The following is a 72089-nucleotide window of genomic DNA, read 5'->3' on the forward strand; positions in this document are numbered from 1 at the left end:
CAGACAACCAAAGATCCAACAGAATTATGGAGAACTGAGTGAGAATCGAAGAGATGAAAAATTCTGGAAAATATCTTCAATGTAGGTTTGTGCTCGATTGATCTTGCTCTTGCTTGCTCTTGATCTTGCTCAGGATACTTGATAGAGTAGAATTGAATGGACAAAAGGCTCAGGATCCTTGGAGATTTGAATCTCAAAACAGTGAGATTCAAACTCAATTTACAATGGAAATTATCAAGATTATCCTGTGAAATGAGAGGGTTTGGAGGTTTGGAATTAGAGCTGGCGCGCAGGGTAATTGTTTCTGAGCATAGAGGGCTCTATTTATAGCCAAATGGATTGATATTTTCACACTTGAAATGAAATCCAAAAATAGTAATGTACATTGCATGGGTGCATGGGCGTGTAACATGCCCATGTAATCACTTCTTCTTATCCATGATTGAGTACAAGTATTGCTGAGATCATGTTGGAATGTTATGCATTGGTGTATGGAATGTTCAAGTTCACTTTGTGCGAAATGATCGATCATGTTCAAGCCATGCGCAACCCATTCAAATCTTGTCCATAATGGATGAAATTGGAGTTTTTGGAAAGATTAGATCAAGAGGAACAACTTTCATGTTGAACACTTTTTCATTTGAAGCTTGGATCATGATGAATTTTGAGGTGGAAGTTGGGAAAATCAAACATGTCAAAAAAAATTCTAAGTGTCAAGCCACATGTTCACTTATTCCACCTTGGCCAACTTTTTATGTGAGCTTCAAATGAGAAACGTTTCTTGATAAAAGTTGTAGCTCTCTCAAAGTAATTCAAAAGGGTCACAAATTTGACCTCATTTGGATTTAGTATGAAGGAGTTATGCATTTTTGAAGTTGAGGAAAATCACTTGTTCAATGGCATTGGTCCAAAATGACCTATAATGTATCCTCATATCACATGCACATAAAATTTGAATTTTTTCTTCCTCCAAACATAAAATTTGAATTAGACATCTTGAATTTAATTGTGCAACTTTGAAATCTTTCATCTCTTAAAAAATAAGCAAGTTATGGTTTTGGGAAGTTGACCTCCAAACTAGGGTTTAGATAAAATGACCTATAATCGTTCACCATAAAGCATGACTTTCCAAGAAAAACTAGCTCTAGACCTTGATATGAAAGTTGTTTGGAATGTCATTTGGAGTAACCTTTCTCTTGGAATAATTTTCATATGACAAAGATTGTAGGAGATAGGGTTTAGGGAACCCCAGTTTTGGTCAGATGAATTCCTCTGGTCAACCACCATGAACCAGCTTGCTAGCTTGTAATTATCTTGACTTTTAGGACTCATGGGAGATCATATATGCATAATATGATGAAATTTGAATTATCCCTTGAAATATTTGATAAATTGTTGAAGAAGCTTGTTGAAGAAGTCACACAAGATACCCAGATGAACTAGGGTTTCCAAGGCAAACCAATTCCAAACTCTTGATGATTTCTTGACCAAAATAACATGTGAAGCTCATGGGGATCCATATATGATGTATAGAGCCATAGTAGATCAAATCTTGGTTGAGATCTTTGCAATGAGGGTCTTAAACCCTATATGTGAGCTTGATGAATCAAAGGTGAGCATGTGCACTACCTACAAAAGAGTTAGACAATACAATGACATATTTTTGGTATTTTGGTTAGTAAAATGATAAAATTAAAAGTATGATACAATCAAATGGTGCTTGGTGATCTCTCCCAATGAAAATCTAATTAATAAAGGGTAAGGAGGATGCCAAAGTGTGATCCCAATGCTAATGCATATGATGAGAATATCATGAGGGATCTTAGGGTCAAAATTGGGGTCTTACAGTTTTGCCCTTGATATTTTGTGCACTTTGTGTTCCTTTTTAATGGTCTGTAATATGTTCTAATGAATGAGTTTTCTAATGCATGATTTTCATGTTTTTGTCATCTTTTGGCTAAAAAGGGGGAGTAGTGGTAGTGGTGTAGTTTTTTCCTCTTTTGTTCCTTTTGCCCCTTGAGGGGGAGTACTAATGAAGGGGGAGTAGTTATTGCCTCTGTTATGAGATTTAAGGGGAACATATATGTTTTCTCTTCTAGCTTAATGATGACATGCTTCTTAGTGACAGTTCATGTGTGCTATTGTGAAGTCAGACCAAATGTCTTGACATTCTGACTATGATCATTTATTTTTCTCTGAAGAAAGTTCTTTTTGGTGAGAGTTTATTTCTCTCTGTTGTTGTGCTTTGTGAGGCTGGTTTTATTGTGTTTATTTTTTTTTTCAAGATTTGTTTTGCAAAGGTTGTTTTAGCCAAATTTTTCCAAAGGGGAGTTTGTTAGGTTGCTTGTATTATGATTGGTTTCATTTTGTTAAAACAAGTGAAATAGTAAGATGCTGCATAAGATGTCTTGACATGCTTATACGACATTATGGCTTGCTGCAGTTTCACTCTTGGTAGATTTTTTTTAGCGTGAGATTAGAGAAGATTCTTTGATGATTTGATTCATGCATTTTGCGGTTCAAAGTGCTTATTTTAGAGGCTTAAAGACGATTCCAGCTATGCAATGTTTCCTAAGAATGGGTGTCAAAACATTTAAGCAAATATTAGATTTGATTTGATTTTATTCTACAGAAGATCGTGTAGAATGGATGTCAAAATATTTAGGGAAACATTAGATTTTATCCTACAGAAGATTGTGCAGAATGGATGTCAAAACATTTAAGGAGACATCAAATTTGATTTCATTTGATTTGTTTTTGATCTGCTAATTTTTTAGCCCGAAGCCCATGCTATTCTGGAGCTATTTAAAGGACGAGTCTAAACCTAAGAAAATAACAAAGTTGCATTTGCAATAGTCTCTTTTAGGGTTTAGTTTGTTCATTGTTATTTTTGAGCCATTCTTGTATCACTTAGATGCTTGAATTGGACTGAGTTTTTGAGTTATAATTGTGAATCACTCATGAGCTTTTAGGAAAGAGTGGATTTTGTTTCATCGGAAGTTTGTCTTATGTGTATTGTTAGAAGTTGTTATCATTGTTGTATGATTGAAGAGAAGTGAGAAGGGTCTCATATCTAGGAGATTCTTTGACAGAAATTCCAAGGGTAGTGATTAGGTGAGAAGTTTGTAAAACCAGTGGTTGTTTAGAACTTCAAACTAATACAATTATAGTGGATTTCCTTCCTAGCTTGGATGCCCCGAGATGTAGGGGACGTTGCAGCGAACTAGGTTAACAATTGACATGTGTTATTTACGTCTTGCTATTTACTTTAACACTGTAATTATTTCTGGTGTGATATATCTTGATCCTAGTGTCGTGACATCGCATACATATTCTGTTATCTGCGTACTTGTTTCTGGTGTGATGTGTCCTGATCCTTGTGTTGTGACATCATATACAACTTCTGTTATATGTGTACCCAGATTTCAAGAATAAAGATATTTTGGTTTCGCCTTTTGTTTTAAAATAGGCTTTTCTTTAGGCACATACTAATTCCTCTTCTTCAAATTTCTGCTAACTCCATAGATCATTGAAGCCATTGTACTTCTATCTATGTTTCTAGCCAGGAATGTCTGAAAAGATTTATCATATTTCTTTATGACATTTTCAGAATCCATAGAAGCTTCTGAAACAATTTATTCCTCAAGTTTAGAATTCTTACTTTGAAGGGCAGAGTTATCATTTTTAAGAATAAAATTTTCTTCATTCAAAGTCGATAATTCTTTCTTTATCTCACAATGTGCTTCAGATTCAGATGCATGGATTTGTTTCAGATCATTGTATTTGTTCTAAAGCTTATGATACTTTTCCAGAATTTCAGATAAGCAAGATTCTAATTCGTAATGATATAGATTAGAAAACACCTCTATGGAGTCTGAATCAGATTCTGATTCTAATTCTAATTCTGATAGTGTCTTCTCATCAGATGCTTATGTGCGTGCCATTGGCACCACATTTGCTTTTTCTTCCTCAGATTCATCTTCTGAGGATTCAGAGTTATCCGAGGTAGCCATCAAACCTTTATTCTTCCCTCTGAAGACTTTGTTCTATGGTACATGTTTTCTCAGCTTGGTGTAGCGGGGTATTCGTTACCATTAGAGATATTGACTAAATCCAAGGTAAACCATACAAGTCGAGTTGCCACCGCACTTCTATTTATCCAAAGGAATGGTTAGAAAGCCAACAAAAACCTAAAAGTTCTATCAAATCAAAAACTAGTAAAAATGTCAGAGATCTGGGTAAGGGGGTTGGTTATGCAATGGGAAGGTTTTAAGCATCCAAAACATCCTAGGTACTCCTAGGGAGCCCTTTTCATAAGTGTTGTTCTAGTCTAAAGGGTGTAGGTATATCTAAAGTACTATTTACTAAAAAGAAGGTTAAAAGAAAATGACTCGCAAGGATGTCGCATCCACTGCCTACGTATCTCATCTGAGTATGAGAATCAGAGTCTTCGTAGCTCGGCTACCTATGGGTTAAAGAGAAGTGTGCTCGGTAAGACGTCGCGTCTTATGCCTACGTATCTCATCTGGAATGAGAATCAGAGCAAAACGTAGTTCGACAAACTACGGGAACAAGGGTCTCGATTGCAACTAGGGAAAGAGAAAGGGAAGGTCTCGATCGCAACGAGGGCGAGACAAAAGAATCGCAGCAAGGGCGAAAGAAAACAAGGATTAGTTGTTAGTCGTCAGTCAAACTCGGCAAGACATCGCATCTCGTGCCTACGTATCTCATCTGAACATGAGAATCAGAGTTGTTGTAGTTCGACTAACTAGGGGTTAAGGATTGCCATTTGAACATGGACTTACAAAAGAGGACACCAGCTGTGTCAAAGGAGGGTGGACAGTGTGTTCAACGTCCTAGCAGTAGGTGTCGCAGCTCGCTGAATCGAGTCTTAGGCAGTTACCTATTTGCAATAGAACGAACTGACATGCCACAAGATCGGAGACGCACGGAAGGTCTTAAAGTGGGGAAGCTCTGCTCTAGATTTGTCATGCAATATGGACCTATGTGTTAGGATTTACAAAGGGGAACATCTACCTAATGTTAGCATGCAAAGAATAGGGGAATTCTACCTATGTTATCATACAAAAGGTTCTACCTAATGGGTGCTACCTAAACGGAACAAGAGTCGACGGATGGTGCGCGGAGAGGAGTTACGGATAAGGGTAGATGGAGATGACGGAGGCAATCGACTTACAGGTAGATGGTGATGCCTGAGGCAATCGACTTACAAGAGGATGGATGAATGCGTGTTGGTTCTGTTAAGTTTTGAAAATGATTACTCGATGTTGGATCGAGCTTTTGATCTTATTTTGAAATGGTTATCAGATGTTCGTTTTAATTCTTGTATTAACAGGTGACTAAAGAAATAAAGAAATAAATATTATACACTTTATGGGAGAGGGGTACATTTGTTATGAATGGGGATTGTTCATGGCAAACAAACAATAAGAATGTATGCCTCATACATCATACAAGTAGGCAACAGTTATCAATCAGATCGGATAAATAAACAATATATAATCAAACCAAAGAATCAAATAATGGAGCATTTAAACAATGCATGGGAGTATGAACATGTTAAATAATCAAGCAATATAAAGCATGAATGAGAGAAACAAGTATAAAAGATAACAGATGAAAATATGCAAACGAAGGGTCCACTGAATAATTTAATCAGGAAATGAGGTAAGGACCAAATAAAATCAAGGTAAAAGGCCTCTAATACATGGCATATAAGATGAACGAGGGAGGATCAAAAGATCTCTTCAATTGCCATAAGCAATCCCTAAGTCAAACATCGATCATAAAGAAGTCAACTGAAAATTCAAGTCAACTTAAAAAATAACAAATAAATAGAAAATTAATCAAGAAAATTATGAAAAATTAAACTAAATAAGATGGGGTCAGGACATCATCATCCCCCAAAAATATTTTAAAAATAATGTAAATTGGCACGTGAATTAATTAAAACAAAACATAGGTTAAACCAAAAGTCAATTAATAAGACTAGGTTAGAAATAAATCAAGAATAAATAGTAAATTAAACAAGAAAATTATGAAAAATTAAACTAAATAAGTTGGGATCAGGACATTATCATCCCCCAAAAAGATTTAAAAAATAATGAAAATTGGCATGTGAATTAATTAAAATAAAACAGAAGTCAAATTAAAAGTCAATTAATAAGACTAGGTTAGAAATAAATCAAGAATAAATTGAAAATGTGAAATAAAATTCCAAGAAAAGGTAAAGTTGACCATGAGACAGTGGTCAACCTTCATCCCAAAAATCAAATGCTAACAATAATTTTAAGTCATAAAAATAAAATCAATAAAAGAAAAGTGTGTTAAAATGGACCATTTAGAATAAATAATTAAAAAAAATATTAATATTAAAAAATACGAAAATAAAAATTATATATAATTAAATAAAACATTAAGAAAAGTGAAAAATATTTTTGGGTAATTTTATGGACGAATAAAATATTTTAAATAAGAAAATGAAATATGAAAATGGAAGGATTAATGGTGATGAACATGGTAAGCAAACGTAGATATATCAAAACATGGTCATGGAAGAGATGATTACCTAATGAAAAATAGAAGTGGAATGGAATCTGATATGTGATGAAGCTTTGCCTCCTTTCCACGAAATTCTAATGCTCCTTTAGGGTTAGGGTTTCAGCTTCTTAAATAGGGTGGATTAGGTGTTCTCATGGGCTTTTTAATAAGTGATTTATCCATAAGAATAAAAGTGTGAAGTGAGGTGTAAAATGTTGTTATTTTGGGCCAAACTTAAGTGAATGGATGTCCAATGCATGGCCAAAAGAGTTAAAAAACGTGACTGGGTTGTGCAGCATGCTTAGAAAATCTGGTTGGGCCAGCCAGGCCCAAAATCTGCCTAGAAAATCAAGTCATGGTGCCCACTTTAAATGAATGTATCTCTCAAACCATGGATCCAAATGAGATGATTCCAAAAGGATGTGAAAGAGGACATGGCAAGGTACAATTTTTGTGAAGAAATTATTTTCAAATAATTCCTTGAAGTGCAAGAAAACTGGCCAAGAAGTCTTGACAAATTTTGAAGATTTTGGACTTAGAAATTTTTCTAAGTGTCCTAAAAAAATGTCTCACTTAGAGTAAGCATAATGTTCTCAATTCTAATTCAAATGGAGAAAACTTTATATCTCTAGAAATCTTTGAACAAGAGGAACAACTTTCATGTGGGAGAAATTTTCAAATGGAGCTTTTATCTTGACGCAAAATGGGCTTAAAGTGAGTGCAACGATCATGAAAACTTGCCCTAAATGGAAAGTCAATCATTTTCAAATTAAGTTACTTTTCTAATTCCTGATTAAATGATGAATCCATGATCCAACCTTGATCAAATTTCACATGTAGGATCCCCTAGGCGTGGATTTTGAGATTCCACTCTCAAAATGTCAGGAGTTGACTTTTCTGGCCCCACAGTTGACTTTCCCCAAACTGTCTGATTCCCGATTCCATTGATCAATTGAAGCACTTGTAGCTCAAATAAAGAGCTGATTTTTTGTATGTAGACCCTTGTGGACATATGGAGGGTCATGGAAAAGAGTTTCACCCAAAGAATCAGAAATAAACTAATTTTATACCAAACCCTAGTTTTAGGGCAAAATGATCAGGAACTGATTGCACTGATTGCCAATTGATCTTTCTGAGATAATTGTGAATCTTCCTAGGCCAAGATGCCTCTCTAATCATGACATGGATGAGCTCCTCTACTTCCAACCAAACATTGTCTGTTGCAAGTAGCCATGAAACCCTAATTTCTGATTAAATCCAGATGAACACTCTAATAGCTTTGAATCCTTCACTGATGAACTGAGGACCATAATAAGTTACTTGGACCCCCCTGAGACCCTCAAGACTTGTATACTTAGAAAATAAAGTCCAATTCTCAATCTTGCTTTGTGTGGGCTCTTTCTGTTAAGGAGTGTGTCGCTCCCCGGATTTCCCGAATCCAAGTACAAACGCAAAAAAGAGTGGCGAGGAGAAAAAAGAGTAGAGTCGCCAGCTATGTACTTTTATCCCAAGAGGAGGGAAAGGTAGTACTGCATAACCAAGAGGGAACGGATAAAACAAAGTCTCAAACCAAAGAAAACCGAGTAAGGGGGCCGGTTACGTGAAGGGAAGGTTATCGCACCCCTTCACGTTTGTGGCACTCCACAGGATCCACGCTTGCTATTTATGTCTAAAGTGTGTGTATAAAAGTACTATATGCGATGCGAAAGAGAGAAAATCAAAGTAGGGAAAAGAAAGAGTTATTGCTAGCACAGGCCCTACCCTGCTGCATACGTATCTCAGGAAGGATTGAGAATCAGAGCACCGTAGCTCGGCTAAACTATTTTTGTTTGTTTTGTGTTTTTTAGATGAACGACGTTACTACGCAATCTACCGGATGCTCGACCTTTGGAGACTTACTCACCTATAGTAGAAGGAGTTAACGTGTTCTTAAGAAAAGAAAATCAAAGAGTTTGTTTGTGTTTTAGGAATGCTCATGCAAAAAGGAAGTCCTAGACGAAGGAACCGTGCTACCTTAATTGACATGCAGACGAGAGACTATACGAAGCCTAGCAATCCTATGGGGAGACGATCACACCACACAAAAACATATAGCATAAAGTAAACACACCAACAAGGGGGTTCAAACATACATGGGTAGGGCTTTAGTCAAGAGGGGTCATATCAACCTCGACAAACAAGCCATGGAAAGGTAATCATATGGGCTCTTAACCACTGACATTGAACGTCAGGATGAGAAGATCAAAAGGGTAATGAGGATAAGACCTCATAGCTCTTAACTCTGGACAAGGTGAGCTCATGACAAAACGTGGGGATTCTAAAAGATGGAACCCTCTCCACTGACTGACCGGACAAAAGATCTTGGGCTTTTGTTCTGAAGCATTGACACGTAGTGCGAGCATAAAGAACGACACACTGAATAACAGGGGATTGACTACTAATCCCTTTTATCCTTCATGGAGGTCTTTAGCACTGGTGCCTCCTCTTGGAGGTCTTTGGACACAAAAGTAAACACACAAAAACATTGCCTCCTATCGAGGTCTTCCAGCTAAGAAAGCGATAAAATGCAAGAAATATGTAAAAGGGATCAAGAGATCTACCACACGGATAAAGATCCGAAGTAACAACAACTAAAGAAACAAGAAACCCAGAGATCTCTCAGGCTAGCACCATCAAAGAAAACAAGTCAGCAAAGCAATCAGAATAAATCTCCAAATGGTATCCCACAAATAAAGTGGAATACCAAGCAAGCTATCTCTTCAAGAGTCATGTGAGCCCTCACATAAAAACTCAACAAACACGTTAGAATAACAAGATGGGGTGCAATCAAGAGTTGCACCAAACAAAAGAATCATAACAACAACAGCGTCAAGTAAACAGTACACGGATGCAATAGAAAGCATGTCATAACAAACACAAAACAGATTAGAGAGCAAACAGAAAAACCAACAACTGTCATGATCGCTACTGCCTCGCTTAGCGAAGACTTAGCGAAGCTTCGCTACAGATTCGCCTAGCGAGGTGCTAGCGAATGCCTACGGGTTCTGGGTTCTTCCCTGATAACAATCCAATTTTAGAAAACCCTAAATCCCATGGTATCCATTTCGGAAACTAAGTGATTAAACATTCAAGGCATTGTTCTACACATTCATGCACATCTAAACCCACATGCAAAACCTAATGATACCCAGTCTCCCGAATCCACCCATAATATTTCATACTTCAGAAATTTCAAATTGAAAGCATAAAGTAATGGAAAATAGGGCAAACCTGGTTGGAGATGTCGATTGAAATTGAAATGCACGGCTGGGTTTGCAAAGCAATGTTAGGGTTTATGTGAGATGGAAGTGAAAATTGTGTGACTCAGAGTGAGAGTGAGTTTTTCAGTGTGTATGGAGGCTGCCCGAATTCTTTTTTTGTTCCCATGAATTTTTAGAATTTATACTCTGATATTTGTGGCTTTGTGGGCTCAGAATGAAGGCAATTCAAGCCCAAGATTTTTTGGTATATCAGTAAGCTCGTTAGGCGAGTGAGGTAGCGAAGGGTTCGCTAGGCGAGCACCCAGCGAGGTTCCAGCGAACACTCCCAGACTTGGATAAAAACATAGCTAGCACTTACTCTCTAGGCGAGTGTCCAGCGAGTAGGTAGCGAGCAATTCTAGTAGCAACATCGTCAAGGTTCGCTGGAGCGAAGGGGGAGGCGTGGGCTTCGCCTAGCGAAGGATTGCTCGCCTAGCGAGCATGACAGTTCAGGAACAGACCTTTGTCCCTTCAGGATGAACGCCTTGAATGATGAATAGACCTCATTTGAACATGTTGGAAGTATCTCAAGTCATTCCCTAGCCATTTGACCTTCAGTTGACCAACAATTGACTTTTGACTTCATAGTTGAATTTTGAAATGTACTGAGCCCATTAAGCTTGATCCTTTAGAGAAAACCTCTGAAAATGAAACCCTAGCTCCCAAGAGCTCTACACAACATCCATAAGACCTTCAAACCAATAATGCATCTCAATCCTTGAGGAACCCTACTTTGACTGCTTCAGTAGACCAAAGTTGACTAGAGGTCAAACCCTAATTCAGATGAACTTTGCTGATAAGAAATGAAAATTTGAGGAAAGAAAGATCATGAGGATGGTGATGCACCCTTAATACCCAGATGAATACAAAGTTCCTTGAGTGTTGAGAAAAACCCTAGTTGATCCACAATCTCCCTTGTGTTGACTGATCATTCAGGTAGAACCCACAAAGTGACTTGGATGATATCCAAACTTCTTGAAAATAAACACTTGGAGCTAATTCTGATTGACATGATGAAATGCAATATGAAATGTTAAATGACCTAAAAATGAGTGCATGAATGAGGAGGGCAAATTTGAGGTGCTACAGAGTGATTGATCAAAACCTGATCTCCATGTCACTAATGCAGTATGCAATGAGTATGACCTAATATGATGCTAATGAAGTGTAAAACATAATCCCATGCTTCCAGGAAAAATGAAGGGTAAATTTTGGGTTATTACACTTGGGACTTTCATTTTTGTAGCAACCTAACTCCTTGCACTCAAAACAGGTAATGTCTTTGCTAGCACCTAACTTCTTCAATCCAGATGTGGAATCGAAGCAACCACATGTCCTTCTTGATCCTCTGGACTTGATTTGTTTATTATTCCATAGTTGGTTAGCTCTTCTTGAAAGAAGAGACAACTCATCTTCTTCTTTAGAATCTTCTTAAGATTCCTCTTCTTCACCTCGAAAGGCTTTAGTACTTTCAAACTTTCCCATAGATTTAACAGCCACAGATTTAACTTTTCTTTGAGGCTCATCCTCTTCAACCTCCATCTCATGACTTCTTAAAGAACTTACAAGTTCTTCAAGAGTGGTCTTGTTTATATCTTTAGACAGTTTCGACGCAGTTACCATAGGCCTACATCTCTTGGGTAATATTATGATAATCTTTTTAACATGTTTTGCAATAGAGTAACCTTTTTCAAAAACCTTCCGTCCTGCAACTAGAGTATGAAACCTTGGAAACATGTTCTAGGTTTATGATGATATTCAGTATCTTTCTTTTATTGCTCAATCATCATTCTTTTTTCTAACTAGTTACCAATGTTATGAACAGGATGAATGTAGCCATCAAATACCACATCCCATTGATTAACATCATAACCAAGAAAGAAATTTTCAATTATGTCTTTCCAATAGTCAAATTTTTCTCCATCAAAAACTAGGGGTTTGGCACTATAATGATATTTGTCGTTGTTAGCAACAGGTGCAATTGGGAGATGTGCTCCTACCATTGTGTTTCCAAATTTTGGATCTTTATCTGACATGATGAAGTGTTTGATAAAGAGTCAATACCAGAACCAGAGTGTAGCACCTCAAATTTGCACCTCCCATTTGTATATACATTTCATTTTTAGGTCAATAACCATGGCATTAGCATTGCAAAGTCCATTACATTGCATCAGTCAGATTGGTTAGGAGATTCAACTGTGCAAGGCCACAAGAGCATTCTCCATGAGATCAAAGCCCTAGGGTGATTCCCATGAGTTCACATGATTCAAGGATCATTTTGAAGTAGCTTGGCCAAGTATTAAAGGCTCAGAACTCATCAGTCCATGTGCAAATCATCTAAGGCCCTAAAAAGTCAACAGAAGTCAACGACACAGTCAATGGTGAATTTCAAGGTGGGAAGTGGTTAGAGATGCTTCATTCATGTGTAAACAAGTCTCATTTGACATTTCAAGCAATAATATTGAAGAATTTGAAGTCAGATCAAGACTTTCCCAAAATAGCAGGTGACCTGTAATTTGAAATTTCCAAAAATGGAAAGAATTTGGACCAACTTCAACTTAATATTACATCATCAATAAAGCTTCAAATGAAATTTTCTCCAACACGAAAGTTGAAGATCTTTCTCTCCCATTTCCAAAAAGTCCAAGATCATGGATTTCTCATGTGTGGTTGAGGAGTTATGGTCCAATCATGGCAAAGTGTGGTTTAAACTTCAAATGGACATAACTTTCAAACCAAAACTCCAAAATGGGTGGCTCTTTTTGCATTTTAATTCTTGTAACATGTATTTTCCAAGCATACTATCACTTGGCATGAAATCTCATTGCATGATCATTGGTGCATTCATGAAATTTTTGGAAGAAAGTTGCATAACTTCATGTTGCATGATCATGAGCATACCAAATCAATTTCAAACCTTGCATGGGATGTTTTTAAGTGGGTTTTGGGCCAGAACATGCACTGTTCACGTGCATGAGGGTGCATGGAGTGAAAACTTCATTTTTTGCACTTACACCACAAAATGGATTAAACTCTTTTGCATTGGTCCTAAACAGTTCCTAAACATGATTAGCATGGAGTATAAATGCTTAAACCCTAACTGTTTTCACAATTAACACATTTCAGATCTAGATTTCACAAATTCTCCAAATTTTCCTCTCATTTTTTTTGCAAAATTCTTCAAACACAAGCACTTTTCATTGATCCATTCATCATCCTGAGGTATTGTTGAGCACATTTGGATGTGAATTCAAGGGAAATCGTGGCTGTTTGAGCTAGGTGCAAAGAGTGAAGCATCCATGGCAATTGAAGATTGAGATAGATTCGTGTGCATTCAAGCTTCCAATTCATCATCATTTACTTCCTGAAGTAGTGTGGAGAAGAATTGGAGCATCATAAACCTTGGAAGCACGTGGATCCAATTCTGTGCATCAAGAGGTCAGTTTTTCGACCTCTTTAATTCGCCAATTCATTATGCCAGTTGAATAGATCATGGTTTGATGATAATTCTGGAACAAACTTGAAGTGATTTAGTGCTGTTTTGAGCAAGATCCATGCAGTTCAAGTTTTGATGTTGATTTTTAATTTCTTCGATCCGTGCGTGTGATGTTGTTTTTGCATGAAATATTGTTGGATTCTTGATGTATGATGCGTGGCGAGTTAATTGATATGCTTGATTTTCATTTCTGGAACATTTGGTAAAAATCTGGAAAATTGGATGAAGATCTTCATGATCTTCATCGTGTTTGCATGAAGTTCATATGTTTTCCAGAATTGCTGGGGATTTTCCTACGGATTTAGTTAGGAAACGCATGAGGATTACCTTCGGATTTCAAATGCCATGCATAGCGCGTGTGTTAGGGTTTAAACGTCAAAACACGGTCGTTTTGAAGCGCGCGCCTGGTAGTTTCAAAATTGGTACCGGTTCGATTCTTGGCCAGGACATTTCCAAGCGCCTTGTATTTTCCTCTTTTCCATCATTTGCCATGCTTGCTTCACATTTCATTTCAAATTTTTCTCAACTTCTAAAAATCACCATAACTTGAAAATTAATCCAATTGACCTCCAATTTTTTGCATTGTGATCCTCATTCTGTATACTTTTTATGGTTATGGAATTGCAAGTTGTGCTTGATAAAAAATGTGATTTGCCCTAGGGAGATTGCACATGTATGTATGTTTGATCATAAAATGCTCAAGATTGATCATAAAATGCTCAAGATTGATCCAATGCTTTTGAAATTTTGCATGCTATTTCTAGACATGTTGAGTGACCTTTTGGTGTTGATTTGGTATTTTTATCAATTGTCAATTCTGTTTTATGAATGTGCTAAGTTGGTGTGACAATTTGTGTCACACCTTGTGATGTTCAACTTGAATGATGTGTTTGCCATGCCAAATGATCTCTAATTGCCCTGATTTTTGTGTGATGCATGTTATGAATGTTGAGATTGATCATGAATTTTGTTGGAATTATTTGAATCATTTCTGATTTAATTGAGATTTTTCATTCTGGTTGATCACATTTGAGCTTTGAAATTGCCTTGAACTTCAATTGATCATGAAATGCTTTTGGTTAATGATTTTGATATGGGACCTTTTGAGGTTTGTTCTTGATTAAATGAAGATGATTCATGTTAAATTTCATGTTCTGTTTTGAATGTTTGACCCTCTTTTGACCCTAGGCTTTGACCTAGTGGTTTGGACTCACTGTTTGGATTGTGAATTTCAGGTTCAAAGGCACATTGCCATGAATGGAGTGGCTCATTCATTTTAGTTTGACTAATTGGTTGATGATTGGCTAACCTTGTATTGTTTTGTAGGTTGATGCTAACTCATTTGAGTTTGCCTTGTGGCTTGCACATTGTGAACATTGTCTGTCTGCTTGTTACTGCTTGTTGATTGTTTGTCTGTACAGTTGAACTGATTAGTTTAGATTTTTCACAGGTACCTAAGTTGCTTTGAGTTCTTTTGAACTTTCTTTTGCTTTGCTTGGTTGCTTAACCACTGAGGTATAATTTCTATGACTTCATGTAGTCTGGAAGACCTGTCCTGTTATGTGGGCAGGCACCTGTCTGAAGTCCTCCTTAAGAGGCAATGCTTGTGAATGTTTACCTTTGTGCCAAGCAGGTAAAGACCTCTTCAGAGGCAATTGCAGATAAAAGAGATGAGTAATCCATCTCCTGCTACTCAGTGTGTCATTCACTTTGCTCACACACCTTGTGTTGATGCATTATGGATAATAACCAAAGATCATGTTGTGTCAGTCACTTGTGGAGAAGAGTTCCTATATTCTGAACTCCCACACCTTCTATTTTGAGTCAAGCTCTCCCAGGCCAGGGATAAGAGCTGTGAGGTCTTACCCTCACTTCCCATTTCATTTGCTTCACCCTAACTCTCAATGTTAGGGTTAAGAGCTAACCACACCCCATTCCAGTTGGCTTGCTTTTGCTGCCTAACCTTGTATGAGCCCAAATTGTGTGCATATAGTGTGTGTGCTTGCTTTATTGTGCTTGTGTGTGTGACTGTGATGTTTAGGATAGCTTGCTCCCTGTGCAAGTTAGATAGAAACCTCAACCTAGGACCATTGTGGATTACATGATAACTATTAGGCTCGAGTCAGGCTCCCTTCTAGTTTGTCATTTCCCAGTCTCTGGTTAGGTTAGAAGTTCTTTCCCTGTGTAAGGGAACTACGTCGCCCTGATCCTCATACCAGATGAGGTACGTAGGCAGGAGATGAGCTGATCTCTCCGGGCGCCCTTTTTCTATTTCAACCCCTTTGTATGTGTTAGGAGTCGGACATAAGTCCAGCAATTGGCAGTTGGTTTCCTGTGTCTTGTTTGCTTGTTAGAGTCTGACATAAGTCCAGCGATTGGCAATTGGTTTTCTGTGTGTGTTTGTTGGTTCGGAGTCTGATGTAAGTCCAGCGATTGGCATTCGGTTTCCAGGTTTGCCTTTTGGTGTGAAGTCTGACATAAGTCCAGCGATTGGCAGTCGGTTTCCTGTGTGGGTTTTGTTTGGCGTGCGTTAGCCGAGCTACGAGTGCTCTGATTCTTCTCCGGTCAGAGAAGATACGTATGCATAGGATACGACATCCTAGCGAGCACGTTTCCCCTGTCCTGAACTACGTCGACTCTGATGTCTGTGTCTGACAGACTACGTAGGCCTAGGATGCGATATCCTGCCGAGTTAGTTTCTTTCGTTTTTTGTGTTTGTTTCCAGCGTGTGTGCAGTGTTTGAGCAGTTTCTAGCAACCTTTTCCTTTCTTTTGTGCGTGGATCCCTTCGAGTACGACGGATGCGTAGGGGTGCTAATACCTTCCCTTCGCATAACCGACTCCCGATCCCATCTTTCTCTGGTCGCGAGACCATGTCTTTTCCAGGTTTACTTCGAGCGTTTCCTTTCCCTCTTTTGGGATAAATAACGCACGGTGGTGGCTCTGTTGTTTCGTTTTCCCGCCGGTTTTTCGCGTAATGCGACACAGAGCTCTTATGCTAATTGAAGGTAACGGAAACACAAGAAGGGGGGGGGGGGTGAATTGGGTTACTAGAATGATAATATTTTGCTACCCAAAACAACAAGGAGAGAACTTGGAATAAAAATAATGAGCACAAATATTTTTAGCCTGGTTCGTTGTTAATGAAGCTACCTCCAATCCACCCGCTAAGGTGATTTTGCCTTATCATAAGGACTTCATCCAATATAACCAAACTTGATTACAAACACAAAGACTAACCGTAAACGTCTTCTTGAGAAATTTTTACTATACCCTGGTCTCTCAAAGAATTACAACTCAAAGACTAACCGTCAATGACTTAGTGATACTTCTAACTATACCCTAGTCCTTCAAGGAAATACAACTTAAAAGTTGAGAAACAAAATATGCTACAAAGATGCTTCTATGAAAGTAGATTACAAAAATGTATAACAAATATTTTCACACAAAAATGTTTTCTATGAAAGTGTATGAACAAAAGTTCCTTGTCTGTATGCTTTTCTTTCTCTCTAACATTGTTACTGTGTGCAATGTTTGTGTAGTGTTTTTTCACAAATACTTGTTCTTATTCCATTCTTCCAAGACTCCTTTATATATGCAATAGAAATATTCGTTGGAGGGTAGAAATGGAATTCCACATATAGTTGTATCCTTGCATATCGACTTGTGAAAACAAGAGACAAAATGGTATAATAATACAATTATTTTCCCATAAAATCAAAGTAGTGGAAGGAATATTGATCTTGTACCGTGTACTATTTTCTCACGTAAAACATTAGATCTTATCTTCTAATATTCAGAGGCTTCAGAAAGAGAGTTGATGAATCAGGCATAGAAGAATAAAATTTTGTATGACAAAGTCTTTAGAATCTGGTCTTTAGAGTCTTGATCCAGTTCATCAGAACCTGGTGTTCAGAATCTAGTGACACAGTTCATCTGAGTTGTTGAGCGCAAGACTTCATAGCTTGACAACGTCAGAGGCTTCTCTTATCAGAGTTATAAACAAAGGATTTTTGGATGAGTGATGATCAGAAGCGTTGAGTGGAGTGACCCAAAGCTTGATTATCTTTGTAGAACAAACAATGTTTTACTTCCTTGAATCATAGTGCATTAGGTTCAGAGTATGATGACGTCACACATCACTTTCTCAGAGTCAGAACATGTATCTAGTAACTACACACTTAATAAAACAGTTAGGGTACAAAAATTTTCTTTTAGAATTTGTGTATCGTTATCATCAAAACATAAGGCCAAATGTGTAACCAAGTCTTGTCCTAACATAACCTATTTTGAGTATGATTTTTTAGATGATTTTGATGATTACTTGAGTTGCATTCATGTTTGATATACAGGATCAAGCATGCATATATTTGGGAGTTAGGTAGGACTTCGGTCTAGCAAGGTCAGGTTCAAAGAGGAACCATAACATTCTCATGTCCAGAGAGGGACACGATTCAGAGAGAAGCTGGACACATGCATAACCAGTAACACATTGTTGATCCCCAAAACTTGATACCACACACATATTGATGGTGAATTTGGTGCATTAACATTTGCATTATAATTTGGAATGTAACTGTGTTTTGTAAGAATAATATACTTGTTATTGTTTCGTTTACCATCCTGCTGTTAATTTTCACCGTTAACATTTGTAAGGTGTATTCTCACCCCTTTTTGTTGTTGTAGGGTATGTGCTCCTATGGAGTATAGACAATCAGGTACAAGAGTAACCACTTGAATTAGAGGGAAACATCAATGCCTCTTTAGCTTTTATCATTGAGTCTTAAAGGAGTCGCTTTGGGATGGGCTGTTCATTCTCTATTTATTTTATTCCTTACTTATGTTGGAGTTTTGTTATTCTTTTGATGTTAAGACTTATATGTCGAACTTAATAATTTTTTGTTGCTTATTTTTAAATGACCATGTTGTGTTGATGTTTTTATGCTATGGTGAAGCATGCGTGACACTCTAATTATGGAATTTTATTTGAACTATCTTATTAAATGCCGAGTTGGGGATTAGGGTGTTACATTTAACCTATCAAACATAGCTATAAGACCTTGTTTTAGATCGTAGAGAGACCTTTTCATTTCGAAAGCATTAGTAAGAAGAGTTTTAAAATATTGAGAGGATTATTAACTTCCTTATGGATTTAACAGTTCAAGAGTGCACTCTTTTCATCCATTTGAAGGATTTTACAAAAATATAATGCATGAGAAAGCTAAAAACATCCTTATGGCTTCTTATTAAGATACAAGAGCATAAGTATCAACGGATCTATGATTCTTTGTTGATTGTAACCTTTCATAGAGATTCTTGTTTTATTTCTCAAAACATTTACAGAAACATCAAGCTTATTTTGAAAGAATCACTAACATTCTAATCACTCAGTTAACTTTGGGAACGAGTTCCCAACCGTTCTTTCTCTCAAATTGATTTGATCTTTCTTGCATAGAAAGAGACCAATGTTCTTTGTTGATAGCTTTATGAATTTTATTTGGCTCAATTTACGAAATAAAACCCACATGGTTACATACCTTGATAAGGGAATGTTGAGATGCAATTCCCTTGGAAATGTATCCATTAGCATTCTATATGGGGTGATCCTTAATGGTATTCCATTCTTAAGATATACATTGATTTTCTTAAGTTGACTTTTTTAAAAACCGAATCACTCTATTTGGACTTTGGACTTCCTTTTGTGTTTGATATTCTTTCTTTCCCTTGATTGTCATCTTCCAAGGATGTTCTTTAAGGAATACCTGCAAAATTAACAACCTATACTTCTACCTACTAGGGGTTAGTACACCAAAGGTAATGTGTATGAGTTCTTCCATAGTCATGGTGTTTTAAAAAAGAAGTTTTATAAGGACTAAGGTTTTTATAGACCATGCATATAGAGGAATTAAACATATTATATTACCTTTGTTATATAGCTCACTTAATACTAAGTAACTTGTGTATTAGAGATTTAATCAATTAGAATAACCAAAGGGTAACATTAGGGATCTTACTAAAAATCAAAGATTTAATGATTTTGTCTTGTTGTTATTCTGCAAATAAGTTTCTTCCCACGTAGGAGTGAAACAATATGATATATTTATTTCTTCAATTGTATATGTTTAAGAGAAACTGTCAGTATCATCATCTGTATCATAATTTGACTTTTCTACCTTTGGTAACCAAATCTTGTTGTGTCCTTTGATGTTAGTGGTGTAGCGGTAAATTCATGACCATCAAGCTATGGATAAACTTGACGTCAATAAAACCAGAGTCGCCACCACGCTTTTATTGTTTCCGAAGGAAAAAGGAAAAGTACGAACAAAAACCAAAGATAAGAAGTTTTCAAATCAAAACTACTAAACGGCCAGAGATTACAAGTTAGGGGGTTGGTTACACAGAGGAAACGTGTTAGCACCCAAAGTGTCCAAGGTACTCCTAGGGAGCCCTTTTTTATGTGTGCATGTGTTTTTGGTATAAATGATGTTTGGTAAAATAGAGTGTGGGGATGAGAAAAGAATTCATTGATTATATTTTTATGTTTGACAAGACCTTCGGTCTCGTGCCTACGTACCAACATAAAAATGAGGGATCAAAACCTCGTAGATCGTGGTAAAAATTCCAAAGAAGTTGGTGAATTGTTTTTAACAAAAGTTTAACAATAAAAGACACAAAAGTTCAAAGATTTGAATGGGGTTGTTAGTTATTTTTGTCTTTTTGAAATTTTGGTCAATATGGTTAAGTTTATTTACAAGTTTGATTTAAGAAGAAGTTTGAAAATTCAATGGCATAAGGCCAAGGTTTCTAATTATTAAACACATGTATAAGTTTGAAATTACAAGCAAAGAAGACTTTTGAAAAGAGGGAGAAATTTTGAAATTTAATAAGTAGGAGGAGATGAAGAGGCTATCCTAAGCACAAATTAAAAGTTAAGAGTTTGAAAAGATCTAACCAATGGGATACAATCGAATAGACAAGAATGTCATATAGAAACCCATTTTCCTTTGGACTTTGATCAAGCAATAATCAATAAGTAATGAGCAACATCTAGACATCAAAAAGATCAAGGCATCAAATAAAGATAGACACATCCAAACAAGCACTCCAGTAGCCAGCAATCTTCATTGTCTTCCAATGTACCAGATGAAATATTCCTTGATCAACTCAGAGAAAAACATCAGACATAGGCAATAACAAAATAATAATTAAGCATATGAATCAAAGAGATCCAAAGTCTTGCATCAGATGAAAGCCACTTGTCAAGAATAACTTGGTCTCAAATGTTGGCATTGGCCAAGTCCTTTAGCACATGGAATGTTGCCTAATTCTAAGTCCAAAAATTCAGATCAAGTTCAATAGTCCACCAAATTTTTTTTAGGGTTTTCTTGTTATTAGGTGTTTTAAGGTCCACAAACAAAATCAAAATACACAAACAATATATATACAATCACAAAATATGGATCAAATGAGCAAAGTGAAAAATGACTTAAACATAAACAAGTTGCATGAAATATAAAATGACAATGAATGATAAATGACTGAAATTTAGATTGCATAAAATAAATGACTTGAAAGTAAAAGGATAATGAATAAGAGTTAGTAAATGGTTAGTGTTAATTTAGTGGTGACTTTTAATTGATTAAGTCATTATTTGGAGAACACTCAACCATTCATTCATAAGTATGAATCCTTAAACCAAGACATCTTCCATGAGAAGGGCTCTAACTTGGATAGTTTAATAAGTACGCCACTACCTCCCATGAAAGGAAAAAAGGTCAAGTCTCCACACAATGCCATGAAGAATGAGAGACTTACAATCTCATTGACTAGAATGCTATGCCTTGAGGGTCAAATTTAGCTCTATGTTAAGCAATCATAATTGGACTTATGTAGAACTCGCAACTAGTTGAGTCCGAGCAATAAAAATATAGGTGTTAATGCATGTTAGAGATTTCTTACAAAGAACCAAACTCCTAACACATACCACACACTAAAATAAAATGGGAAGGACCTATCTCAGTCATACTTGTATTGATTCATTTGACACAAGATCATTGATGAATCAATTAGCATTTTGACGTTAGAGATTTCACTGGTCAAATGAGGGAATGGGGAAGAATAAGGATGAAGATGAAAAGGGAGGGGGAAGATAGAAACAAAAATTGATCATGAGAGGAATTTCATCTGATCAAAACCATCCATTCATTTTGGGAGATGAAATGTACATTTCATCAATCCCTTAAATTCAATGGTTTTGATCCAACAAAAGTCAAATCCATCATGACCAAGGCCCAAACAGAAAGTCAAACATCACAAGACCATAAAAATGGTTCAACAATATTTTTAAACATTTAATCAATTAAAAATCACATTAAAAATGAATGAAAATACATTTTAATTTGGTCAAAACCTAAAATCCATTCAAAACACAAATAAATGGCCAAGGGATTTATCCTAGGTCAAACAAGGTCAAAAGACCTTAGACAAAAATTTCATGATTTTTAAAAAGTCAGAAGTATTTTTAAACAATTAAAAATATTCACAAAAACATTTAATTCATGAAAAATACCAAAATCAATCCAAAAATTAATTTTAATTCAGAATATGGAAGAGAAAAATATTTAAATATTTTTGGTGAAAGTCCCATATTTTTTTGATTAAAAATGGATATATTATGACTTAAACAAAATAACACAATTAAATGAAAAATAAAAAATATGGAAAATCAGGGCCCATCAGATCTCCCTCATTAATTGAGGTGGCAGATTTGATGGCCAAGTGCGCGCGTTCCATAAATACCCCGCTCAACTGTGCCACACGCATGGTAATCAAAAGCAAGGGCCATGATAAGAACATTTCAAATGGATCAAAAGGTTGAGAGACAACGCACCACCGGAGCCCTATCTCCGGTCTTCTTCTTCGGTGGACCTCACCGGACTAGTCCACCACAAACCTTCACCAAAATGAAAAACAAGGACATGGTTTTAGAGAAAAAGTGCTTAGGAGCTCGAATCTGACCTCAATTTTCTCCAATTCCAAGTATATTGAAAGATATATCGATTTGAATTTTAAGGATCATCAACTGAGTTGCTTCGATTTGACCTCAAAGTAACTCAATCTTGTTGCCTACATTGGTAGGACTTCAACAAACCAACAATCAATCAAAATGGATGAGAAATTATGGAAAATCGAAAAAGAGAAGTTTCTGAAATCTCACCTTCGGGGAGCTTCAAATCAACTTGATCTTGCTTCCAATTTGGCTTGGCTTGACTCTAGAAGCTTGTAGGAGATGATATTGATGATTAAAAAGCTTGGACTCTTGGAGTTTTAATTCCAAAACAGAATGAGAATTGAAACTCGATTTCTCAAGAAATCTTCAAGAGTATCCTTTCAATGAGGTTTGGGGAAGAAGGGGGTCGAAGCTTGTGCCAGAGGATCCTTTTTCTGATCACCAAGGTCATGTATTTATAGCCATGTTCATTGCTTTTCACACACTTCAAAACTTTGGCGAAAAGTAGAAATTGAAGTTCATGTTTGCATGGGCGTGTGATAGGCACATGAGATGATGTAATCAGGTCCAAAAGTGATCATGAATGAGGCTGAAAGTTTAACATGAGGCCATGCATTTGTAATTGAGAAATGATCTTGTGATTCATCCAAATGAGACCATGAAGAGTAACCATGCGCAAGTCCTGCAATATTGGTCCAAATAAGGTGATCTTGAACTTTTTGGAAACGTGACATCAAGGGGACCAACTTTCATGTTGAACACGTTTCCATTTGAAGCTTGGATCATGATGAAGTTTGAGGTGGAAGTTGGAAAAATCAAACATAATTGAAAATTTTATAATTACAAAGTCAAATGACCACTTCTTCCACCTTGAATAACTTTTGCTATGAGCTTCAAATGGAAAACATTACTTCATAAAAGTTGTAGCTCTTTCATCCTTCTTCAATTTGGCAACAAATTTGAACTAATTTGGATTTGGAATTGAGGAGTTATGCATTTTATAAGTTAAGGAAAATTGCTTGTTCAATGGTAATAACCCAAAATGACGTATAATGTTTCCTCTTGGCACATGCCCTTGAAAGTTGAATTTGACATTTCTCAAAGAATAAAAGTTGGAGGGGACATCTTGAAATTGATCATGAAACTTGAATGTCCTTTATATCATAACAATTGAGAAAGTTATGGTTCTTGAAAGTTGACCTCCTAACTAGGATTCAGACAAAATGACTTTCCAAGCAAAACTAGCTCTTGACTTCAACATGAATGTTGTTTGGAGTGTCATTATGAGTAAGGTTTCTCTTGAAATTATTTTTACATGACAAAAATTGTACGAGATAGGGTCTATGGAACCCCAGTTTTGACCAGTTGACTTTCTCTGGTCAACCACATTGAACCTACTTTCGTTGGTGGATGCACACACTACCTAAAAAATAAACAAAGTTATACATAGACATATTTTTGGTATTTTGGTTAGTAAACAAAGAAAAACAAAGTATGATACAACCAAATGTGCTTGGTGATATCTCCCAATGCAAAACCAATGAATGATGGGTGAGGAGGATGCCAAGGTTTGATCCCAAAGCCAATGCATATGATGAGATAGCATGAGGGATCTTAGGGTCAAATTTGGGGTCTTACAACTGCTCCTATTTAAGGACATTCTAACTGAGGAGGTGAAGGTTAAAATCTTTGTATCAACTCAATAAAATGAACTTAAATAACATTATCTAGAAAAAAAATTGGTCCCTAAGAGACCTCATGATGCATATGATATGTATATAAAAGGTAATCTTTGTGGGGAATATATTTCCACAAAGGAAAAAATTCCGGAGAGACTAAAAGTCTAAAGGAGCATAATGCATTTCGTAAGGAAAACTCACTGAGGAGATAGATACTCTAGAGGATAAAATGTTATGCGTAGGCCAGGCCACGACTTGAAAACTGCTGGAGACATGAGGGGGTTTCCATGAAAATAAATCAATGGAAGGACTCAGTCTAGGGATAAGGGAAATCTGTAGAGGATAGGAATAGATCAGAACAAAACTGAAATATTCAAACCAAACAGGGGACGGCGATTTCACTGAGGAAATACGCACTCAAACTCAACCAGGAAAGAGTGAACTTCAACACATGAGTAAAAGAGATATGTTATCTATTACCGGTTGATTGGTAAGAAGATAATATACACTGATAGAGGGACATCCGTTACCGGTTAGGGTAAACATATCAAGGATGACTCGCTAAGGAAAAAGAGGTGTATCCATTAGCAGTTACTGGGTAAAAATAACCTACTGGGGAGAGAAATCAAATAAGATTTACAACTACCGGTTACTAGGCAGAAGACCAACAGAGAGAGTATCTGTCACTGGTTAAAGTGAACATATCAAGGATAAACTCAATGAAAGAATATTTGTCATCGGTTAGGATGAACATATCAAGGATAGACCACCTGGGGAAAACAGGAATTACAACTACCGATTACTGGGCAGAAGACTAACAGAGAGAATATTCATCATTAGTTAGGATGAACATATCAAGGATATAATTAGGAGTTCACTTCCCTCTAGAATCTGGTTTAAACGTTAAAATCTTCTTGAGCACAAGGTCACCTTCTCTAAACACACGAGGTCTGACCTTCTTATCAAAAGCTTTCTTCATCCTTTGCTGATACAATTGACCATGACACATGGCAATCAATCTCTTTTCTTCAATCAAATTCAACTGGTCAAACTTGGTCTGACACCATTCAGCCTCAGTCAACTTGGCTTCCATAAGCATACGCAATGAAGACTTGTTGCGCATTGGCATGGGCTACTAAGCGTCTGCTTCAGTACATGTTAAATCATACGACTTGGTTGATATCCAAAATGGAGAGATTGATTGAAATTGAGTTGCACCCGTGAGGTTTACAAAACAATCTTTAGGGTTTATGTGAGGCAGAGGTGATTCTGTGCAGTTGAGTTCCCTTCAATCAATCTCTCCAATCAGGTTTGCCCTATATCCATCATCTTTATGCCTTTACTTTGAATGCTCTAAATGTATGAGGTATTATGGGTGAATTTGATACCCTTTTGATGCATGTGTTTGACAAGAGGTTTAGGCCTCCTACCCTTGGTTGCTTTTTGTGAGCTTTTTGTGAATTGAAAGGGCATGATTCATGTGGTTACATTTTGATTTGGGGGCAACTCTTGGTTACCCTATTTTGTTTCTCTAACCTGTTTGTTGAGTTTTGTTTTGTGAGGGCTCACATGACTTTTGCAGGGATAACTTGCGTGGTTTCCCACTTTATTTGTGGGATACCGCCTGGAGGTTTCATTCCGATTACCTGTACTGACTCACTTTCTTTGATGGTGTTTAGCTTGGGAGGATCCCTGGGTTTCCCATTCCTCTAATTGCTGTTACTTCGGATCTTTATCCGTGTGGTACTTTTACATTTTTTCTCGCATTTTACTACTTTCCTAGCTGGAAGACCTCGATAGGAGGCAATGTTTTTGTGTTTTTTTTTTTACAGGTTCCTTCGTCAAGGACTGCCTTTTTGCATGAGCATCCCAAACCCTAACCCTTCATTGATTTTTCTTCTCCTAAACACACGTTTACTCCTTCTACTTCAGGCGAGTAAGTCTCCAAAGGTCGAGCATCCGGTAGATTGCGTAGTAACGTCGTTCGTCCAAAACTCAATCCATAACCCCGTAGTTAGCCGAACTACGACTTGCTCTGATTCTCATTCCAGATGAGATACGTAGGCATAAGACGCGATGTCTTAGCGAGCACAATTACCCTTAACCCCTAGGTAGCAGAGCTACGAAGACTCTGACTCTCATACTCAAATGAGATATGTATGCAGTGGATGCGACATCCGTGCGAGTCATTTTCTTTTGACCCCTTTTTTTTAGTAAATAACACATTAGATAAACCCACACCCTTTAGACAAGAACTACAAAAGTGGATCCCGTAGAGTACTACGGATGCGTAGGGGTGCTAATACCTTCCCTTCGCATAATCGACTCCCGAACCCAAGATTTGGTTGCGAGACCCTGTCTTGTCCTTTCCTTTTTCCAGGTTTACTTCGAGCGTTTCCTTTCCCTCCTTTGGGATAAATAACGCACGGTGGCGAGTCTCCTGTCTTTCTTCGCTGGTTGTTTTTTTTCGCATTGCATTTTTCAGGTTGCGACAGCTGGCGACTCTGCTGGGGACCCGGTTTCCCTAAGCGAGTCCCTCCTAGCTTTTGTAGGTTGTTTGTTTATTGGGTGTTTATTCTTTTGTACAGTTATTTATCTTTCAGCATTTAGCTGCTTTATTGCATTATGTACATATGACTGCTGTATCTGCTGGTTCTGTTTGTGAGATGAGTTCTATACCCGAACTCGAGTGCACTTAGGATAGGAGAATGGCATAGTCTTATTGACTTGTATGGAGTTATTCCTTAGCAAGTTGACTTGCAAGCCCATTCACTTGGTGGAAGTCATGTTGGGATCAATAATGTCACACAAGTAAGTTGTGGTTAGACATTACTTTTTCCAATATAGACCTTAGAAGCCAAGGACCTTAGTTTACCAAACCCATCTTGGCCTATTCGTAGGACGTAATGCGAAAGTCATTCAAGTGTAAGATTTGATATGATTGTTACGCGATACTACACTCATAAGAGTCTCTCTTGAGAATATTTTTGGAATACGAGTAGTCGTTCCTCCAATAATATCCGAAAGATGGGATTATGACTATGGGAACCTTTTGTAGAACATGTTTGGCAGGTTTAAACCTTAGTACACTCCCTTTGGGTGGTTCTTAACCTAAACACAATGCTCGTGACTTGCAACAAACCCTTGATTCATGGTTGATCCGTTCAGGTATCCTTAGTATCAATGAAACTTGGGTTTTGATAAGGTGTAAACAATAATCCACCAAAAATGGATGGTTGATATTAAGGATAACATGATCCATCCCATGACCTTTGTTTGGTGTGCTTTGCTTGATCCTCTTAATTTCTCTCCAGGCAGTGCAACCTGACAAATGTTCAAGCGGATCCAGCAATTCTGATTGACATGCCATTGCATTGCATAACATCATTTGCATATTTGCATCCAACATCTCATGCTTATTCATTTGCAGGGTATTTCCTTTTTAAGGGGGGCCTTAAAATCGAATAAGCAGTGCATCGCATACCATACATACTAACCCTTCTTTATTTCGCAGGTGTCACCGCAGTGTCTAATGTTTGTTCCCTATTGCAGGCAGTTATTGGTCCCAAGCGAGTTAACAGGTACCCGACAAAGGAAACCCTTCCACGACTAGCAATGGACCAGATACAGAAAGAACTAGCTGATATGCGTGAAAGGATGGATCAGTTCATAACATTGATGACTGGTATGGCAGAAGGCCAGGCGAAGCTGAAGGAATTGGTTGAGCAACCGAGGCCCGACCCAGAGGTGGAAATACCAAGTGCTGAGGGGAACCCTGGTAACCCTGGGAACCCTGGTAACCCTGGGAACGCTGATAACCCTGTGAACATTGGAAACGCGGGTAACGCAAATGTTGATGGAAACCCGGGTAATATTGTCAACACGGGAAATGTTGGGAATGCTATTGGCGGAAGGTACAATGTGAATCAAGGGATTCGGATTAACGGGCGCCCCGTTACTGAAGATTGTCAGTATGATCAATTTTCTTTGCACGACGAGGCCCTCGAGAGCACTCGCCGTATGGATGAGCTTGCTGAGAAGCTCAAATCTTTAAAGTCTCAAAATTCCTTAGGTTTTGATGTCACCAATCTTGGTCTGGTTCAGGGAGTAAGGATCCCTCACAAGTTCAAACCCCCTACTTTTGAGAAATCCAATGGGGCTTCTTGCCCACGCACTCATCTCCAATCTTATCTGGGAAGGTTGGGAGCTCACACTGAAGAGGAAAAGCTGTGGATGTACTATTTTGAAGACAATTTAACTGGAGCTTCTCGTGAATGGTATTCTCATTTGTCTCGTACTACCATCAAGAGCTGGAAAGACTTGGCAGAGGCTTTTGTCAAGCAATATCAATACAACTTGGACATGGCTCCAAATCGGACCTTGTTGCAAGGAATGTCTCAAACTTCCAAGGAAACCTTTAGAGAATATGCTCAGCGTTGGAGACAAATTGCTGCATCCGTCCAACCCCCTATGTCTGAAAGGGAGATGGCGGACATGTTCATGAACACTCTTCAAGGCAATTATATCGAGATATTGGCTGCTTGCCCGTCAATCAGCTTTGCAGAGATAGTGATTGCTGGAGAAAGGATCGAGAGTCTGTTGAAGATGGGCCGAATTCAAGACAACAGTGCTTCCAACTCATCAGTTCCCAAGAAACCGTTTGTTGGTAACGGTCAGCGATGAAGAGAAGGTGAGACGAGCGTTGTATATGCCGGCAAAGGCAGGGGCAGAGGACGCCCTAATTATTATCAAGATCAAGTGGCCGCAGTCACTATTCCAACACCTGTTCCTCAACCACAGTATCATCCGCAACAGCAACCCAGGTACAACAATCAACAACAAGGAGGTAATTCCTGTCAGCAGAGACCCTATCAACAACGTCCAAGGCAGGCGAACCGGGTCATTGAGCCAATCCCAATGCCTTATTCTATATTACTTCCCAAGCTGATTGACATGAATCTGGTTACGTTGAGAACTCTGGCCCCACCGGTCAATCCCAACAATCTGCCTAGAGGTTATGATGTCAACGCCAGATGTGCTTTTCACTCCAACGCACCTGGCCATACTACAGATAATTGCAAGGCTCTCCAGCTAAAGGTGCAAGATTTGAGAGATGCCCAGGCCATCAATTTTTCTCCGGTGCCTAATGTTATCCAAAACCCGATGCCAGCTCACGGCGGGCAGAGGATTAATGCTATTGATAGTGGGGAAACTTTGAATTTGGTTTCTGATGTGACTAAAGTGAAGACTTCTCTATCGGTGGTCAAAGATCGACTCTTGAAAGGACGAATTTTCCCGGGCTATGGGGAAGAGTGCAGAAATTGTCAAGACGCCGAGAACGGATGTGATAGTTTGAGAAGGGGTATTCAGCAACTGATAGATGAAGGTTATCTTCAGTTCGATCAGACTCGTCCAGTGAAGAATGATGTGTCGACAGTAACGTTTTATTTCACTCTTGAAGAAATATATGTTCCCGAGAGACCCGCTGCGACAACAATATATTTCCCAGAAAGTCCAGCACCAATTTACTCTGACAACCCTCAACCAACTTTGATTGGTCTGGTCACCATCGCGGTACCAGGACCTGTTCCGTATGAGAAAGACAGTGCTATCCCGTGGCACTATGGGGCTGATATCTACTAACAGGGGAAGAAAGTTAACGAAGAAGACATTGACATTGGTAGCTCCGCTGTAGACAGTGTTGGAGGAATTGGTGGCTTCACTCGCAGTGGACGCCTATTTGCACCATCAACATTGCGCATGAATGCTGAAGCTGAGGCAGCTGCCAAGGCTAAAGGAAAATAGGTATCCACCGAAGAGGTTACTACCGAGGAAGCTCCTCCTAAGACCGCATTCGAGAAGGAAGTGGATGAGTTTATGAGGATAATCAAGAAAAGTGACTACAAGGTAGTCGACCAGCTAAATCAGACACCCTCAAAGATCTCCATTCTCTCATTATTGATGTGCTCTGAGGCTCACAGAGAAGCCTTGTTGAAAGTACTGAATATGGCTTATGTTCCCCCAGAGATAACTGTTGACCAGCTGGAGTCGGTAGTTTCGAATGTACACACTAGCCATGTGCTAGGTTTCACCGATTATGACCTAACATCTGAGGGAAGGAATCACAACAAAGCCTTGCATATCACAATGGAATGCAAAGGGACGGTGCTTTCCCATGTTTTGGTTGATACAGGTTCTTCTCTGAATGTTCTCCCAAAGAAAGCCTTAACGAAGTTGGATTGTGATGACGCCACCCTGAGGCCGAGTAAGTTAGTTGTAAGGGCTTTTGATGGCTCTAAGCGAGTTATTTGTGGCGAAGTTGAGTTTCCAGTTAAGATTGGACCGCAGGTATTCAAGAGTACCTTTTATGTGATGGATATCCAGCCTGCCTATAGTTGTCTGCTAGGTCGACCCTGGATTCATGCTGTCGGTGCTGTTACTTCTACTCTCCACCAGAAGCTCAAATATGGACTAGAAGGTCAGATCGTCAGTGTCTGTGGTGAAGAGGATATTTTTGTTAGCCACCTGTCTACGTTTAAGTATGTGGAGATGGATGGCGAGATGCATGAGATGCTGTGTCAGGGCTTCGAAGCCATAAACATCAGTGAGGTCGTGCCCAAAAATGTCTTTTCACCTGAGTCTGAGAAGGTCGGGACTTTTATCTCTTCATACAAGCAAGCTGTTGAAATGGTTAAGGCTGGGGCAAATTTGTGGAGCCAATCATAAAAGAAGACAAGTTTGGATTGGGGTATACTCCGGGGTCTCAGAAGAATGAAGCCGGTACTTTCTCCAGCGGGGGTTTGGTTTCTCCCCACACCGTCAACGCTGCAGATGAAGACAAGGCTGACAGCGACTGTGACTTAGATAGCTGGATTCGCCCGTGTGTCCCAGGAGAAAAGCTCGACAATTGGTCTTCTGAAAAAGTCGTCCGGTTTACTCTACTCAGGGAGTAATTTTTATTGTTTTCCTTTTATCACATGCATAACAAAGTCTTACACTTTGACCAAGGTGTAATGACTCACCTGTAGGGCCATCCATTTAGTTACATTTTGCAATTATTTTCATCATCGATAAAGGACAGCTTTTGCAAACAATTTTGTGTTCTCTTTCTTTCAATTATTTTTACTTTTACAAAAACGGAAATGTTTCTTTTTCGTTTTTCTTTCCAAAAAACACCTCGTAAAACTGATCACCCGGATCTCACTGCTAACGACACTGCTATGGCCAAGTATGACTTCGATAATCCTATCTATCAAGCCGAAGAAAGGATTGAGGAAGATTGTGAATTTCCTGAGGAGTTAGCCAGGTTATTGAAACAGGAGGACTGAGCTATCACACCTTATCAGGAGGTGGTTGAGACCATCAACATTGGTACCGAAGACGACAAGAAAGAGATCAAGATCGGGGCCAGTCTACAGGCCGAGAGGAAAAGACCGTTGATCATGTACTTGACTGTGTTAGAAAGGTCAATGGGTTGTGTCCTCGGTCAGCATGACGAGTCAGGTCGAAAAGAGCATGCAACATACTACCTTAGCAAAAAGTTTACCGACTGTGAACAAAGATACTCACTGCTCGAGAAAACTTGCCGCACTTTGGCATGGGCTGCTCGCCGACTAAGACAGTATATGTTGACTCACACGACTCTATTGATATCAAAGATGGATCAAGTCAAGTATATTTTTGAAAAGCCAGCAGGGTTGCTAGATGGCAAATGATGCTGACAGAGTATGACATCCAATACACTTCACAAAAAGCCATCAAAGGAAGTGTCTTGTCAGACTATCTTACCGCGCAACCGGTTGATGATTACCAACCTATGAGGTTCGACTTTCCTGATGAGGACATCATGTTTCTCAAATCGAAAGATTGTGAGGAACCACTCCCGGAGGAGGGGCCTGACCCTGAATCCAAATGGATTATGATGTTTGATGGGGCGGTCAACGTCAATGGTCGCGGAGTTGGTGCAGTGTTGATCACACCGGAGGGGGTTCATATGCCATTTTGTGCCAGAATAACTTTTCCCTGCACCAACAATGAAGCCGGACGAAGCAGAATGGGTCCGTTCTCGATACAATCAGCTAAGCCTAGTTGAGGAAAAGAGACTAGCAGCTATATGCCATGGCCAACTATATCAGAGACGGACGAAGAGAGCGTTTGATCAGAAAGTGCACCCTCGGGAGTATCGAGTCGGTGAATTGGTACTCAAAAGAATTCTTCCTCCCAACACAGATCACAGGGGCAAATGGACACCGAACAACGAGGGTCCATACGTGGTTAAAAGAGTTTTCTCTGGTGGAGCTCTGATGCTAACAACCATGGATGGCGAAGACTTCCCGTCCCCTGTCAACTCAGACACAGTTAAAAAATACTTCTCATAAAATAGACCCGCTGGACAGTAAAAAGAATAGTCCAGGCAAAAAAGGGGCATCCCGACGAACCAAAAAAAAGAATGAAGAGGTTCGGAAAAAATTAGGGATATAAAAAAAAATGTACACCCGGTGAGTCGAAAACCCGAAAGGGCGGCTCAGGTGTAGCGGTGTATTCATCACTTTATGATTTATTGACTAAATCAAAAGCAAAGCATACAAAGAGTCGAGTCGCCACCGCACTTTTATTTATCCAAAGGAATGGCTAAAAAGAGAACAAAAGCCTAAGAAGTTTTACACATAGAAAACTAATGAAAAGATCAGAGAATCTGGGTAAGGGGTTAATTACGCAATGGGAAGGTGTTAGGCACCCAAAACGTCCTAGGTACTCCTAGGGAGCCCTTTTCACACTTGTTGTACGAAATGTTTATTTGTTATGAAAATATTATTGTGCAAACATGATTGGGAAGATGAGAAAAGAATATGCAAGTTATTATTTTTGTGTTTGAACGGATGAACCCGTTGCCTACGTACCTTTCCATGGAAGGTAAGGATCAAAATGCCGTAGTTCGGCTAAAAAATTTCCAAAATATAAGTGGGTTCATTTTAAAACAAAAGCCCTAAGGTCTTTCGTTATCCACGGGAGAAAACTCAACCTTATACAAACAACGAGTCCACCATGTGAGAAAAGCTTCAACTTGCTAGTGAGGGGTTAACCCTATAATAAGCAAGGAAGTCTTACAATTCAATCACTAAGGACCAAGGTGAGGTTAACATCAACCAACTAGGATAAATCAAACCTATGGCTAATGTATGAAAACTTATCAAGAATGGACAAAGCCACAAAATAATTGTATTAGTTGGATTAACCAATTAGGATCTATTCACAAAAGATGGTCATAGTATGATTAGAATTCAATTCAAAGAAGTATTATGAAATGGAGTTTGAAAAAATCAAAGGCCTAAGGCCTAGGTTTCTAATTTGAAAAGAAATGAAAATGTTTGCACAATATTTTCAAGGTTGAGATTAACATGCAAATGGAGGTTTAAAGAAACAAAAGGTGGGAGGGTGAGGGAGTGTAAAACTTCTTAGATGTTCACCTCTTGAAATCATATGTAGATGATTCAAGTGATTCCTTTGGAATAAGGCAACAATGCAAAGGCAAATGAGCAAAGCAAGGTGATACCGGATGCCAATCAATGGACTTACACCAATCTCACAAACAAAGGTGGATACCGGATACCAATCAATGGATTTACACCAATCTCCTAAAACAAAACAAATGATATCGGATGCCAATCAATGGACTTATACCAATCTCACAAACAAACATGGATACCGGATACCAATCAATGGATTTACACCAATCTCCTAAAACAAACAAATGATACCAGATGCCAATCAATGGACTTATACTAGTCTCACACCATATCATAGGAACAACTGCCAAGTAATGGACTTATGGTTGTCTCCTCCATGGACAAAGCACAAATGCTATAAAGCAAAGTTTATGAAATGATATACAAATGATGATGATAAATGCACTAAGGCACACTCAAGCAGATATGCACAAATGAATCAAGTAAGCAAACACACAAGTCAATTAGCACACACTATATACAAGCAATTAGGCTCAAGCAAGGTTAGACTTTAAAGTCAACTGGAATGGGGTAAGTTGTGCTCTTAACCTTAACATTGAGAGTTAAGGTGAAGCAGATGAAATGGAGATGAGGGGTGTGCCTCATAGCTCTTATCCCTGGTCAGGGAGAGCTTTGAATAATAGAAGGTGTGGGAGTTCAGAAAGTTGGAACTCTTCTCCACAAATGATTTGACTCTATAGGATCTTGGGTTAATATCCACAATGCATCAACATGTTATGTGAGCAAAGGGATGACACACTGAATAGTAGGAGATGGACTACACATCTCTTTTATCTACCAATTTCCTCATATGAGGACTTTTCCTGCTTGGCACAAAGAGTAAACAATCACAAGCATTGCCTCTTAAGAAGGACTTCAGACAGGTGCCTGACCACATAACAGGCCAGGTCTTCCAGACTACATGAAGAAGAGAGGTTATACCTAAGTGGTTAAGCAAACAAGCAAAAGCAAGTTCACAATGAACTTAAGCAACTAATGTACCTGTGGAAACATCAAACAAATCAGTATACAACCCAGATAAACAACCAACAGTTAATATCAACAGTCAAGCCCAATAAGCAAAGGCATAAGCCACAAGTCAAGCTCAAATGAGTTAACAACCCTACAAAACACACAATGTTAGTATACAAAGGCAAACATCAAATTCTCAAATGATGGAGCATCATGTACCATATAACTTGGATGTTTAACCTGAAAACAAAGCTCAAACATGAGAGGCAAACCACTAGGTCAAAGCCTAGGGTCAAAGATGGAGAAAAAAATCAAAACAGAAGCTGAAAATTAACATGAATCAACTTCAAACAATTATTGAAACAATCCAAAATGTCTCACATCAATATCATATACCAAATGCATTTCACAAACTAAACATGGCAAGGTATGCAATTTGAAAGCACATCGTGACAACAGAATGAACAAATGCACATTAATTCAAAAATGATTCAATTAATCCTGAGAAAATTCATGGATGAACAGAACATACAACATGATCAACACACCAAAAATTAGAGCAATTGGACATGATTAGGCATGGTAATCAAATTGTATAAGGCAAGGCAATCAAAACCAGCTCAAATATGACACCAAATGAAACATGGTAAAAACCTCAAATCAAAGCCAAAACAATCTTCAACATGTCTAGAAACAATGTGCAAAATTTCACATCCATAGGATAAAGAACAAGCATTTCATGATCAAATGAAAACCAAGACTATTCAAAAGCTCACACATGGCAATCCAGAAAGAAAAATCTCAATCAAATCTGAAATCAATCCAAAAATTCCAGGAAAACTCATGACCATTTACAACATACACATGAAGCATCATACAAAAAATCACATCAATTGGAATTCATTTTGCATGGTAAATCAATTAATCAAGTTGGGCAAGCAAAGGTGTGACACAAATTGTCACACCTACATTCACATGATCATAAAACAGAAACCACAAATGGTAAAAATGCAAACTCAACACCAAAATGTCCAGCCAAGAGTCTAGTTTCAACATGTCAAATTTCATAGGCATTGGATTAAATCTCAGCATTTCACAAATGGTATGGCAATGCAAGGTACAAGAAGCATACATGTTAACAAACCCTAGGGCAAAACAAAAACCAGCAAAGCATAATTTATGAAAAAATAACCAAAAAATAATAGACAGAAAATGTGACATAACACAAAAATCCTCATATTTTTTGGAGCCATTTTCAAATTAATATGAATTTTAGAAGATGGATAAAAAAAAAGGTATGAGAAGCATGGACATGAATATGGAGGGAAAACAAATAATAGCATGGCATTTTGGATTTTTGACACAGCCAGGAATCGAATGGGGAAACATTTTGAAAAGAGGCGCGCTCAGGCTGAAACGCAGCCGTTTTGGTGTAAACCCTAAACATGCAAGGCCATAATCCGCAGGAAACACTGAAGAACACGCAGCACATTCCGCAGGAAAAGGTATGAAGGCCATAGCGAAATCCGCAGGAAATATGCAGGTAGCGATGAACACGATGAAGATCTTCAAGATCTTCATCCACAATTTCCAGAAAAATCGAAAGTGCACAGAAATCAGCAAGGCGCATATCATTGGAAAGATCTTGAAACATACAACATGAATCCACAAACAAATCATCCAGAAAACATCACACGTGCATGGATCGAAGGAAAGAAAAATCATCAACCAAACTTCAAATAATCATATCTCATTCAATTTAGCATGGATTTCAGTTATTTAAAGCTCAATCTACTCAGCATCAAAAGATCAATAACAATTGCATAATAATTTCGAGAATTAGAGAGGTCGAATCTGTAACCTCTTGGAGAGCAGAATCAAATTTGGTGTTTTCCAAGCCTTGCAGTGCTCGAAATCTCCTCTATGATGCTTGTGAAGTTGATTGGGAGAGAATTCGAAGCTCAAGTGCACACGATTTTGCCAGAATTTGGATTTTCCATGGTAGCTTCAAGCTTCACAAATGCTTCAATGTTGCACGAATTGCTATGATTCTATGTGTAATCCTGCTCAAGAACAACTCAACAACAAGAATTAAGCAAGAAATTGGATTGAAAATTTTGAGAGAAAAGTTTTGTATTCTAGATCTAGATCTGAAAAATGAAGTGTTGTTAGCAGAATTCTCTTATGATTTGCTATATATACTTCTTCTTAATCACTTCCCTAATCATGTTTAAGCATATGGCAAATGGAATTAGTAAAATGAAGGTGTAAATGCAAATTAGCAAATTCACCTTATGCATGATGTGCATGATGAACAGTGCACGTGTTTATGATTCAATTTCACTTAAAATGAATTTTTAAAATCATTGGAAATGGCAAAGTGCTCAAATAATTCACCAATTTTAAATTTCAAGATTTCCCTCCAAAAATTCAAGAATTGGTAAATAATTATGTGATGACAAATGATGAAATGCAATGCAAGATTTTGAAATTAGAGGTGAAAATGAGAAATTAGCAAAAAGAACCACTTGAATTGGAGCTATGGTTGAGAAGTTATGCACATTTGAATCTCCATGTACACCTTGCCATATTTTGATCATATCTCCTTAACCACACATGAGAAATGGATGATCTTGGACTTTTTGGAAATGGGAGAGAAATATCTACAACTTTCATGTTCAACAAAATTTCATTTGAAGCATTCTTGATCATGTAATATGAAGTTGAAGTTAGGTTAAAACCTTTCCATTTTTTGGCAATTTTGAATTATAGGTCACTTTCCATTTTGGGAAAGTTTTGACCTGACTTTATTTTCTTCAATGTTGATGTTTGAAATGTCAAATGAGACTAGTTTGAACATGAATGAAGTATTTCCCATCACTTCCCACCTCCAAAATCCACAGTTGACTTGGCAGTTGACTGGCTAGGGTTTCAGTTGACTGAAGAATGCCTTGATGAGATTCAAGCCTCTACCACTTGGGGTTTTGATTCAAAATGATATCATGGCTCATATGAAATCTTGATAATGATTGTGGTGTCCAAATTCTCAAGAATGGCCACCATCTATGGCTCAATGACTGTCTTTGACTGTCTTGACCTGTGATTGCTTCATCTGCAAGACAAGGTTAGATGACATATTTTTGTACTTTTGGTTAGTGGTAAAAAGAAAATCAATGATATACAAATGCAAAACATGCTTGGTGATTAAGAAATCACACTCAAAAGGTAACCCACCCACAGGGAAGGAAGTAAGGTGCACAATGATCCTTGAGGCAATGATATGATATGATATGATGCCATGAGGGATCTTAGGGACAAAATTGGGGTCTTACATCAGGAAAAAAAGGGTATCCCGGTGGATTGAAAACCCAAAAGGGCAGTCCACGCAAAAGTTAGGGAATTAGCGAATAAATGCGATCTGAGTTCATCCGTGTTATATCACTGTTTCATTCAATCTGGCAATCTTCGAAGGTAAAAGATTGACTAATCATCCACTTCAGAAAGAAAGATGAGTAGAGCGTCTTGAGGACATACGAGCCATAGCAGAGTCGAAACTCTGTGGGACCCCGTTTCCACATTGCCATTAGGATAGTTTCTCTTGTTCAATTTATAGCGATCGCCTCTTTCCAGGGATCAGCTTCCTGATGTACTCGCCTATTCCTGACACAAATTTTTCAACCAACAAAAGTCGAATAATTCAGTTAAAAAGCCTCTTTACTTTTCATTTATGAGTTTGTTTGCAAAAGATGTCTGAATTCTTGAGGAAACATGGTGGCTTTTGCAGATGACTTGTGAAGGAAAACAGTCAAAATTGCTTTGAATGTGCTTAATCCCGGACGATGAATTCAAACCGAGTAATTCCCCGGGGCATACGTGTATTTTTTGGTTACAGGTCACAGGAACCGGATGCCAAGTCATGAATCCTCACCCCCAAGCGGTTGACAAAGCCTCTCCTCTGCAGAGCAGGTTCCCCATTAGAGTTGACAGTATCCAGAATGTATATCCCCAGTAGAGTTGATAGTATCCAGACTGTATATCCCCAGCGGAGTCGACAGTGCCAGACTGTATCTTCCCAACAACAGCGGAGTAGTCGCATACCCAACAGACAAGAGGGTGGTGTTCCCAGTGTTCATCTCGTCCCCAACAGATTATTTTTTTAACAGATTTGTTTTAATCCCCAGCCTGAGGACGATTAGCAAGTTCATATCCCCAGCAAAGGTCGATTCCTACGATATTTCCCCAGGAAGTGCTTTCCTCACAGACTCTCCTCGTAGAGCCTCGCCAAGCAAAGTTTCCATAGTTGATACTTCCCCAGCAAGGTTAACTTTTCAAAAAAGGCCGATTTATTTTCGGTGGCTCCCCGGTCCCGGCAGACGGATCGTTCCCCACAGAGCATTCAAGGATTGATACAGCGATCTGCTCCCTGCCAGAGTTGCTTCCCCAAGCAGATTTCTTTTTTCTTTTGCACCATGCATAACATTTGCATTTGCATTTGCATGCATATTAAACATACACATAAGCTGATAAATAGGTTCTTCAAAGCAGAATGAAAAATTACTTTACAACCAAAGTCATGAGATTCGGCCAGAGGATCAAGTGTGTGTGTGACCCAGCATGAGGGTCATTTCGAAGATTCAGCCTGAGAATCGTTTTCTAGAGATCCAGCATGAGGGTCATTTCGAAGATTCAGCCAGAGAGTCGACTACGAGCGTTATTTCCCCAGCAAGCCAGCTGGAGGAATAGATTGACAGCTCAACAGAAAATCAACCTACAAGAGGATCCAGCCCGCAGATCGCATTAAAAAAACAAAGTCTAATCGAAGAGTCGTTATAACATGTTCTAGCCTGAAGAATATGTACAAAGCCCAAAAATGGGATATTCTCGAAGCTGCATATCTAACATGAAGATTGTAGATTTTGAAAGAGGGTCAACCAACGCATGCCCCAGATGCGAGATCCTGATGATGGGAATTTATCATCAAAACAATCCAGATCTAGCCAGAAGATCAAAGTCAGGTTTAGCCCGAAGACCGAAAAATAGATAGATTCAGCCAGAGAATAAAAGATAATAGATTCATCCAGAGAATCGAAACAATTCAGATCTAGCCAGAAGATTGAAATAGATTCAGCCAGAGAATCGAAACAATTTAGATCTAGCCAGAAGATCGAAGAAGATCTAGCCAGAAGATCGAAGTCAGGTCTAGCCAGAAGATCGAAATAGATTCAGCCAGAGAATCGAAACAATTCAGATCTAGCCAGAAGATCGAAGAAGATCTAGCAGAAGATCAAAGTCATGTCTAGCCCGAAGACCGGAAATAGATTCAGCCAGAGAATCAAAACAATTCAGATCTAGCCAGAAGATCGAAGAAGATCTAGCCAGAAGATCGAAGTCAGGTCTAGCCCGAAGAACGGAAATAGATTCAGCCAGAGAATCGAAACAAAGGAGATCTAGCCAGAAGATCGATGAAGATCTAGCCAGAAGATCGAAGTCAGGTCTAGCCCGAAGACCGGAAATAGATTCAGCCAGAAAATCGAAACAATTCAAATCTAGCCAGAAGATCGAAGTAGATTCAGCCAGAGAATCAAAGAAAATAGATTCATCTAGAGAATCGAAACAAAGGAGATCTAGTCAGAAGATCGAAGAAGATCTAGCCAGAAGATCGAAGAAGATCTAGCCAGAAGATTGAAACCGTATCCAGTCCGAGGATCAAAATTAACATCCAACCAGAGGACTAAATTGAGTATAGATTCAGCCAGAGGATCAAAACTCCAGATTAAGTCAGAAGACTGATTCAGATTCAACCAGAGGATCGGAAGAGAAATAAACAGCGCGGTGTATTTCAGCATTTTGGTGGTGTTCTCAGAACGCAAATTTTCGGTCTGTCTTTGGTATTCAATCACAGCTCACCCTGCTTGTCTGATAAGCTGTTCGCTTTCATCCTGCTCGGGTTAGCTGATGATCGAACAGGGGCAGCTGTAACACCCCAAAATTGGCCCTCCTCATTCATGCATTCATTTTTAGGCCATTTAACATTAGATACATTGTATTTCATCATGTCAATCAGAATCAGATCCAAGAAAATTTATTTAAAAAAAAAACGAAAAAATAATAATTAATTAATTAAATAAATAAATAAATAAAAAGAAAAAAATCTCAAACTTGGACCTCTCTAAAAAGCCCACTAAGCTACCAATATTAGCCTATAAATATTAGAGTTTCATTGAAACAGAACAGACAGAAGAAGGAAGAGAAGCAAAACACTCTGAGGTTTCCTTGGAACAAAACCCTGGATAAAACCTGGAGAGAAACCTGACAGAGAACTCAGAGCAGCCTCCAAACCCTGAAGGGAACTCAACTGCACAGAATCACCTCTGCCTCACATAAACCCTAAAGATTGTTTTGTAAACCTCACGGGTGCAACTCAATTTTAATCAATCTCTCCAATCAGGTTTGCCCTATATCCATCATCTTTATGCCTTTAATTTGAATGCTCTAAATGTATGAGGTATTATGGGTGAATTTGATACCCTTTTGATGCATGTGTTTGACAAGAGGTTTAGGCCTCCTACCCTTGGTTGCTTTTTGTGAGCTTTTTGTGAATTGAAAGGGCATGATTCATGTGGTTACATTTTGATTTGGGGGCAACTCTTGGTTACCCTATTTTGTTTCTCTAACCTGTTTGTTGAGTTTTGTTTTGTGAGGGCTCACATGACTTTTGCAGGGATAACTTGCGTGGTTTCCCACTTTATTTGTGGGATACCGCCTGGAGGTTTCATTCCGATTACCTGTACTGACTCACTTTCTTTGATGGTGTTTAGCTTGGGAGGATCCCTGGGTTTCCCATTCCTCTAATTGCTGTTACTTCGGATCTTTATCCGTGTGGTACTTTTACATTTTTTCTCGCATTTTACTACTTTCCTAGCTGGAAGACCTCGATAGGAGGCAATGTTTTTGTGTGTTTTATTTTTATTTTTTTACAGGTTCCTTCGTCAAGGACTGCCTTTTTGCATGAGCATCCCAAACCCTAACCCTTCATTGATTTTTCTTCTCCTAAACACACGTTTACTCCTTCTACTACAGGCGAGTAAGTCTCCAAAGGTCGAGCATCCGGTAGATTGCGTAGTAACGTCGTTCGTCCAAAACCCAATCCATAACCCCGTAGTTAGCCGAACTACGGCTTGCTCTGATTCTCATTCCGGATGAGATACGTAGGCATAAGACGCGATGTCTTAGCGAGCACAATTACCCTTAACCCCTAGGTAGCCGAGCTACGAAGACTCTGATTCTCATACTCAAATGAGATATGTATGCAGTGGATGCGACATCCGTGCGAGTCATTTTCTTTTGACCCCTTTTTTTTTTTAGTAAATAACACATTAGATAAACCCACACCCTTTAAACAAGAACTACAAAAGTGGATCCCGTAGAGTACTACGGATGCGTAGGGGTGCTAATACCTTCCCTTCGCATAATCGACTCCCGAACCTAAGATTTGGTTGTGAGACCCTGTTTTGTCCTTTCCTTTTTCCAGGTTTACTTCGAGTGTTTCCTTTCCCTCCTTTGGGATAAATAACACATGGTGGCGACTCTCCTGTCTTTCTTCGCCGGTTGATTTTTTTCGCATTCCATTTTTCAGGTTGCGGCATCGCCCTTTCGGGTTTTCAATCCACCGAGACGCTCATTTTTTCCTAAGCCGCCCTTTCGGGTTTTCAACTTAGCGAGTTGTTCTTTTCTTTTTTAGGAGAAGTATTTCTTGACTACATCTGCGTTCACAGGACGAGTGAACTCTTTACCATCCATAGTTGTAACTATCAATGCGCCGCCTGAAAAGGCTCTCTTAACAACATATGGGCCTTTATAATTAGGAGTTCACTTCCCTCTAGAATCTGGTTTAAACGTTAAAATCTTCTTGAGCACAAGGTCACCTTCTCTAAACACACGAGGTCTGACCTTCTTATCAAAAGCTTTCTTCATCCTTTGCTGATACAATTGACCATGACACATGGCAATCAATCTCTTTTCTTCAATCAAATTCAACTGGTCAAACTTGGTCTGACACCATTCAGCCTCAGTCAACTTGGCTTCCATAAGCATACGCAATGAAGGAATTTCAACCTCTACGGGGAGCACTACTTCTATACCATAAACAAGAGAGAAAGGGGTTGCCCCTGTTGAAGTGTGAATGGATGTACAATACCCATGCAAAGAAAATGGGAGCATCTCATGTCAATCCTTATATGTTAAAACCACCTTCTGAATAATCTTCTTGATGTTCTTGTTTGCAGCTTCAACAGCCCCATTCATCTTGGGTCTGTAGGGAGAAGAGTTATGATGTGAAATCTTGAAGTCTTTACAAAGAGCTTCCACCATATTGTTATTCAAGTTTGATCCATTATCAGTAATGATCTTGCTTGGCACACCATAACGACATATAATCTGATTCTTGATAAACCTTACAACAACTTGCTTGGTTACATTTGCATACTATGTCGCTTCAACCCATTTTATGAAATAGTCAATTGCCACCAAAATGAAACGATGCCCATTCGAAGCTTTGGGTTCAATCATCCCAATCATATCAATTCCCCACATGGAGAAGGGCCATGGGGAAGAGATAACATTCAATAGTGTCGGAGGAACATGAATCTTATCAGCATAAATTTGACACTTGTGGCATTTCTTCACAAACTTGCAATAGTCAGATTACATTGTCAACATGTAGTAACCTGCTCGCAACATCTTCTTCGCCATTGCATGTCCATTGGAATGAGTACCAAAGGAACCTCCATGCACTTTGGTCATCAACAGGTCTGCTTCGTGTCTATCCACGCATCTGAGCAAAACCATGTCGAAGTTTCTCTTGTACAGTATATCACCATTCAAGTAGAAATTGCTGGCTAATCTTCTCAAAGTCTTCTTATCTTTCAAAGATGCCCCGGGCGAGTAAATCTGACTTTGGAGGAAACATTTGATGTCATAATACCACGGCTTCTCGTCTTTGATCTCTTCCACAACAAACACATGAACTGGCCTATCAAGACGTATTACAGACAAATTGGGAACTTCATTCCAATATTTTACCATAATCATTTATGCCAACGTTGCAAGAGCATCTGCCATCCGATTTTCATCTCGAGGGATATGATGAAACTCAAACTTTGTAAAGAAAGTTGAAATTCTCCTTGCATAATCTCTATATGGTACTAAACCGGGTGGATTTGTCTCCCATTCTCCTTTGATTTGATTCATAACCAAAGTCGAATCACTGAAGACATCCAAATACTTAATTCTGAGATTCATGGCCACTTCAAGCTCCATAATGCAAGCTTCATATTCTGCCATATTGTTTGTACACTTGAAAGTCAATCTAGCTGTAAATGGTAGATGCATGCCTTGAGGAGTAATAATCACTGCCCCAAAGCCATTTCCATATTGATTAACAGCTCCATCAAATACCATGCCCCATCGGGAACCAAGTTCTGGCCCTTCTTCAAGCAATGGTTCATCACAATCTTTCATTTTGAAGTACAAAATCTCTTCATCAGGAAAATCATACTGTATTGACTAATAATCTTCAATCGGTTGGTGAGCCAAATGGTCAGCCAAGATACTACCTTTGATCGCTTTCTGAGATCGGTATTCGATATCATACTCTGACAATAACATCTGCCAACGGGCAATTCTCCCAGTTAAAGCATGCTTCTCAAATATATACTTGATTGGCTCCATTTTGGATATCAACCAAGTCGTATGATTTAACACATACTGAAGCAGACGCTTAGTAGCCCATGCCAATGCGCAACAAGTCTTTTCAAGCATAGAATACCGAGTCTCACAGTTGGTGAACTTCTTACTGATGTAGTAGATTGAAAATTCTTTCTTTCCAGTCTCATCTTGCTGACCAAGAACACAACCCATACTATCTTCGAGGACATTCAGATACATGATCTACAGTTTTCCTTCAATAGGCGGAGATAAAATCAGAGGTTCAAGCAGATATTCCTTGATACTGTCAAAAGCTTTCTGGCAGTCTTCGGTCCAATCACAAGACTGATCTTTCTAAAGAAGCTTGAATATAGGCACACATGTGGCAGTCATGTGGGAAATGAATTTGGAGATATAATTCAAACGACCGAGAAAACCTCTGACTTGCTTCTCAGTTTTGGGCGCAGGCATCTCTTGTATTGCTTTGACCTTGGCAGGATCAACTTCAATACCCTTCTCGCTGACAATAAAGCCTAACATCTTACCAGATCGAACACCAAAAGTACACTTATTGGGATTCAAGCGGAGTTTATATTTCCTCAAACGCTGGAATAACTCCAACAAATGCTTAACATGTTCCTCTTCATCAATTAATTTAGCAATCATGTCATCGACATATACTTCAATCTCTTTATGCATCGTATCATGAAAAAGAGTAGTCATTGCTCTTTGGTAAGTTGCGCCGGCATTCTTTAGACCGAAAGGCATCACTCTATAACAGAATGTTCTCCAAGGTGTAATGAATGTGGTCTTCTCCATATCTTCGGGTGCCATCTTGATCTGATTATATCCGGAAAATCCATCCATAAACGAAAAGACTTTGAATTTAGCAGTATTGTCTACCAATATATCAATGTGTGGAAGAGGGAAATCATCTTTTGGACTAGCTTTATTCAAATCTCTATTGTCAACACACATGCGGAATTTTCCATCTTTCTTCAGCACTGGCACGATATTGGCCACCCATTGCAGATACTCAGCAGTTACAAGGAAACCAGCATCAATCTGCTTCTGCACTTCCTCTTTGATTTTCACAGCCATATCAGGATGCGTTCTTCTCAACTTCTGCTTGACTGGTGGGCATTCTGGCTTCAACGGCAATCTATGCTCCACGATCTCAGAATCTAAACCAGGTATGTCTTGATAGGACCAAGAAAACACGTCTGAATACTCTCGAAGAAGATCAATCAACCCCTTCTTGACTTCTGGACACAGAAGAGACCCGATCTTGACTTCCTTCACATCATCCTCGGAACCCAAATTGACTAACTCGACCTGCTCTTCGAACGGTTGAATGGTCTTTTCATCTTGCTTAAGAAGATGAGATAATGCATCACTCACTTTCACATCACTTTCCTCCTCGGCATCAAACACAGGGAATTCAAAATTTGGAGAAGGAGAAGGATCATTGTATTCAATGGGGTTAGGAACCAACCTACATAATGATTTGATATTTTGATTTCAGAGAAGTGAATTTGTGACCAAATATTATGTAGATGGACAATCATATTGTTTATTTATGTTTTTTGTGATTACCATTTTCAGAATAAAGCAAAAAGTAAAAACAAGACATCATAGATGTGGATGAATAGAATTAATTTTATTGATGATCAATTTGAAAATGCCCAAATAATGCTCACTTCTCCCTTAGGCATAGGAGAAGGATTTTAAAACATATAAAAGAAATTACTTAGATTGATGCAAAATAGCAGGAATATCAATAGTAGTCCAATTGTTGCAAGCCTTTCCATGCGTCACAAAATTGGTGTAGTCTTCCTCTTCGTCGTCCTCTAGCACAGCAGCTAAGTGTTGTTCATTGCCATGAATGAACCCTCAGCTACGGAAGCTAAGTTGCATATCTTCAGTCCTTGTAGTTGATGAACCTTTCTGGAACCCCAAACCAGTTCTGCCTTTGTTGTCGGAGACCTCTACCATGCGCCCCCATTGATCAATATTGCCTTCTTTCGTAATCTTCTGAGCATCTTTCCATGAGGACATAGGTGCCCTAACCCTCTTTTTAGCAGCAATAGATAAGGCCTGGAACGGAGTTCCAACCTCATCCTCAGCTTCCTAAGAGAAAGATGACAAGTGGCTAACCAACAACGCTTTCTCTCCACCAACAATCACTAGCTTTCCATTCTTCACAAATTTGAGCTTCTGGTGCAAAGTGGAGGTAACAGCCTCTGCCTCATGGATCCATGACCTTCCCAACAAGCAACTGTAGGCCGGGTGGATATCCGTTACTTGAAAAAGTAATTTTAAAATCACTCAGACCTATCTTAACTGGAAGGTCCACTTCACCAATAACTGTTTTGCGCGAATCATCAAAAGCTTTGACGATTACACCGTTATACCTCATAGGCGCTCCTTGGTAAGATATCTTTGACAAAGTTGACTTCGGAAGTACATTTAGTGACGAACCGATGTCAACAAGCACATTTGACAAAGTGTCCTCTTTGCAATTCATAGAAATATGCAAAGCCAGATTATGATTCCTGCCCTCCTCAGGGAGCTCTTCATCACAGAAACTGAGATTATTGCAAGAAGTGATGTTAGCCACAATATGATTGAATTTTTCCATTGTTACATCATGTTCTACAAACGCTTGCTCTAGAACTTTCTGCATTGCTTCTCTGTGCGCTTCGGAATTCATGAGCAGAGACAACACTGGGATTTTTGAGGGGGTTTGGAGCAGCTGCTCCACCACATTGAACTCGCTCCTTTTAATTAAAAAAGTACCTCATCATCATCATTGGGTTTCAAATTTTATATTCACCAGACTTACCTTTTGAAAAGCCAACTGAGTCTTCAACAGGTACCTCCACCTTCTTACTCATAATTGAATCTTCTTTATCCTTTGGGAACACCGGCCCAAACACTCGACCACTACGGGTCACCTTAGTAACATCAACAATGCTCACTACTGAACTTGTTGTAGGTAATGGGACCTCTTGACCATCCTTCATCATTGTAGCATTATACTGATACGACACAACTTTATTAGATGAATACGGGATTGGGCCCGCTAACCGTATTACCAACGACGATACTGATCTTTGAGTGTTGCTGTTACTGGAGTCATACTGGATTACCAACTTCTCAGGCTGCTTGAAAACAGGAACTATGACATTAACATCGTCATCTACATGACGGTATTGAACAATTTGAATCATGCCTTCATCCATCAATCGCTAGATGTCCCTTTTCACAACCTCACAACCCCTCGGGTTAACACTACAAACAGCACAAACATCATGGTCGTGCTCACATTCACTTACCAAACAAACACCCTTATGCATCTGCATCAAGGATCTCCTGATAAAGCGCACATCAAAAACATTAAACTCCCCAGGTCAACCATCCACCATATTCACAGAAGAGTTCCCATGAGCGGGCAACAGATTCGCTTTTACATTCCGTGCTCGGTCCTCGAAGGACACCATTCCATTTTTCATCAGCTTTTGAACCTCATACTTGAGCAGATAACAATTCTCAATATCATGTCCGGGTTCCCCTTGATAAAAAGCACAACAGAGTTCAGGTTTATACCACCAAGGAAGTGGCTCTGGAATCTGTGGCGGGTGTCTTGGTTGGATCAGGTTCTTAAGAACCAGGGATGGATAGAGTTCTGTGTAAGACATAGGAGTCGGGTCGAAAGAGACCTTCTTCCTCTCAAAGTTTTGTTGATGATGATTGTTGTTGGTATTGTTGTTGTTGTAGGTGTTCGTTCATTGTTGCGGTTGTTGTTGTTGTTGACATTGTGGTTGTTGAACTAGTGTTCATTGTTGATTAGAAAATACCGGTATAACGGAAGATACTTGATGATGATGTTGACAGGATGTTGGATTCCTTCTGGTTTGAGGCCTCCTTTGCCTCCCACTGGAAATTGCATTCGTCTCACTGTCTTTCTTCTTACCGAAATTACTGCCATACCTCTTGCTTGTCGATGCCTCATCTCTTGACAATCGTCCTTCTCGGACTCCTTCCTCAAGCCTCATCCCCATGTTTACCATTTCGGTAAAGTCACTGGGGGCACTAGAAATCATTCGTTCATAGTAAAATGAACTCAGAGTTTTCAAGAAGATCTTTGTCATCTCTTTTTCCTCCAAAGGAGGAGTGATCTGGGCAGCCAATTCCCTCAATCGCTGCGCATACTCTTTAAATGTCTCCTTGTCCTTCTGCGACATAGACCTCAATTGGTCTCTATCAGGCGCCATGTCCACATTATACTTATACTGCTTGCAAAATCCTCCCCTAAGTCATTGAAAGTGCGAATGCTGGCACTGTCCAATCCCATGTACCAACGGAGCGCAGCACCGGTCAAACTATCTTGGAAGTAGTAAATAAGCAATTGATTATTATCGGTCTGAGTAGACATCTTATGAGCATACATCACAAGATGACTGAGTGGAAAAGAATTCCCCTTATACTTTTCAAAGTCAGGCACTTTGAACTTCACTGGGATCTTGACGTTGGGCACTAAGGACAACTCAGCAACACTCTTTCCAAATAAGTCCTTACCTCTTAGCATCTTCAATTCCTTGTGCAACTCAAGAAACTGATCCTTCATTTCATCCATTTTCTCATAGACATCCGGGCCCTCAAACGACTCAAAGTGATAGATGGTGTCCTCTACGCGAGGCAAGGTGTGCACAACGGGAGGTGGCACGGACATGACCGGGCTAGATGCCGGCATGGAAGCAAAGGTAGACGCAAAGCCTTCGGGCATAAAGTTGGACGACATTCCCCACGGGAATCCGGCAAGCATAGTCGGTGAAAAATAGGCGGCAGCAGTAGGCACGGTAGAGGTAGCCACCTCTGAAATAACTGTCCTCGTAGGAGGAGTTGCAGGCGTTGGAGAAGATTGACTCTGAACAGCAAGAACTGACTCCGTCATGGCAGTCAGACGAGCGATCTCGTCCTTCAATTCTCTGTTCTCTTTCTCCAAATGTTCCATGATTTTCAAATGATTGGCTCGGGTATTGTACCGGTGAGTCAGCTTGGCTGAAGCACAAAAGAAACACCAATAAGACATCTGGCGAAAACCTGCTTATGCAAATGATGCATGAGATGCAATGCTTGATTATTTATTTTTATTTTCAAGGAACCTACTATATCATCTGCAAATATATATATATATATATATATATATATATATATATATATATATATATATATATATATATATATATATATATATATATATATATATATATATATATATATATATATATATATATATATATATATATATATATATATATATATATATATATATATATATATATATATATATATATCAACAATTGCAATAATTTTTATATGACCATAAAAATCTCTTTTCATTAATATAATTGGAAGGATTACACTGAGTACAATTTCAGAAACCAAATTTAAAATACAAGAGAAAAGGAGACTAGCCATCCTAAGGACCCCTAACAACAATGTCAGAAGATCTGGCTGAAGGCGCGTACTTCCTTCAAATGCGACAGATCTCGGTCTCAAAAGAAGCCTTCATCTGAGTCTTCTTGAGGACAAGTTGATCAACAATCTTCTTTCAAGCAACGGAAGGCTGAGGCATGCTAGAAGATGAAACCTTTAGCTCTCTCTGTCTCTTCGTCACTTGGTCTTCAAGTAGCTCAATAAGCGCATCTTTGTCCTTAGACTCCAACTGCAACTCTTCATGCTTCTTACTCAAAGCATGGAAACGCTCTTCCCACATGTACTTCTCTTGCTTCATCTTGACGAGTGCGTCTTCCAACTCCTCTACATCTTGGTTAGGGAGCGTTAATGGATCAACCACAACCATAGACATAGGTATTTCACAAGGATAAGACATCTTCAATTCCAAAGCTCTCTTCTTCACCCAAAGAGTGTAAGCTTCAAAAGCTACACAATTGCACGGGCCAAGCTCGAATCTTCCTTTCCTATGCACATTATGCCAAGCATGCACAATCTTCTGCTTCAAATGTTGGGGATCTTTACCCTCTTGATAGAAAAGACCTTCTAACAAAGTGTTCTTAGGCTTGTGTCTCAAGGGGAACCCAAGTTGACGACGAGCCAAAGCAGGGTTGTAGTTAATTCCTCCTTGTGTAACAATGAGAGGCACATTAGAGAATTCACCACAACAATCAATAATCTCCAAACTGATTAAAGACGGATCATACCAAATTATATCATCATTAGTGAGAGACATAAGTCTCTGAGACCACCTTAGACATTGTTTGTTCTCCACAAAAGCGGGTGTCTGAGGCAAGTGCAAAATAAGCCACTTGTACAGAAGAGGAATGCAACAGACAATCGCTCCACCACCCTTAGAATTCCTTAGATGCAAAGTGAAATACATATCACCCAACAAAGTAGGCACAGGATTCCTAATCAAGAAAAGTCTAATGGCGTTAACATTAACAAAACTGTCAATGTTAGGGAACAAAGCTAATCCATAATTGAGGAACACAAAGATAGCTTCAAAAGCATCCGAACTACCGGCTTGAGCAAAAGCAGTAGCTTCCTTGATGAGGAAATCAGATGGCAACCCAAATAACCCTTCTTTCTTCACCCAATGAGCCTCTATCTCAGCTTTCTTCAAGTGAAGAGCTTCAGCAATAATACTAGATCAGGGAATCTCCTCAATCCACTAAAAGGTACTCTACTAGAAACAGGTATCTCCAAAAGATGAGAATACTGCTCAAAGGTACGCACAAGCTGGAAATCTGGGAAAGTGAAACAACGGTAGAGAGGATCATAGAACTGCACTATCACACTCAAAAGTCCTTCAACCACATCAATAGACAAGATAGACATAAGCTTCCCATGGAGTTGTTTGAAGTTCAAGGGATCTAATACAAAAGATGCTAGCTTCCTTAACTCTTTCGTGTCGGGACATATGAAACTGTACTTCTTAGTGTTCCTTCGTCCATAATCCATGGTCTAAAAATATTTGCAAATAATACCTTAGTTCCTTGAAATTTTCGTGTGATGAATGTTATGATGAGCATGAATGCATGAATGCATGAATGCAGCAATCACAAATAAGGGATCACACATAAGGAAAATAAAGGTCAAGGGATGAATCAAGTCATTGTCAAGATCAATCATCCATTTTGGTGGATTTTGGTTTACACCTTATCAACACTCAAGTTCCATTGATATTGACAAGACTTGATTGGATCAACCAAGAATCAAGGGTTTGTTGTCAGTCACGAGCATGAAGTCTGGGTAAGAACCATCCCAAAGGAGTGAACTAAGGATAAAACATGTAGATCATGTTCTAAAAAGTTCCCAGAGTCTTAATTCTATCTATCGAATATTACAGGTCAATATGACTAACTCATCGACCCATAATATTCTCAAGAGAAACTCGTCTGAGTGTAGTATCGCATAACAATTGTTATCAAGTCTACACTTGAACAGTTTCCGCACTACGTCCTAAATAGGCCAAGAGGGGGTAAATGTTCTATGGTCCTCAACTTCTCAGACCCAAATTAGAGATAGCAATGCCTAACCATAAATACTTGTGTGACATTTCCAAATCTAAAAGAGTCTCCACTGAGCATATGGATCTCAAACCAACTTGTTAATGACTACTCCACACAAATCGAACATGACTATACCATCCTCCTATCTTAATTGCACTCAAGTTCGGGTTAGAACTTATCTCACCACTCAGAGATCTCCAAGCACCACAAGTAGATTATATCACACATACATATATACAAATATCCCATATATACAAATATACACACACAAAAATAGGCTAAACCCACTAGAGACTACTCCCCAACAGAGTCGCCACTTAATTTTTGTAGCAGTAAATTCATGATCATCAAGTTATTGATAAGCCAGAGATCAAATAAAAAGAGTCGCCACCGCACTTTTATTGTTTCCAAGGGAAAAGGGAAAAAGTACGAACAAAACCCAAAAGTAAGAAGTTTTCAAATCAAAACTAATAAAATGTCAGAGATTACAGGTAAGGGGGTTGGTTACACAGAGGGAAGGTGTTAGCACCCAAGGTGTCTTAGGTACTCCTAGGGATCCCTTTTTGTGTGCATATGTATTTGGTACAAAATGATGTTTACAAAAAAATAGAATGGGGGGATGAGAAAAGAATTCATTAATTATATTTTTGTGTTTGGCAAGACCTTCAGTCTTATGACTACATACCAACATAAAAATGAGGGATCAAAACCTCGTAGTTCATGATACAAATTTCAAAATGGATGCATTGCTTTTAGTAAAAATTAAGTTTGAAAGGCACCAAGGCCTAAAAATGGTTTGAATGAGTTAGTTCTTTTTGGCTTTTTGGAAGTTTAAGTCAAGTATAGTTAAGTTTATTTACAAGTTTCATTTAAGAAAAGAAGTTTGAAAGTGCAATGGCATAAGGCCGAAGTTTCTATCTTTATGCAAAGTGGTCAAAGTTTAGAATAAAATAAGTTCAAACAAAGAAGATTTTTAAAAAGGGAGGGAGAGATTTTGAAATTAAAGAAATGGGGAGAAGATGAAGAGACTAATCCTATGCACAGAATTCCCTTGGACATTTAGAATCAAGCAAAACACAAATGTACAATTATATTATCTTGAAGAGCAAAGACATCAAATAAAGATAGCCACATCAAACCTTTATCCATTCCATGATCTTCTTCAAAATAGCCCATGTAACAGATGAATTCCACAAGTCATAGGTTCAAAATAATAGCTTCACAATAATCATGTTGCAGATGAACTCAGAGAGACCTTGAATGATGTATCAGATGAAGTTTCAAATTGCAAGCACTTGGTTTCTCAACAAGTTGGCATTGGCCAAGTCCTTTAGCATAGGAATGTTGCCTAAGTTCTAAGTACATTTGTCCAAGATCAAGCCAACAGTCCACACAAAAGTTTTTTTAGGTTTTTTTTTGTTATTATGTACATTAATGGTCAAATACCACACAAACAAGCAAAGTATACACAAACAAGATATATCACACAATATGGTCCAAGTGGACAAAGTGAAAATTGCATTAACATAAACAATTAGAATGATATTAACAATGGCAAATGTACAAAAGCTAGAATTAAATGACATTAAATTAAATGACTTGAAATCAAAAGTTAGTAGTTAATAGGTTAGAAGTTAGTATTGTTTTTCTTTTGTTTTTCATTTTAAGACATTCTTTGGAGAACACTCAACCCACTTATCACAAGCATGGATCCTTGAACCAAGACATCTTCCAAAGGAAGGAAAAAGGCCAAGTTTCCACACAATACCATGAAAGATGGGATACTTACAATCTCACTAACTAGAATGTTATTCCTTTTATGTCATAAATTTAGCGCTATGTTAAGCAATCGTAATTGGACTTATGTAGAAGTCACAACTATTTGAGCTCGGGAAATAGAATTTTGGTGTTAATGCATGCTAGAGACATAGTATTAAGGACTATGCTCATGAAACATACCATACACAAAAAGAATATGCAAAAGGTGTGGCTTAATCTCATCCACACTCATGTCAATTTTCCAACCAACTAGCTTTAGGACTTTGAGATATCATAGGCCAAATGAGATGAATGCATAAAGAAAGGGAATGAGATGAAGTGGGAGGGGGATAGATGAAAACTCAAATTGGTCAAAGGAGGACTTTTACCAAATTAATATCATCCATTCATTTTGGGAGATGGAATGTACATTCCATCAATCCCCTAAATCCAATGATATTAACTTGACAAAACCAAATCAACCTTGACCAAGGCCCAACAACAAGAGTCAAACACAAACAAGTCATCACAATTGGTCAACAAAATTATTTGACATTTATTCAAATTAAAAATACTAAAATAATACATTTAAATTGAATATGGTTTGTAAAATTCCTAAAACCTCATCAAAACACCAAATAAATGGCCATGAGATTTATCATAGGTCAAATAAGTTCGAAGGACCTTGGAGAAAAAATTTCAGAATTTTTAAAGACTTAAACATATTTTTAAACAATTAAAAACAAATGAAGAATCAATTAAATCATGGAAAATATTAATAATGATCCAAAAAATAATTTTAATTCAGAATATGAAAGAGGAAGTTATTTGAATTTTTTTGGTGAAACTCTCATATTTTTGGATCAATATTGAAATTAATATTAATTAATGAAAATAAAGCAATTAAAATGAAATTCAAATAATCAGAAAAAATTTGGACCACTTGATCTCCCTCATTAATTAAGGTGGCAGATCAACTGGCCACCAGCGCGGGTTCCATGCTTGACTTGAGTCAACGCGGCACATGCATGGTAATTAAAAACAACGCACGAGATTAAAAGAATTTAAAAGAGATCAATGGCTCTGAACCGTGCCAACACATCACCGGCGTCCAAAGGCCGGTCATCTTCTTCGGTGACCCTGGCCGGACTGGTTCACTCATCACCATCAGAAAAATGAAAAAGGAGAACATGATCTGAAAGAAAAAATGGCGTAGAGCACGAATTTGACCTCAATTTTAACTAACTCCTCACATATAGAAAGATATGAGGAGTTTAATATTGAGGTGTGTCAACTGAGTTGCTTCAATTTGACCTTCTAAGCAACTCAATCTTCTTCCCTACATTGATAGGACTTCAGACAACCAAAGAATCAAGAGAATTGAGCAAGATTGAGAGAGAATCGAAGAGATGAAATTTTCTGGAAAATACCTTCAATGTAGGTCTGGATTTAACTGTTCTTGCCTCGACTCGTGCTTGATCTCACTCAAAATGCTTGCAGAAGTAGAATGAAATGCACAAAAGGTCTTGGATCCCTGGAGTTTTGAATCTCAAAACAGTGAGATTCAAACTCAATTTCGAGATGAAATTCTCAGGATTATCCTCTCAAATGGAAGGGTTAGGGGTCTAGGATCAAAGCTGACGTGAATGTGTGTTGAATTTTGAGCATATGGAGCTCTATTTATAGCTGAATCACATGATATTTGCACCTTCTAAATCACTTTCCAAAATTGGCAATGGATGATACATGGGTGCATGGGCGTGTACAAGCCCATGAGATCTTTGGTCCATAAATGAGTGTGAGAGAGTCTGAAATCAACTTGGATTTCAAGGCAAGTGTACATGGAAACTTGAAGTTTGATCTTTGCCAAATGATAATGCAATGTTCAAGCCATGTGTAGCCTATTCAATACTTATCCAAAATGAATGAACTTGGACTTTTTGGAAATGTGAGATCAAGAGGAACAACTTTCATGTTCAACACGTTTCCATTTGAAGCTTTTATCATGATGAATTTTAAGGTGGAAGTTTGGAATTTTCAACATGTTGAAATTTTTTCTAAGTGTCAAGCCATATATCTCAATATTCCACCTTGCTTAACTTTTTATGTGAGCTTCAAATGAGAAAAGTGTCTTCATCAATATTGTAGCTATTTCAAAGAAATTCAAAATGGTCACCAATTTCATGTCATTTAGATTTAAAATGATAGAGTTAGGCATTTTTGAAGTTTGGAAAAATCACTTGTTCAATGGTATAGGTCAAAAGTGACCTATAATGTAGCCTCATATCACATGCTCATAAACGTTGAGTTAGCTCTCACTCCAAACATGAAAGTTGAAGTAGACATCTTGAATTTGATTTTAAAACTTGGAAATATTTCATTTCATAAAAATTGAGCAAGTTATGGACTTGGGAAGTTGACTTTCAAATTAGGGTTTAGACAAAGTGACATTTAGATCTAGGTCTCAATATTAAAGTGGTTTGGAATGTCATTTAGAGTAAGTTTGCTCTTGGAATTATTTTCATATGGTGAAAATTGTAGGAGATAGGGTCTAAGGAGACCTAGTTTTGATCAAATGAATTCATTTGGCCAACCACCATCAACCAACTTGCTAACCTTCAATTCTCTTGACTTTTTAGGCTCATGGTAGATCATACATGCATAAGATGATGAATTTTTAAGTATCCCTTTAGAAATTTGATCAATTGGTAAGATAGCTTGTTGGAGAAGTTACTCAAGATACACAGTCAAACTAGGGTTTCCAAGGCAAATCACCCCCAAACTCCTGAAGAAAACTTGATCACAATAACATGTAGAGATCATTGGGACTCATATATGATGCTTGTGACCATTCTTTTATCAATCCATGGTTGTGCTCTTTATTCATGAGGGTCTCAAACACTAGATGTGAACTTGATAGATCAATGGGATCATGCCCTGCCTACAAAAGAGTTAGGCAAATAAAAAGACATATTTTTGGTATTTTGGTTAGTGAAAATGATAAAATACAAGTATTATACAATCATAAAGTGCTTGGTGATGTCTCCCAAAACAAACCCAATAAAAAGGAGTAAGGAGGATGCAAAGGTATTATCCCAATACTAATGCTTATGATGAAATTGCATGAGGGATCTTAGGGTCAAAATTGGGGTCTTACAAATGGGAAGGTATTAGCACCCCAAACATCTAAGGTACTCCATGGGAACCGTTTTGAATGTTCTTTGTAAGAATATGTGTTATGATATGAATCGTACTAAAGTCTATGAATGGAGATGAATATAGTGAGCAACTGGGTCTTTCGTCCCGCATCCAAAGACATTCAGAATGGGGGTATGAATTCTCCAGTCCCATTCCTTCTCTATTACTTAAGGCTCGTATCGTACAAACCTAATCGTAGGGTTAATTTTTTTTGAATTTATTTGCAAAATGGTTTTCGTTTTACTGGGAGAACAAAAGGATAGAAATTGAAACCCTGAACGGTGGAAGTCTAATCTTCAGTCTGATCTTCAATCTGATCTTTTATCTGATCTTCAATCTGATCCTCAATCTGTTTCGAAAGACTTATCAATTATTTGATTTAAATTGCAATAAAGTCTATGAATAGAGGTGAATACATTAAGCACTAGGTCATTCATCCCATACCCAAAGATATTCAGAATGGGGGTAGGAATCCTCCAGTCTCATTCCTTCTCTACTACTTAAGGATCATGACGTATAATTTACATCACAATCTATGAGTGTTGAACTTGAACTTCCTTGCATCTTCCCATGATGAAGGGTTTTCTTTGAATGATGAAGAGGCTTGTCAATCAACTTGAATCAAGTTGTGTTAAAGCCTATGAATATAGGTGAATACAGTGAGCACTAGGTCATTCATCCCATACCCAAAGATATTCAGAATGGGGGTAGGAATTCTCTAGTCCAATTCCTTCTCTATTACTTAAGACTCATGGCACACGACTTGGATCATGATTAACAAGTGTTGAGTTTGACCTTTGTAATGCTTGAATAGTAGTCTTGTCTTGTACTGATTTGCATAGCTTGAACTCTCGATCTTGATCTCTGAATCTTGATTAAACTTGGAGATCTAGTATCCAGCATATCTTGATCACAAGGACTTGCTATATCAAGTGATCAAGGGTCTTTTGATCACTTGACTAAGCTAGGGGAATTGAGCACAGTCAAAGGATTTAGTAAATCAAAGCGTACTTTGATCGACTTAATTAGTGGGGAAAGATTAGTAGAAAGTGAATGTATAACTACCTAAAGGGTTAATTGTTTATTTAGGATTATTTTCTCAAAGCCTAAACTACGGGAACATGCAAAAATGGACTATTTCTAACCTAGGGTAAAAACCGTCATTTGACAATTATGGAATATTTGAGTTAAAATTCTAATCATGAAAATTCTAATTAATCACCAATAGTAAATTCTGAACTATTCTAATGCCTAAATCCTAACTTGGTTAATTCTAAGTCTAACATTAATCAAAAATTTTAATCAAAGTTAATATTCCTAAAAATTCTAATTAATCCTAATTCCTAAAACAACATTCTAAATTCAATTCTATCTAATCACAACCTTGAGATCCTAATTAAATTCTAATTGATCTAATTAACCTAAATTCTACAATCAAAATTATCCAATTAACAAAACAAATAAAAGCACTAAAATAGGAGGGCCTTTACAAAATAGAGGGTGCAGGCCTAGCTTGGGTCCATGTAGGAAAAAATAAGATTGAGAAGGTAATGCAGTGGGCTTGGAATGTGACAAGCCCAAACAGAAATGAGCCCAAAGATTGGGGGCTGGTTTGGGAAAAAAACCAGAAAAATTCGAATATGTCCTACGCGCCTTTTTCCATGGCAACTCAGATCGCTGATGCCGGAGCTCCACCGCGGACCACCGCACCGGAAATCGCTTCCGGCGGTGGCGACTACCGGAAATGGACATCGGAACCACCTCCACCTTCGTCTCTATCTCCTGAACAAGAATCTAAGCTCTAAACTCTCCAATTTCTAGTCTAAATCCAATATCTAAGATCAAATCCTAAAGAATCCCTAAAATTTCAAATCCACAATACATCTCTATGAACAAGTTCCGGAGCTCCTTATGATAGGGGTTTGCAATAACATGGTGCAAGGTTCAGCATATCAACCAAAATGCAATGAAATGATAAAGAAATGGACCTACCTCCGAAGCTGAGATTTGCTTTGGCGAGTGTTGATCGGAGAAGATGAAGACGGAAAATCACTTGTACAAGATGATAAAATATTGCTTTTAATTCCTTCTGATTAGCTTTCTTTCCACTTCTTCTTCTTCAAATATACTGTAGTGATGAGGTTAAGCTCACTTTTCTTGAAGCTTCAATGGAGTTTGGAGAAATTGAGATTTCAGTGTGAGAGGGAAAGGATTCAGAAAATGCAGAGAATTGAAGACGATGATTGCAAATAGTGTAGATAGAGAGTAGTGAATAGTGAAGAATCTCAAATGATGGTGAAGATGAGAATTTATAGAGATTAGGATTGGGATCAATATGGCTTGGAGTTAGGCTTTGAGTTGGTTAAGTGAGGTTTGGAGTTAGTTGGGATGAACTCAATGAGTTTAGGTAGTTAACTCACTGAGTTGGAAGTTAGTTAATCGGTTAATTTGGTGGAAATGGTGGTTTATGACTGGCTAGTGCAGGTGAAAATTTTGAATGAAATGAGGCTTTGAACATGCTATTTATTTGACTTAGGTGTGGATGACTTGTAGCTGTAGGTTACCAATGGTTATGTTGAGCAAACAAATATTTTGATTTTGGTCTGTACAGGTTAAAGAATTTAGGAACTTTGCTGCAGATTTATTGTGTTCAAAATGTGTGTGGTTGAAGCTTGATGGAATACCGAACCCTGTAAAACAAGCTATGAGTCAACTAAAACAGGGAATGAGTCAACTCACACAATGATTTTCCCAGGGTTGAGTCGACCTAGGAGTCGACCTGTCCGAACCCGCGATGAAATGATTGAAAGGAAAATTGGAAATGAGTCAACGCAAGGGACGGGTGAGTCGACTGAATCAGGAATTCCTAGAATTGAGTCGACCGGTAGGTCGACCTGTTCCGACCCGAGGGAACTAGGTTCAAAGAAAGATGGGGCATGAGTCGATGCAAAAGGTGAGTGAGTCAACTCACTCAAGTTGCCCAGGATTGAGTCGACCAGTGGGTCGACCTGTCCAGAACCGGGAGTTTTGCGCCGAGTCATGAGTCGACTCACATGGCTAAAAACATCCAAAAATGAGTGTTTTCCAATCTGATACCTTTTTTGCACCCTTTTTTGCATGTAATGAATATTTTAGGGATAAAAATGAATGGAATTGACCAATTGAATGAAAAGGACTTGACTCAATACATGAACACGACCATGAACTGAAACTCAAGATCTATAATCGACTCATGCAAACGGGGAACATGACCCTATGGACCAAGTAATAGTGGCGTGACAAGGATCGGATGAACGAATGAATGGTGATGAAAGTCACGAGACCAAGGACTTAGATTATGACCAATACTCAAACACCCTGACAGGGACACAATCACGGAGATCAAATGATTGGACGAAGCTCGGGAGGTTGGGTGAAACACACATCGAGTGAAAGATCACTTGATATTAGGGTTATGAGTCAATCCCGAAGCTCCACCAATAATTCTTATGACCGTGGGCCCATAACTAGTGTTCATAAGCCTAGTTCATGCACGGAAGCCAAGCAACAAGATCCCTCAAGACTAAGAATTAAGGCTGCAACCCGAGCTACAAACAGTGCTGAAATACACCACGCTGTTTATTTTTCTTTTGATCCTCTAGCTGAATCTGAATCAGTCTTCTTACTTAACCTGGAGTTTTGATCCTCTGGCCGAATCTATACTCAACTTAATCCTCTGGTTGGATATTAATTTTGATCCTCGGGCTGGATATGATTTCGATCTTCTGGCTAGATCTACTTCGATCTTCCGGCTAGATCTTCTTTCTTCGATTCTCTGGCTGAATCTATTTCCGGTCTTCGGGCTAGACCTGACTTCGATCTTCTGGCTAGATCTGGATTGTTGCGATTCTCTGGCTGAATCTATTTTCGGTGATTCTCTGGCCGAATCTATTTTCGGTCTTCGGGCTAGACTTGACTACGATCTTCTGGCTAGATCCAATTCGATCTTCTGGCTAGATCTATTCTCTCTGATTCTCTGGCTGAATCTATTCTCGGTCTTCTAGCTAGACCTGATTTCGATCTTCTAGCTAGATCTACTTCGATTTGATTCTCTGGCTGAATCAACTCCCTAGCTGGCTTGCTGGGGAAATAATGCTTGTAGGCGACTTCACTGGGGAATATTCGAATTGAGCTTCAGGCTGACTCTTGGGAAAACGATTCTCAGGCTAAATCTTCAAAATAACCCTCAGGTTGGATCACTGGTACACGATTCTCAGGCTGAATCTTCAAAATGACCCTCAGGCTGGATCACTGGTACACGATTCTCAGGCTGAATCTTCGAAATGACCCTCTTGCTGGATCACACACACACACAATTCTCTGGCTGGATCTCATGACTTTGGTTGTAAAGCAATTCTTCAGTCTGCTTTAAAGAAACTATTTATCAGCTTATGTGCATGCTAGATATGCATGCAAATGCAAATGTTATGCATGGTGTAAAAAGAACTCTGCTTCGGGAAGCAAACTTCGGTAGGGAACGGATCGTTGTATCAATCCTTGGATGCTCTGTGGGGAATTGTCCGTCTGCCGGGACTGGGGAGCCACCGAAAATAAATCGGCTTTGCTTTGGGAAGTTGACCTTGCTGGGGAAGTATCAACTATGGGAACTTTGTTTTGTGAGGAGAGTCTGCGGGGAAAGCACTTTCTGGGGAAATGTCGTAGGAATCGACCCTTGCTGGGGATATGAACTTGCGAATCGTCCTCAAGCCGGGGATTAAAACAAATATGTTGAAAATAATATGCTGGGGAATGAGATGAACACTGGGAACGCCACCCTCTCGTCTGTTGGGTATGCAACTACTCCGTTGTTACCATGAAGATACAGTCTGGCACTGTCGACTCCGTTGGGGATATACAGTCTGGATACTATCAACTCTACTGGGGGTATACTGCTCTGCTGAGGAGAGACTTTGTCAACCGCTTGGGGATGAGGATTCATGACTTGGCATCCGGTTCCTGTGACCTGCAAACACACACGTATGTCCCTAGGGAATTGCTCGGTTTGAATTCACCGTCCGGAATTAAGCACATTCAAAGTAATTTTAAGTGTTTTCCTGTGCAAATCATCTGCAAAAGCCGCCATTATGTTCAGATGCAATATGTTTCATCAAGAACTCAGACATCTTTTGCAAACAAACTAATAAATGAAAAATAAAGAGGCTCTTTAACTGAATTATTCGACTTTTATTGGTTGAAAAGTTTGTGCCAGGAATAGGCGAGTACATCAGGAAGCTAATCCCTGGAAAGAGGCGATCGCTATAAATTGGACCAGAGAAACTATCCTAATGGCAATGTGGAAAACGAGGTCCCACTGAGTTTCGACTCTGCTATGGCTCGTATGTCCTCAAGACGCTCTGCTCATCTTGCTTTCTGAAGTGGATGGTTAGACGATCTTTAACCTTCGAAGATTGCCGGATTGAATGAAACGGTGATATAACACAGGTGAACTCAGATTGCAGTCATTCGCTTATTCCCTAACTTTTGCCTGGATCGCCCTTTTGGGTTTTCAATCCACCGGGATACCCTTTTTTGCCTGAGCCGCCTTTTCGGGTTTTCAACTCACCGGGTGTACATTTTTTTATTTTTATATCCCTAATTTTTGCCAGAACCTCTTCATTCTTTTTTTTTTGGTTCGTCGGGATGCCCTTTTTTTCCTGGGCTATTCTTTTTACTTGTCCAGCGGGTCAATTTTATGCGAAGTATTTTTTAACTGCGTCTGAGTTGACAGGGGATGGGAAGTCTTAGCCATCCATGGTTGTTAGCATCAAAGCTCTGCCAGAGAAAACTCGTTTAACTACGTACGGACCCTCGTAGTTCGGTGTCCATTTGCCCCTGCGATCTGTGTTGGGAGGAAGAATTCTTTTGAGTACCAATTCACCGACTCGATACTCCCGAGGGCGCACTTTCTGATCAAACGCTCTCTTCATCCGTCTCTGATATAGCTGGCCATGGCATATAGCTGCTAGTCTCTTTTCCTCAACTAGGCTTAGCTGATTGTATCGAGAACGGATCCATTCTGCTTCGTCCAGCTTAACATTCATCGGGACCCGCAAAGAAGGAATTTCGACTTCAACCGGAAGAACTGCTTCCATGCCATATACGAACTGATAAGGTGTTGCCCCAACATTTTTTGGGTGGAGGGATATGCACTTTATCTACGTATATCTAGCAAGACACTTCCTTTGATGGCTTTTTGTGAAGTGTATTGGATGTCATACTCTGTCAGTATCATTTGCCACCTAGCAACCCTTCCGGTAAGTGCTGGCTTTTCAAAAATATACTTGACTGAATCCATCTTTGATATCAACAGAGTCGTGTGAGTCAACATATATTGTCTTAGTCGGTGAGCAGCCCATGCCAAAGCGCAACAAGTTTTCTCGAGCAGTGAGTATATTTGTTCACAGTTGGTAAACTTTTTGCTAAGGTAGTATATTGCATGCTCTTTTCGACCTGACTCGTCATGCTGACCGAGCACACAACCCATTGACCCTTCTAACACAGTCAAGCACATGATCAATGGTCTTTTCCTCTCGGCCTGTAGACTGGCCCCAATCTTGATCTCTTTCTTGTCGTCCTCGGTACCAATCTTGACGGTCTCAATCACTTCCTGATAAGGTGTAATAGCTCGGTCCTCCTGTTTCAACAACCTGGCTAACTCTTTAGGCAATTCACAATCTTCCTCAACCTCTTCTTCGGCTTGATAGATAGGATTGTCGAAGTCATATTCGGCCATAGCAGTGTCGTTAGCAGTGAGATTCGGGTGATCATGATGGAGGATCATGCTTTATCTTAGAACGAAGGATTTTTTTTTGGAAAGAAAAACGAAAAAGAAACATTGCCATTTCTAAAAGTAAAAAATAATTGAAAGAAAGAGAACACAAAATTGTTTGCAAAAGCTGTCCTTTATTGATGATGAAAATAATTGCGAAATGCGACTAAATGGATGGCCCTACAGATGAGTCATTACACCTTGGTCAAAGTGTAAGACTTTATTATGCATGTAATAGAAAGGAAAAAAATAAAAATTACTCTTTCAGTAGAGTAACCCGGACGACTTTTTCGGACGACCAATTGTTGAGCTTTTCTCCCGGGACACACGGGCGAATCCAGCTATCTAAGTCACAGTCGCTGTCAGCCTTGTCTTCATCTGCAGCATTGACGATGTGGGGAGAAACCAGACCCCCGCTGGAGAAAGTACCGACTTCATTCTTCTGAGACCCCGGAGTATACCCCAATCTAGACTTGTCTTCTTTTATGATTGGCTCCACAAATTTGCCCCAGCCTTGGGCATTACCAGCTTTAACCACTTCAACAGCTTGCTTGTATGAAGAGATAGAAGTCCCGACCTTCTCAGACTTAGGTGAAAAGACAGCTTCGGGCGCGACCTCACTGATGTTTATGGCTTCGAAGCCCTGACACAGCATCTCATGCATCTCGCCATCCATCTCCACATACTTAAACGTAGACAGGTGGCTAACAAAAATATCCTCTTCGCCACAGACAGTGACGACCTGACCTTCTAGTTCATATTTGAGCTTCTGGTGGAGAGTAGAAGTAAGAGCACCGGCAGCATGAATCCAGGGCCGACCTAGCAGACAGCTATAGGCAGGCTGGATATCCATCACATGAAAGGTACTCTTGAACACCTGCGGTCCAATCTTAACTGGCAACTCAATCTCGCCAAAAACAGATCTCTTAGAGCCATCAAAAGCCCTCACAACTAAATTGCTTGGCTTTAGGATGATGCCATCGCAATCCAACTTCATTAAGGCTTTCTTTGGAAGAACATTCAGAGAAGAGCTTGTATCAACCAAAACATGGGAAAGCAACACCCCTTTGCATTCCATTGTGATATGCAAAGCTTTGTTGTGACTCCTGCCCTCCGATGTCAGGTCGTAGTCGGTGAAACCTAGCCCATGGCTAGCGTTTACATTTGAAACTACCGACTCCAGCTGGTTAACAGTTATCTCTGGTGGAACATAGGCCATATTCAGTACTTTCAACAAGGCTGCTCTGTGCGCCTCAGAGCACATCAATAGTGAGAGAATGGAGATCTTTGAGGGTGTCTGATTTAGCTGGTCGACTACCTTGTAGTCACTTTTCTTGATAATCCTCATAAACTCATCCACTTCCTTCTCGAATGCGGTCTTAGGAGGAGCTTCCTTAGTAGTAACCTCTTCGGTGGCTACCTGTTTTCCTTTAGCCTTGGCAGCTTCCTCAGCTTCAGTATTTATGCGCAATGTTGATGGTGCAAATAGGCGTCCACTGCGAGTGAAGCCACCAACTCCTCCAACATTGTCTACAGCGGAGCTACCAATGTCAATGTCTTCCCTGTTAACTTTCTGCCCCTGGCAGTAGATATCAGCCCCATAGTGCCACGGGATAGCACTGTCTTTCTCATACGGAACAGGTCCTGGTACCGTGATGGTGACCGGACTAACCAAAGTCGGTTGAGGGCTGTCAGAGTAAATTGTAACTGGTGCTGGACTTTCGATGTTTACCGTTGTTGGTTCTGTACTTTCTAGGAAATAAACTGTTGTCGGAGCGGGTCTCTCGGGAACATATATTTCTTCAGGAGTGAAATAAAACCTCACTGTCGAAATATCATTCTTCACTGGACGGGTCTGATCGAACTGAAGACAACTTTCATCTATCATTGGCTGAATACCCCTTCTCAAACTGTCACATCCGTTCTCGGCAGCTTGACAATTTCTGCACTCTCCCCCACAGCCCGGGAAAATCTGTCCTTTCAAAAGTCGGTCTTTGACCACCGATAGCGAAGTCTTCACTTTAGTCACATCAGAAACCAAATTCAAAATTTCCCCGCTATCAACAGCATTAATCCTTTGCCCGTCATGGGCTGGCATCGGGTTTTGGATAACATTAGGCACCGGAGAAAAATTGATAGTCTTGGCGTCTCTCAAATCTTGTACTTTTAGCTAGAGAGCCTTGCAATTATCTGTAGTATGGCCAGGTGCGTTGGAGTGAAAAGCACATCTGGCATTGACATCATAACCTCTAGGCAAATTATTGGGATCGGTTGGTGGGGCCAGATTTCTTAACGTAACCAGATTCAGGTCAATCAGCCTGGGGAGTAATACAGAATAAGGCATTGGGATTGGCTCAATGACTCGGTCCCTCTGCCTTGGACGTTGTTGATAGTGTCTCTGCTAACCCGGATTACCTCCTTGTTGTTGATTGTTGTACCTGGGTTGCTGTTGCGGATGATACTGCGGTTGCTGTTGAGGTTGAGGTGTAGGAATAGTGACTGCGGCCACTTGATCTTGATAATAATTAGGGCGTCCTCTTCCGGCATACACAGCGCTTGTCTCGCCTTCTCCTCTTCGCTGACCGTTACCAGCAAACGGTTTCTTGGGAGCACTATTGTCTTGAATTCGGCCCATCTTCAACAGACTCTCGATTCTTTCTCCATCAATTACTATCTTTGCAAAGCTGATTGACGGGCAAGCAGCCAACATCTCAATATAATTGCCTTGAAGAGTGTTCATGAACATGTCCGCCATCTCCCTTTCAGACATAGGGGGTTGGACGGACGCAACAATTTGTCTCCAACGCTGAGCATATTCTCTAAAGGTCTCCTTGGCAGTCTGATACATTCCTTGCAATAAGGTCCGATTTGGAGCCAAGTCCAAGTTGTATTGATATTGCTTGACAAAAGCCTCTACCAAGTCTTTCCAGCTCTTGATGTTAGTACGAGACAAATGAGAATACCATTCACGAGAAGCTCCAGTTAGACTGTCTTTAAAGTAGTACATCCACAGCTTTTCATCTTCCGTGTGGGCTCCCAACCTTCCCAAATAAGATTGGAGATGAGTGCATGGGCAAGAAGCCCCGTTGTATTTCTCAAAAGTAGGGGGTTTGAACTTGTGAGAAATCCTTACTCCCTGAACCAGACCAAGATTTGTGACATCAAAACCTAAGGAATTTTGAGACTCCAAAGACTTGAGCTTCTCAACAACCTCATCCATACGGCGAGTGGTCTCGTGAGCTTCGTCATGCAAAGAGAATTGATCATACTGATAATCTTCAGTAACGGGGCACCCGTTAATCCGAATTCCTTGATTCACATCGTACCTTCCGCCAATACCATTTCCAACATTCCCTGTGTTGCCAACATTACCCGGGTTTCCATCAGCATTCGCGTTACCCGCATTACCAGTGTTCACAGGGTTATCAGGGTTACCAGGGTTTCCCTCAGCATTTGGTATCTCTACCTCTGGATTGGGCCTCGGTTGCTCAACCAACTCCCTCAGCTTTTCCTGGCCTTCTGCCATACCAGTCATCAATGTTATGAACTGATCCATCCTTTCACGCATATCAGCCAGCTCTTTCTGTACCTGGTCCATCGCTAGTTGCAGACGATTTTCCTTTCGTCGGGTACCTGTGGACTCGCTTGGGACCAATAACTTCCCGAAACAGGGAACAAACATTAGACACTGCGGTGACACCTACAAAACAAACAAAGGTTAGTATGCATGATATGTGATGCACTGCTTATTCAATTTTAAGGCACCCCCCTTTTGAAAGGGAATACCCTGCAGATGAATAAGCATGAGATGTTGGATGCAAATATGCATATGATGTTATGCAATGCAATGGCATGTCAATCAGGATTGCTGGATCCGCTTGAACATCTGTCAGGTTGCACTGCCTGGAGAGAAATTAAGAGGATCAAGCAAAGCACACCAAACAAAGGTCATGGGACGGATCATGTTATCCTTAATATCAACCATCCATTTTGGTGGATTATGGTTTACACCTTATCAATACCCAAGTTTCATTGATATTAAGGATACCTGAACGGATCAACCATGAATCAAGGGTTTGTTGCAAGTCACGAGCATGGAGTTTAGGTTAAGAACCACCCAAAGGGAGTGTACTAAAGTTTAAACCTGCCAAACATGTTCTACAAAAGGTTCCCATAGTCATAATCCCATCTTTCGGATATTATCGGAGGAACGACTACTCGTATTCCAAAAATATTCTCAAGAGAGACTCTTATGAGTGTAGTATCGCATAACCATCGTATCAAATCTTACACTTGAACGACTTTCGCACTACATCCCACGAATAGGCCAAGATGGGTTTGGTAAACTAAGGTCCTTGGATTCTAAGGTCTATATTGGAAAAAGTAATGTCTAACCACAACTTACTTGTGTGACATTATTGATCCAACATGACCTCCACCAAGTGAATGGGCTTGCAAGTCAACTTGCTAAGGAATAACTCCACACAAGTCAACAAGACTATGCCATTCTCCTATCCTAAGTGCACTCGAGTTCGGGTATAGAACTCATCTCACAAAGATCACCAAGCATACAAGGATTTAATATTCAAGCAATTCAATCATTACATACAATACAGTAATCCCAAATTGCACAAAAATATGTCACAAAAAAAAATATACAATACAATATAACAAATATGAAAAGTAGGCAAAACCCACTAGGGTAATTATTCCCCAGCAGAGTCGCCATTTTTCTGTAGCGGGGTATTCGTTACCATTGGAGATATTGACTAAATCCAAGGTAAATCATACAAGTCGAGTCGCCACCGCACTTCTATTTATCCAAAGGAATGGTTAGAAAGCGAACAAAAACCTAAAAGTTTTATCGAATCAAAAACTAGTAAAAATGTCAGAGATCTGGGTAAGGGGGTTGGTTATGCAATGGGAAGCTGTTAGGCACCCAAAACATCCTAGGTACTCCTAGGGAGCCCTTTTCATATTTTGTTGTAAGATTGTTGTTTTTTGTGAAAAAATTTATTTGTGCAAACATGACTGAAGGGATGAGAAAAGCGGTTATGTTTATCTAATGTACTACTTACTAAAAGAAGGGTCAAAAGAAAATGACTCGCACGGATGTCGCATCCACTGCATATGTATCTCATCTGAATATGAGAATCAGAGTCTTCGTAGCTCGGCTGCCTAGGGGTTAGGGGGTGTGTGCTCGCTAAGACATCGCGTCTTATGCCTACGTATCTCATCTGGCCTGAGAATCAGAGCAAAACGTAGTTCGGCTAACTACAGGGTTATGGATTGGGTTTCGGACGAACGAAGTTACTACGCAATCTACCGGATGCTCGACCTTTGGAGACTTACTCGCCTGTAGTAGAAGGAGTTAACGTGTTCTTTAGGAGAAGGAAAATCAATGAAATGTTTGCGTTTTAGGAACGCGCATGCAAAAGGAGTCCTGGACGAAGGAACCTGTATAAAATAAACACACAAAAACATTGCCTCCTATCGAGGTCTTCCAGCTAGGAAAGCAGTAAAATGCGGGAAAAATGTAAAAGTACCATGCGGATAAAGATCCGAAGTAACAACAATTAGAGGAATGGGAAACCCATGGATCCTTCCAAGCTAACACCATCACAGAAAGTCAGTCAGTACAGGTAATTGGAATAAACCTCAAGGGGGTATCCCACAAATAAAGTGGAATACCACGCAAGCTATCTCTACAAGAGTCATGTGAGCCCTCACAAAAACTCAACAAAAGGGTTAGAGCAACAGGATGGAGTCAAAAGAAAACAATGCCATGGTGAACATAAAACAGGTTAGAACAAACAGAACAAAAAAACAAATACTGTCACGTTCTCGATTGCTTCGCCTAGCGAAGGCTTAGCGAAGCTTCGCTACAGGCTCGCCTAGCGAAGCGGCTAGCGAAGGCCTGCGGGTTTTGGATTCTTCCTTGATAAAAGTTCGATCTCCATAATCCGAAACCTTGTGGTATCCATCTTAGAAAACGAAATGGTTAAACATTCAAGGTATTGTTAACATTCATGCATATCTAAACCCGTGGGCAAAAGCAAACGATACCTCATACATTCATAATTCAAATTGAGAGCATAAAAGTAATGGGAATAAGGGCAAACTTGGTCGGAGAGATCGGTTGAAATCGAAGGGCACGGCTGGGTTTGCAACGCACTGTTAGGGTTTGCGTGAGATGGGGGTGAAAAAGTGTGTGAGTCCGAGTGAACTTCTCAAAGCTGCCTGAAGGTTGTCCAGGGTTTTGTTTCAACTGAAACTCTGGTATTTATAGACTAAATTTCGTTGCTGGTGGGCTCAAATTGAGGGCAACTCAATCCCAAGACTTTCTGTTATTTTCTGAAAACGCGTGCTCTTTGCCTAACGAAGGATCTGCTCGCCTAGCGAGCATGACAGTTCTCTTCGCTAAGCGAACCATCAGCTCGCCTAGCGAGCATGACAGCTCAGGATATGCTTTTTGCTCCTTAAGCTTGGCATTTTGCATGGTGAATAGGCCCCATTTGGACCTGTTGGAAGTAACTCAAATCCTTTCCTTGCGTTGACCGATCACCCGGATAGAAACCACGAAGTGTCCTGGATGATGTTCAAGCTTCTCGGACCTGATTCTGATTGACATGATGAAATGCAATATGAAATGCTAAATAAACTAAAAATAAATGTATGAATGAGGAGGGCAAATTTTGGGGTGTTACAAATATCAATGGAACTTGGGTGTCGATAAGGTGTAAAACATAATCCACCAAAATGGATGATTGATATTAAGGATGATATGATCCATCCCATGACCTTTGTTTGGTGTGCTTTGCTTGATCCTTGAGTGTGATTGTTGCATTCATGAATTCATGCACTCATTTGCATCCATACCATCAATAATGAAGAAAATTTTCAAGGAACTTAAGGGGTTTATTTGCAAAATTTTCAGACATGGAAAGACAAAGAAGGAATACAAAGAAGTACAGCTTCAGGCAACCAGATTTGAAAGAGTTAAGGAATTTGACATCCGATGTACTAGATCCCTTGGGTTTCAAAGCTCATTTTGGAAAGCTTCTTCCTCTTCTGACTACTCAGGTGGACGAAGGGTTGATAAGTGTATTGGTGCAGTTTTATGATCCTTTGTACCGTTGCTTCACATTTCCGGATTTCCAGCTTTTGCCTACCCTTGAGGAGTATGCCTATCTTGTGGGCATACCTATTCTAGACCAGTTTCCGTTCAGTGGCTTGGAGAGTATTCCTACTTCTCAAGAGATATCATACATGTTGCATATAGATGAATCTCTGGTTGGTGCTCATATGACTACCAAAGATGGAATTCAAGGTCTCCCTTCTGAGTTCCTCATCGCTCAAGCTACTATGTTTGGGAAGGCCATGAGTGAGGATGCCTTTGAGGCCATATTTGTGTAGCACCTCAAATTTGCACCCCCCATTCATACATTCATTTCATTTTTAGGTCATTGACATTACATTAACATTGCAGTAACATTGCATAGTCCACTGCATCTCATCAGTCAAGACTGGCATCAGGAGAGTGCAAATGAGCAAGAATTTCCATGAGATGAAAGCCCTATGGTTGTTCTAGAGAGCTTACATGAATCAAGGTCCATTTTGAAGCAACTTGACCAGGTGCTAGAGGCTCAAAGTCCACAGTGCAGTTTCAGGTCATCTGGGCCCCATAAAAGTCAACTGCAAGTCAACTGAGGGCTATGAGGTGGAGAAATGGTTTGAGACACTTTATTCATGTCCCAAAGAGGTTTATTCAACATGTCAAACTCATACCTTGAAGATTTTGAAGCCAGATCAAAAGTTTCCCAAAATGGAAAGTGACCTGTAATTTCAAGTTTCCAAAAATGGCAAGTTTTTGGACCAACTTCAACTCAACTTTCCAACATCAAAAAAACTTCAAATGAAATTTTATCTAACATGAAAGATGAATATATTTCTCTCCCATTTCCAAAAAGTCCAAGATCATGAGCATCTGATGAATGGTTGAGAAGATATGATCAAATCATTGCCAAGTGAGCATGGAACTTCAAAAGGCCATATCTTTTGACTCATAACTCCAAATTGAGTGGCTCTTTTTGCATTTTGCTCCTCATGACATGTAGTTTCCAAATTATTCATCACATTGCATGAAAATTCATCACATGGCCATTTGTTATTTCATGACTATTTTGGAGGGAAAATGCTAAATTTAAAATTGGTGCATCATGGGAACAAATCACCATTTCCATTGTGTTCTTTAGAGGTTTTTAAGTAAAATTGATCATGCATTGGCTACTGTTCACGTGAGAATGCTTCATGCACCACCAATTTTCCAAATTTTCCAAAACACCTTATTTTCACTTAATCACACTTAATCATGCTTAATTTTAGTTAGAAGGTGATTAAGACATCATATAAATACATAATCCTAACAGAATTGGAGGATTTTCACCATTTCTAGATCTAAATTTTCTTTCCCTCCAATTTTCTCTCTCCATTGAAATTCAAAATTTCTTCCATATAACCTTGCTATTTTCTTGCATATTCTTGTTCTCTGGTATGGATC

This window comes from Lathyrus oleraceus, chromosome 5 (assembly GCF_024323335.1).
Source record: "Lathyrus oleraceus cultivar Zhongwan6 chromosome 5, CAAS_Psat_ZW6_1.0, whole genome shotgun sequence".
NCBI classification, from domain to species: domain Eukaryota; kingdom Viridiplantae; phylum Streptophyta; class Magnoliopsida; order Fabales; family Fabaceae; genus Lathyrus; species Lathyrus oleraceus.